Source organism: Scyliorhinus torazame, chromosome 2 (assembly GCF_047496885.1).
Source record: "Scyliorhinus torazame isolate Kashiwa2021f chromosome 2, sScyTor2.1, whole genome shotgun sequence".
In the NCBI taxonomy this organism is placed as follows: domain Eukaryota; kingdom Metazoa; phylum Chordata; class Chondrichthyes; order Carcharhiniformes; family Scyliorhinidae; genus Scyliorhinus; species Scyliorhinus torazame.
This window is the reverse complement of record NC_092708.1, coordinates 333,767,802-333,839,890: the sequence shown is the minus strand read 5'-3', so window position 1 is coordinate 333,839,890 and position 72,089 is coordinate 333,767,802. Positions and strand designations below refer to the sequence as shown.

General features: G+C 51.3%; 1 long non-coding RNA gene across 1 annotated transcript; it reads right to left on the bottom strand.

The window, feature by feature from the left end:
* Positions 1-36,011: 36,011 nt before the first annotated feature.
* On the bottom strand, positions 36,012-62,244 carry LOC140407904 (uncharacterized). Its single transcript, XR_011939877.1, has 4 exons — positions 62,027-62,244; positions 38,330-38,522; positions 37,160-37,369; positions 36,012-36,894 (listed from the first exon to the last, which is right to left on the bottom strand). It is a non-coding gene; the product is annotated as an uncharacterized lncRNA (long non-coding RNA).
* Between the last annotated feature and the right edge of the window lie 9,845 nt (positions 62,245-72,089).

Sequence of the window (72,089 nt, the reverse complement as noted above, 5' to 3'; positions counted from 1 at the left end):
CTGAGTACCCGAACAGATACCGGAGTGTGGCGACTAGGGAGTTTTCACAGTAACTTCATTGCAGTGTTAATGTAAGCCTACTTGTGACAATAATAACGATTATTATTAAAGGTGTAGGGCATCGGTCTAGTTTGTCCATTTGGATCTGAATTGAGCGATTGTTTTCGTGGAAATCTGTGACAAGAGAGAGGGAAGCAGAAGACTGCCAGCTTGGATGGAGGATCGGAAGGGACTAGGGTGATTTTCGGGTTGGGAGAGGGGGTTTGAGTCAGGGGCATCAAAAGAGCCAAATGTCTCCAAGGAATTGGGATGGATGGGTGGGGTCAGGCCATGAAGAGGAGCAAGAGGATGTTGAGGAAGGGAAGTTGGTGGTGCCTGGACTTGGGAGTGTGATGGGGCTGGGAGCTGTCAGGAAATGTTAAACGAGTAGCTTGAATGACAGCTTCTGTACTGTTCAATGCCTGATTCTGGGTGTCATAGCGATGAATGTGTTTGTCATGGGGAAGCTCCACAGTTAAAGGGGGGGGGGGGGAGTGTTGATGTGGGTCAAGGGCAGGTCCTGTTGAAGGTAGAGAGAATGAAACGTCTCCGAGGGCCAATCAGGGGATTGGAAGGACACGCAGGGGTAATAGGAGCAAGGTCTAGGATCAGATGGGGATAAAGGGTGAGAAATGGCATGTGCACTGTCACTGTTACAAGGTCAAAGGTGATGGTGGGAAGTTCGACTGTGACAGAGGGAAGATGCACAATGTTATTTGGGGTGGGTTAAAGATGTGAAGGTACCAGAGGGCGGGTGGACGGTTATGGGTTGCAGTTGGAAGGTGATTCTTAATCGATTGGTGACCGTACATCCAAACTTACGGTTAACTGGCTCCAAGTGGGAGAAGGCTACTGGGGATAGGAGGAGTTTTGGTTGTACGGGAAAGATTTGAAAACCTCACTGTTCAGCAGCTATATGTATGAAAGCCATGAACACAGAGGTGCTCATATCATCACGCACAGTTCACATAGTGGATTTGCTATGGGTCTGTAAACACCCAATATTTTTATAAGTACAGGAGCCAGAGGAGAGGATGTGACAAAGGAGAGCTGTCGCTGGTCAACAACAGAGGCCGTAACATCTGCAGGAGGCAGCACCAGAGTGGGAGGCTGGTTAGAGTGGCAGGCATTCAAGGAAAGCATCATAAAAGATGGGCGCTGGTATGTCACCATATCTTCAGGACAAGAACTAACAACCTGAAAATGTCAGCAAGGCAATGTCAGAGGCAGCTGAAGCTGGCCCAGGAAGTAGTCCCAGAGATATCTGGGAGCCTGTGGCAAGACCTGTATCCATATGGATTTGGTGGGAAACCCATGCCAGCAGCCCTCAAGGTGACTGCAGTTTTTCCAGGGCTCCATGGGTGACATGTGTGCCATTTCACAGGCTGCCACACACAGATACATAAAGGAGGTGACCAGTGCCTACTTCTGACTTACAAATTAATTCATCAAATTCTCCACAGATGAGGATAATGAGGTATTGAATATTGGTCTTCAGGGCTATTGTTTGTTTCCTTAGAGGGCAAGAGGTTATCAATTGCGCTCATGTGGCCATTGGTGCTCCCTGGGTCCAGCCAGCTACATTTGTCAATTGCAAGGACTTTCAATCTTTGAGGATGCACCTGGGGCGAAATTGTCCAGAAACGGCGCGATGTCCGCCGACTGGCGCCCAAAACGGCGCAAATCAGACGGGCATCGCGCCGCCCCAAAGGTACGGAATGCTCCGCATCTTTGGGGGCCGAGCCCCAACATTGAGGGGCTAGGTCGGCGTCGGACGAATTTCCGCCCCACCAGCTGGCAGAAAAGGCCTTTGGTGCCCCGCCAGCTGGCGCGGAAATGACATCTCCGGGCGGCGCATGCGCGGGAGCATCAGCGGCCGCTGACAGTTTCCCACGCATGCGCAGTGGAGGGAGTCTCTTCCGCCTCCGCCATGGTGGAGACCATGGCGAAGGCGGAAGGGAAAGAGTGCCCCCACGGCAGAGGCCCGCCCGCGGATCGGTGGGCCCCGATCGCGGGCCAGGCCACCGTGGGGGCACCCCCCAGGGCCAGATCACCCCGCGCCCCCCCCCCCCAGGACCCCGGAGCCCGCCCGCGCCGCCTTGTCCTGCCGGTAAGGTAGGTGATTTAATTTACGCCGGCGGGACAGGCATTTTAGCGTCAGGACTTCGGCCCATCCGGGCCGGAGAATCGAGCGGGGGGGGGGGGGCCCGCCAACCGGCGCGGCGCGATTCCCGCCCCCGCCGAATCTCAGGTGCTGGAGACTTCGGCAACCGGCGGGGGCAGGATTCACGCCGGTCCCCGACGATTCTCCAACCCGGGGGGGGGGTCGGAGAATTTTGCCCCTGATCTATGACCACCGTTGGAGAATCAGGCATGTCCATCCGCATTTCCCAGAGATCACTATAACTCCTACGTATTGCGCAACTCGCTGTTGCCCAGAAGCACCAGCCCAGGTTAACTTCTAGATTCTGGGTGACAAGGGCTATTCTGTCTCCAGCTGATTGATGACACATCTACGGCACAGCGGGAGAGCAGTATAATGCAGCTCAACGCCTGCACCAGAACCATCGCCAACAAACCATTGGCTTGCTGAAAATGTGCTTCTGCTGCCTTGACCAGTCTGCAGTACATGCCACAGAGGGTATCACGAATAGTCGCGGTCTGCTGTGCACTGCACAATCTGGCCATGCAGTGTGTTGAACCATTGAAACAGGACAAGAGTGAGGAGCAGCACTTGACCTCAGCTGAGGATGAATTGGATGTGCCTGAGGAAGAGGCCATGACTATGCCTGAGCCTTTCCTGGATGCCAAGGCCATGGAGGGAACTACAGCGTTACAGCGTTTAGAAGCGAATATGCTTTCGATTCGCCCATGAGTGAGGTACCTACATCATGGTTCCATTGCAGGTCCTCCATTGCCCATTGAGGATGTTTACCAACCTCTGCCAGCTTTTCTCCCAATCTGAGCCTGCAGCCTCTGCCGTGTAGGAGAGAAAGGGGACCTTTATCACACACATTCACTGGTGAATATCGGTCTTGAGAACATCTATTTTGCACTTGGTCATATGTTTACCCAGACCAGTCTACCCTGATCGAGAATTCGGATCTTGCACTATTCTTACAGAGCTTTGAGTGCATCTACAACAGTTTAATTATTCCTGTTGAGAGCAATCTGGATAATCTCCTTGACAATGCATACAGGGGAAGGCCAGTTGAGCCTGCATGTTCAGCCATGTCCCACAGAGTGGCAAGAACAAAACTGGACATGAACATGAACATTCAATAATTGAACACAAACACATATCATTGTTTCCTCCACAGCAAAAGAAATGTCCCTAACCCCCCTGTAACCATCAATGCATGCCAACTGTTAGGTTTGTCTGTGTATTTAACTCTTATAGCTTGTCCCACCAAATGACAATGATGCACACATGAATCAAATGAAATCAGCTGTAATGTGCGATATTTATATGTAACAAATTGAACAGTTTTACAGCATGCGTGTACCCATTGTGCTCTCATAATGTCTTAAATGGCCTTGGTTCAACCCTAACCTGAGCAGCTGAAGTGAAAACCTAAGTCTGCTTAGGTGCTGCCCTGATTACTTTGATGACAGTGATTGGTGTCCTCTGGGGGTCCAAGGGCTCCGGCCTAATGGGGATCTTCTGCACTGGTGCAGGGGCATCCTCTCTGGCCTGACCTACTGGAGCTAATGGAGGGGACTGAGGGGAGGCCACTCTGAGGGTGCCCTGAGAGGAAGTCCCTGGGGCAGCTGATTCATGCTCCTCTCTGTGAGTGATGGCTCCTCCTTGTCTGCCTGCAGGGAAGGGACACCGGGAGGGAGGTCTAGGTGCTTTGGTTCCCCTCTTACCTAGTCGCTGTTGTATGGAGTCAATGGCTGGAGTGATGGAATGCAGGTCAGATTACATATGTGACGGGTGACTCTGTGTGGAGTTTGCATATTCTCCCCGTGTTTGCGTGGGTTGCCTCCAGGTGCTCCATTTTCCTTCCACAGTCCAAAGATATGCAGGTTAGGTAGATTGGCCATGATGAATTGTCCCTTTGTGTCCAAAAGGTTAGGTGGGGATACTGGGTTACGAGGATAGGATGGAGGTGCGGACTTAAGTAGGATGCTCTTTCCAAGGGCCGGTGCAGACCCGATGGGCTGAATGGCCTCTTTCTGCACTATAAATTCTATGATTCTATGTTGGACCTAGCTCTCCTGGGTGCTCGTTAACCTCTCCATGGAGGAAGCCCTACAATCATATGCTTGACAAATGGCAGAACTCATCGCTTACATGGACTCATCCATCGCCCATGCAAAGCAGTGCACGACCTCGGGCACCTTCACCTTTAACTGCACCTCTAGCAGGCTTCTTGCAGCCACAACCAGAGGTCCATCATCAGCATGGAGTTCAGCAGAAGTCTGGTCCCTAGCAGTCCTCTGCAATTTGTTCACCAGATTGTGTTCCTGATTCTAAATGTAAACCCTCTGTCACTCCTGTGGGTGTAACTGAGCTAGTGGATGGTGCGGAAGTGTCAGGTCATGGTGCAGTCTCTGGATCAGTGGTATCATTATTCCCAGAGGTGGAGTCTTCAGGCTCCTGCTGTGGCTGAGGCTTGGGCTTTGGATTGCGTGGATTTGTAATGAAGAGCAAAAATAACCACATTAAAGATCAGCCAGTCTGTGAGCACATCGCATCACCCACCTCCTGTGTGTCCACCAGGTTGGATGCATTCTCACTCTTAAGTCAGGCTATTCCAGCCTCGTCACCAGCAATTGCTTGGCCGCCCTCCTGTCTTGTGAACATTTCATGTCAGACATTATAATCCTCCGGTCATTGCCCTCTCCCTCGAATTGTGGGCCTGTTTCTCCTGCTTGACAATGTGCAGTGAGTGACATGTCAAATGACACCTAACCTCCTTGTCTGCACACATCCCCATCACACATCCTGAAGTCAGTGGTATGGTGGATCCAAGCGCTCACCCAAGCAATATTGTCCTCACTCGCCATGCGACACTGAGGCTGATCACGCATTCACCCGTCTGCTCTGGCTGGCCATCTCAAAGACACATTACTTGATGGCCCACAAGAGACCCTTTGGCAACACGCAACCGTGCCACTTACTCTGGCGGATCAGAGCAAGTTATTTACCCTTTTCCTGCACTGGACCCAGGATCTTTGCATTTGTTCACTTCCTCTGTGATCTCCATCCAGACAGTCTTGGTCTGGTGGAGGTGCGGTATGCGTGTATCTTCCATCGCCCGTCTGTGCGAAGGAACACCACCCACTGTTCCCTGGTGGCCTGGAGGAGAATCTGCAGAGAGGTATCACTAAACTGTAGGACCGGTCTCTGCTTATGCTCCGACATCTAAATCCATGGTGCAGTTGAAGGAGCTTGGACATGATGGGATGGGGAGAGGGGAACAGTCACAGGACAAGAAAGAACAATAAGAAGGCCAGTGATGAGGTGAGGAGTTTATGGTGGGGAGTGGGAGGTTAGGGTGGATGAATGGATAGGTGCAACAAGAAATGAAACAAGAGGGACTGATAGAATGATAGAGGTATGCGCAGGAAAGTTGTGGTCATGATTCAGAGCTTCCCGGTTTGCAAAGGGGGTTCTTTAATAGCCTATCTCACCTGCTGCATCGTCACCTGAAGGCAGGATCCACCAATGAATACCCGCATGTTGTCTTGTGCCCACTGCCAGCCCTTTATATTATAATCTGAACTACGTATGCAATGGTGCCCAATTCCGGTTCTATCATCAGAATCCATGAGCATAAATTCCACCCAATCTGGATGGCAGATGGTAGATGGCAGCAACGACAATGCAGGTTGGAGGTGGTACCCCATGTGCAAGGGGGCACCAGGCATCCTGAAGACCCAGCCACCCATCAGGCTGAGGAGTGGGCCAGAAGGGGAGGCCAGCGATGGCCCAAGGTGTGCAGGAGCCATTGGTCATACCATGAGATGATGGACAGCATGTGCCGCAGAAGACTCCGTCTCAGCTGAGAGACAGTGTGGCATCTGTGCCACTTCCTCGTGGAATGGTTCCCAGTAGCCGTGAAGATCACTGCATTGCCATGCCACTCTGTTCTGCCCACTGCACTTAAGATGAGCAGGTTTTCTGAGGGGGGGATTCGGAAGAACTGGAGACCATCGTTGTCTCTTTGGTGGAAGGCCCCGGGTAGGCCTCCAACACATCTTCCTTCTTAATGGTGCCTGTAGGGACGGAGGGGCAGCTGGAGTGAGCTCCAGAGGCCTCCGAGTCATCTGGTGCTGCCAGTCCTGGAGACTCCCCATTGTCTGCACCACGGTGTTGACGCCTTCACCAATGCTCCTCAGTGACTGGGCCATGCTCTGCTGTGCCTCGGTAATGTCCACGTGCATCTGGGACACTCCCTCAGTGACTGAGACATGATGTCGAGGCCCTCAGCCATGGTTGTCACAGACTGAGCCATGCCTTAGGAACCACTGCTCAAGACGCAGATGTTGTGCCTCAGACTTTCCATTTTGGTCACCACCTAGCAGTGATGACCTCAGTGCCACGGATTCTCGGCACCATCTCCTGTGCCTGAAGCCTTTGTGACACCTCCAATCGATCTTTCAGTCGCTGCAATGTCACTGACAACCTCTCTTGAATCTCACGGCTCTGCCCTATCATCTGCATGCTCGGCATCTGGCTGGGACCAAGCTGTGTCCTGGGTTCCAGCAGGCCTCTGACTGCTGTGTCCATTGGGTGTTCCAGCCTCCACCTGATGTACATCAGCATGTGTGGTGCTCACCAGATTGTGCCCCAGAAGCCTGTCCACCAATGTCGCCCACCGAGGTGCGTGTCTCTGCACTGGTGGTAGGTGGGGGTGACAGCTGTGACGCCTCGATGGTGCTCTCCTTGGAGCTCTCCTCCAAGGTGTTATTTTGTATGGCGGAGGGGCAGTATGCTTCCGGATGGCCTGACCTCATCAGATGGTGATCCTGCAAGAGAATGGACATGTGGTCAGTAAGAGGGAAGGATCATTTTCTCTGACACGTGAACAACTCACTTGAGACAGGTCACCTGGGTGAAGGGGCAATGGATCCTCACCTCTCTGTTGCAGGTCACCCTCACTGTCAGTGACTGCTCTCTCCTCGGTCAACCCCGCAATTTCCAGCACCCGTTCCTCATCGGGGGCGAGGACTTGAATCTCTGGGACTTTGCTCCCAGTCTGGGCCCTTTCCTGCTTATTATGGGCTATCTTCTCTTGCAGGGACAAAGAGAGGGAATTGTGAGCTGCACACATAATAGGTCGGGGGGGGGGGGGTGGAGGGGGGAGTCTATAGCAGATGGCTTGTGTGGGCACTGCACCTGGACATGAAATGGCTGTGCTGGTGGGTGCCAGGAGGCTGTGAGGAACAAGCATGAAGGTCAGGGGTGGGACGGGTGCGAGATCACAGCTAGTGATTTGTGGGTGAATTTAGGAATTTGAGGGGTGGCACTGATGCCAGGAGAGAGGTGGTAACTTACCTTTGCAGCTTGTTAGGGGTCATTGGTCTTCTTCCGACATTGGACGCTGGTCCTCCTGGTCATGCTGCCCGCACTGACAACCGCTGCCACTGCCTTCCAGGTGGCATTGCTGACCCTGCTGCTGGTCCTCCAACCCCTTGGGGGAACAGGGTACCCCGCCTCTCATGCACAGCGTCAAGAAGCCTTGTGAGGGTGGCATCCCCAAAGCGATGAGCAGATCGGCACACTGCCATGCTCGTGTATTGACTGGGAGTGAGTGGTGAGGGTGCATTTAAAAGAAGCTCCCCTTTATAGCGGCGAGATGCTGAGGCACTTTAACTTTAACAACTTTAATAATCGAGCCGGGTGAATCAGATGGCGAGGGAGCCAGTAATGGCGAGAATCCCGTGGGGGCTCATTTTTGGCACTAAGCGCCATTGATACAGGCCGCGATCTTGCCAACGCCGCCATCGCGAAACTCCTCGTCAAACACCCAAAACTGGATTTTAACTTTGGCCCGCTAAATCGCGCCATCAATCTTCCAGACAGAATGGCTGCATCCTCCCCAAAAAGGCCCGAACGTCTGCACGTTCTCCCCGTGTCTGCGTGGGTTTCCTCCGGGTGCTCCAGTTTCCTCCCACAGTCCAAAGACGTGCAGGTTAGGTGGATTGGCCATGCTAAATTGCCCTTAGTGTCCAAAAAGGTGAGGGGGGTGTGTTATTGGGTTACGGGGATAGGGTGGAAGTGAGGGCTGAAGTGGGTCGGTGCACTCGATGGGCCGAATGGCCTCCTTCTGCACTGTATGTTCCATGTTCTATGTCCAGAACTTTCACTACATTTTTCAGCAACCTTTAGTTAAAAGGTTCAATTAACTTGCAGATGGACACACACAGAGTAAAAAGTGAACACGGCTCCCGATATGTGTATACATGTGTGCCTACCCATAAACTAAATGGATCTTCCCCCAGTGCAAATGGAGCAGATGAATTCAATCTGTCTGTGGATTTAAATGCAGATTACGACACAGCGTCTGAGCATAAAGGAAATAAATGAGTCTGCACTGATTGCAGCTCTGCTAAAGTGAATACATTTCCAGCAGGAATAATGGCCGAGGTGCCAAATGAAGGAGTTCTGATACTCTCCAATCTTTTTCAGCCCAGATGATTTACGGATTTGCAGGGTCTTCAATTGAAATTCACAATCAGCTTTCATCAGTACGGCGGAAAATTTCCTGTGCGCATATATTGTAATCTTATGAAAGGGAAATCTTTGCTCTCCATGAGGAAAAGACTTGACTGAATTCTATCCACGATTGAAATAAGAGGAATCAAATGAATTTATCTACAGACGGATTCCCCACCCACCCCCTGTGCACTGGTAGACATAAATGCTAAATTGGTTCACTAGGCAGAGTGATGTTTTAATAGAAGTTAACACTGATCCCCTGTAGGAAGAGAGTTCAGCTCATGTCTAAGACAAGTTCAGAATGTTTTATTTCCGTAGCATTACATGCAGCACTGCGGGGATTCCAAGCTGAGGGGGCCCATTTGTTTTAAAAAATATCAGAGGTACAGCAGAGTAGAGGATTGAGGAGGGATTTACTCTTAATTTTCTGCTGTCCGTTACAGATTGATGATGCATGGGCTACCTCCAGGATTGCCTCCCGACTGTTCATCTGTCATAGGGAAATGCAAATCTCCCACCCTCTAGCTTTCAGAGCTGCACTCTCTTTTACTTGACACACTACAAAAAAAAAAATCCTTTAACAAGATAGCCTGATGGTAGACTGCTCATTTACAGAATGAGCCAAATGATGTGGGAGTGTACACGTAGTTGTTTCATTGCATTGGAGAGATCTGTTTGCAAACAGCAAACACATAGAAGAATTACTTTTGGGTGGGCCATGGTCCTGGGACCTCATTCATGGGATTTGGGCCTCGCTGACTAGGAAAATATTTATTGCCCATCCCTAATTACCCTTGAGAAGGTGGTGGTGAGCTGCCTTCTTGAACCGCTGCTGTTCATGTGGTGTTGGTACCCCCACAGTGATCTTAGGGAGGGAGTTCCAGCAATCCGACCCAATGACAGTGAAAGAACAGCGATCTGTTTCCCAGTCGGGATGGTGAGTGACTTGGAGGGGAACTTCCAGTTGGTGTTGTTCCCAGGTATCTGCTACCCTTGTCCTTCTAGATGGTTTTAGCCATGGGTTTTGGGAGATGCTGTTTAAGTCGGCTCTGTAAGTTCCTGCAATGATGGTAAACACTGCTGTGACATTGCCTCGGTGGTGGAGGGAGTGAATATTTGTGAAGGGGGTGCCAATCAAGCATGTTGCTCTCTCCTGGATGGTGTCAGGTTTCTTGAGTGCTCTTGGAGCTGCATTCATCTAGACAAGGGGAGAGTATTTCATCACGGTCTAGACTTGTGCCTTGTAGATTGTGGACAGTCTTTGGGGTGTCAGGAAGTGAGTTAGTCATTGCAGGATTCCTTGCCTCTGACCTGCTCTTGTAGCAAGAGTATTTACATGGTTAGTTCAGTTCAATTTGTGCTCAATGGTAACCCGCAGGATGTAGGTGGTGGGGGATTCGGTGGCGGTAATGTCATTGAATGTAAAGCAGTGATGTTTAGGTTCTCCCTTGTTAGAGATAGTCATTGTCTGGCACTTGTGTGGCACGAATATTACTTGTGATCTGTCATACCAAGCCTGGATATTGTCCAGGTCTTGCTGTATTTGAACATGATGTTGAAGATTTGAACATAGGCTCCTTCAGTACCTGAGAAGTTGCGAATGGTGTTGAACATTGCACAATCATTAACGACCATCCCCACTTCTGACCTTATCATGGAAGGAAGGTCTTTGCTAAAGAGCTGAAGATGGCTGGGTCCATGACACTATCCTGGAGAATGCCTGTAGTGACATTCTGGGACTGAGATGTTGACATCCGACAACCGCAACCGTCTTCCTTTGTGTTAGGTACGATTGCAACCAATAATCAGTTAGCTTCAATCTTCCGTCCATGAACAGAATCTCATTTTTCATCCCTAACTATATCAATGAAGAACCATCCAACCGTAGTTAGTCCACAGTTTGAGTACTCTGCACAGTTTTGGCCGCTGTGTTACACTTTGACCTGGATTTTCGGCCGCCCGCTGCTAGTAGTGAGATCCCTGGTGCAGCGGAGAATCAAAAATTTGGGATTTGCGTTAGGCATCAGCGGAAGCTATTAAGAGGGCCCCTGGGGGAGTGTCCCATTTAAGGAGACCTTGGGGGGTCACCCTATTAAAGTGTCCCAGGGGAGCGGGGTAGTCTCCCTATTAAGGTAGTCCCTGGGAGGCCTCCTTATTAAGCGGGTCCCTGGGGAGATTTTCCTTTAAGGGGATCCCTGGGGGGTCTCCCTATTGATGGGGATCTTGGGGGGTCTCCCTATTAAGGGAGTTCCTGGGGGTCTCCTTATTAAGAGAGCCCTTGTGGGTCTCTGTATTAAGCGGGTCCCTGGGGAGGACTCCCGATTAAGGCAGTCCCTTTGGGGGGGTCTCCCTATTAAAGAGGTCCCTGTGGAGGTATCCCTATTAAGGGGATCCCTGGGGGAGTCTCACCGTTGGGAATCCCTTGTATTCCTTGCCATGCATTAATTTACATGGCAAAGGATACTTAATTGCTTCTCGATTTGCGCTCCAAGGGGAAAGTCAAATCGGTGGCAATTCTCCTCCGGGGGGAGAACATTGGGCTGGATTCACCGTTTTGGAGGCTAAATGCCGACGCGACGTGGGAACTGTGGCGTTTTATGACGGCAAAATAGGCAAACCGAATCTGCGACATGGTGCCAGCCGTGAGCTGACCTGACCTGCCAGATAGTGCCCCCAGGCCACCCCATGGCCATCCCCTGGCCACCCCCCAGCGGAAGTCCTCCCAGCCAGCAGCATGGCTCCCAGCTGACTGTGGCGGCACTGGACACAGTCCGCGGCCGCCACACCGGGTTCCCGACCGCTGAGACCACACATTAACTGCGCGATCGGGAACTCGGCCCATTGGGGGCGGAGCATTGGGGGGAAACCTCCAGGTGACGCGCCAACGCTATTCCAATGGCATGTGGCGCGCGACGCGATGATGCCATTTAGGAGAGGGCGGAGGATAGATCACCAGTATCAAACCAGCGCCGCCCCCAATTTCGATGTCGGGAGGGATTCTCCGCCTAATCGGCAATCACGATATCGGTGTCAGGGAATGGTGAATCCCGCCCATGGTTCCCCAAATGGAGAATCTTACCCAATTTTGAAACCGGAAAAGGAAAAGTATTAGGGCAAATAAGTAGGAAAGTTCAAGCTGGACACCGACATGTATTGTGAGATCAAGACTTACAAGATGGCTCCATTCATCCCCCTTCATGTTTGAGTGACTTTGAAGTAGTCAGCAGTGAAACTAACCAAAAGTACTTGGGCGGGTTTCTCTGATTCTGAGGCTAAGTGTTGCCGCCATCGGAAACGCCATCGTGTTTCCCGACGACGTCAACATGGCCCCAGGATCAGCAATTCTGGCCCCTACAAGGGGCCAGCACAGCGCTGGAGTGGTTCACGCCGCTCCAGCTGCTGATCCGGCCGTGGAATGGGCGCCGGGGGATGCGCGCATGCGCAGTGTGTCCGGCGCGAAAGCGCGCAGTCCCACCGGCGCGAATTCTGTGCATGCGCGGTGTCTCCCTTGTCCACGCCGGCCCCGACCCAACATGGCGCAGCAGTACAGGCGCCGGCGCGGAAGAAAGGAGGCCGGGAGACAGAGAGGCCGGCCCGCCGATCGGTGGGTCCCGATCGCGGGTCAGGCCACATCGGAGGCCCCCCCACGGTTGGACTCCCACTCCCCCCCCCCCCCCCCCCACAGGCCGCCCCCGGACCCTTCAACGTTGCGGTCCCGCCAGCTCAGAGCATGTTAGAACGGCGCCGGTGAGACTCAGTTTTCCACCCGGGCCGGAGACTCGCATAGAGCGGCCCCCGACTGGCACCGCGCTGACACGCCGGCCCCAATGGCGGCGATTCTTTGCTCTGCAGAGAATAGCGTCCCGGCGTCGGGGCGGCATGGCGCGATTCGCGCAGCCCGTCGGCGATTCTCCGGCCCGGCACGGGGTCGGAGAATCCCTCCCAACATCTTTCTTTTTTGTGGTACAGGAGCTGTTTAGGCGGAGCTTAAACATTGCAGCTAGTTACACAGCTGACTATTTCAAAGTGGCTCAAATCTGAATCGAGATGAATGGAACAATGCTGTCAGCTGGTATGTGTGGAAGCTGCCAATCACAGCCTAGTAAAATCAATGTCAAAGAGAAATGAATGAAAGGCTGCCAGGTCATAGCTCTGAGGGGGTTTAGACCCAGCTGACTATTTTCTCTTTCCAGGAATTGACAGGTGCTGCTTCCTCTGCCTGAGCCAGCAGCTGTATTGCACAGGTGAGTTTCAAAGCAGTGATTTTTGTTCACTGCCTCTGTCTGGATGGGTTTCCAGCTTCCAGACGTCTCTCTTCTGGGTGATTCCAGGCAGGGGGTCTCTCTTTTGAGGGGTCTCTGGGGCTGGGGTCTCTTTAATTGGGACTCTCAGTGTGGGCTCTCTTTAATTAGGGGGCCCCTGTGAGGGTCTCTTTATTTAGGAGGTGTCTGGGGGTCTCTTTAATTAGCGGGTGTTTAGTGGGGTGGTCAAGTCACCCCTGTGCTGGGGGGCGTGACCCAGAGAATCACAGGGACAGCTGAATAGCATTGTGTGGGAGGGGCGAGGGGGCCCGGCCGTGGGACCTCAATATGGGGCCCACTCAAAATGGCGGCCTGATAGCAGGATTCCCTCGGGAATCCCTCACAATCATCATCATGCATAAATTTGAGGACCGGAGAATTATGTGGGCCTGGAGAATATGGGGTTGGATTCTCTGTTCTGGAGACTGAACCCCACGCCAGCCTGAAAATGGTGCCGTTTTATGCCAGGAAAACTGGCGCAAAACGGCCACCGATTCCCTGTTCTGGGGGGGGGGTGCTCACAGCCCAGGCAGTGTAGAGCTCCCAGTTCTAGCTGCTGATATGGCCTGCAGAATTGCCGGGTCTGTGGCCGCGCATGCGCACGGCGGTGGCCTGCAGCGGCCGTGCCTGCTTCATAGCGGATGCCGCTCGTGGACCCTGCCCGCAAAAATAGTCCCTCCCTTCGCCGGCTCGCACGCCATGGACTGCCCCACTACAGTACCCCCAGCCCCGAATAATGACCCCTCCCTGCCCCGGATCAGCCCTCCTCGACTGTGACGGCGCTGGACTGAGTCCGCAGCCGCCACGCTGAGTTCGATGAGAGTCCCACGGCGTCGGGAACTCAGCCGGTTGGGGACGGAGCATCGCGGGGCGGGCCTCAGCCAACGTTCGGAGGCCGTGGATATGGCGCGCGGCATACTCCGAGAGTACGCCGCTTTCCAGGGGGCGAAGCGTCGCGAAAGCCACGCCGCCCCCGATTTTGTTATCATCGGGGTTTCTCTTTCTCCACCCCATCGCCGACGCGATTTTGGCATCGGGGATCGGAGATTCCAGCCCGGTACCCGGCCTATTAATGGGATATGAATGGGTCTTAATGACCCATTTGCATCCTCCCGCTGGCGCGGGGCTCAAACATCAATCCCAACGGCAGCGAGGGGGCCGGAGCATCGGAAACGGATCGGTGCCCGGCACTGAACCCGTATTTTTCCCCAATACTGGATTCTCCACCACATCGGTAACTCCACCATTGTCGGAGCGAGGCGGAGAATTCAGGCCATCGTCTCCCAAACCGAGAATCCTGCCCATTAATTAAAACCCATCATTAGTCCCTTTACTATCTTAATGTTTTTTCTCACCCTTGACTGAAGTGATTTACAATTCTGCCATGCTTGTTTCACATACTAAATGCCTATTTCTGTATATTTTTAAATCACTCTGCCATTGGCAGCTTGACCTTCAGCACTAAGCTTTAGAAATCTCACCCTGAACCTCTTCACCTCTCGATCTTTCTTCATTTTCTTTAAGCACATCTCTGAACAATAGTTTGTGCAGCCGACCTGATACCTCTGTGTGGTGGTATGTATTAGGGGTAATACGGTACACCATGATGCCGAGGGGCTATTGGTGGACAGATACTGGGTCCTGATTAGATCTGCCGCCTACTGGGCTCCACCCAGAAAGGCGGGGTATAAGAACCCAGGTTCTCCCAGCAGCCGCATTCTGTAACTGTGCTGCTGGGGAACAAGTCTGCTCAATAAAGCCTCGATTGAGCAGACTTGGGGGGATCGGTTCTCCTCCCAGGCCCGCCCAGGAGTAAGTAAACAGGGATGGACAGTGCGATGCTCCCAGAGTCAACCGGACCCGAGCCAGCACCACCACCACCACCCGGGCTGAGACGATCGGAAAGGGCGACCAGGGCACCCTCTCGGCTCATCGAATCGGTTTAAGTAATGTAAATAATTCAGTGGCCCAGTAAAAGCGGCATTGTTGTACATAGTTAATGGTTAAGGCACCATACCGACCCTGTAAACCCCTACCACCATACCATCCACCACCCCGCCGGGTTCCTTTTTAACAAGGGGTGAATGTGGTGGTATGTATTAGGGGTAATACGGTACACCATGATGCCGAGGGGCTATTGGTGGACAGATACTGGGTCCTGATTGGATCTGCCGCCTACTGGGCTCCACCCAGAAATGCGGGGTATAAGAACTCAGGTTCTCCCAGCAGCCGCATTCTGTAACTGTGCTGCTGGGGAACAAGTCTGCTCAATAAAGCCTCAATTGAGTTCTCTACATCTCGCCTCATGTGTTATCGATGGTGCCACAATCTGTATCTGGCTTGGCATCAGATTTTATTTGACACTTCTATGTGATTTGAGGCACTTTGCTGTGTTATTTAAATGCAAGTTGTTGTTAATTGTCCACTTCTCTCTCCACAGATGCTGCCTGGCCGGCTGAGTGTTTCTGATATACATACATAGAACATAGAATTTACAGTGCAGAAGGAGGCCATTCAGCCCGTCGAGTCTGCACCGGCCCTTGGAAAGAGCACCCTACTTAAGCCCACACCTCCATTCTCTCCCCGTAACCCAATAACCCCACGTAACCTTTTTGGACACTAAGGGCAATTTAGCATGGCCAATCCACCTAACCTGCACGTCTTTGGACTGTGGGAGGAAACTGGAGCACCCGGAGGAAACCCACGCAGACACAGGGAGAAGGTGCAGACTCCGCACAAACAGTGCCCCAAGCCGGGAATCAAACCTGGGACCCTGGAGCTCTGCTACTGGGGCCGTCATCTTCTCTTTTCATTTTACATTGCCAGAACCTGTTGCTTTTTTCTTTACTCGATTGCCAAATTTAACTGAGGCTTATACCCGAAACCCTTGTCAAACCACCCTCGGCTAAGTAATATCCACATAGAACCTCTGCTATTCATAAACATGGACAGACAGACACAATCACAGAATGTAAAATGATAACATTTGGCAGCATCCACCAGCAGGCATCAAACCAAAGCTCCGTGTTTAAACATAATTATTGCTAAGTGATAACTGCAGTGATACAGGATTAAGCGGATAAGAGAAGTAGCAATTCAGAAGTAAACACTGACCCTTATTATATTAAAAAGCCCAACTTCTGTGTTGGCATGGCTTGTGCATGGCCTATTTTGCTGAGATGCCGAATTTACTAGTCTTCATTAAAAATAATGTGAAATGGATTCCAGCCATCGCAAAATGAAATGACCTTTAACAGATTGAGTACCTGGTTAGTGCAGCAATTCAAAATTAAATGTACAATTTTGTTTGCAAGAATAACTGGGTGAGCCTGTTAAAATGGTTAAGTTGCTGATGCTGGAATATGTATGAAAGAAGAAATAAAATTGGCTGCGGTAAAGGATGACTCAATTGCCGCTGTCATATAATTTCACAATAATCAGTATTATTCTTTCAATTTTCAAGCTTTATTATCCCTATTCTCTCAAAGTCAGTGCTGGCTAATGGCTCCCTGTTAGCTAATGCATGTCGCCAATCTTTATGGATGAGTTTGGGGAATGAACAGGAGAGGCTATGTGGCCATGAAAAATCATCCGGCTAGACCTCAACAGTTCAGTTCCCAACTCGTGGTCACAAATGTTCTTCTGGGACATCTGGGGTATTGGCAACTATCGCTGGTCTGACTTCCGTATAGACTGCCAGACAGCAAAATTTACACCATCATTTCGCTAGGTTGCTTGTGTTCCGCTTGAGAGTCATGGGGCTGTTTTGGAGGGTAACTGTTTTACGACGGAATAATCGGCGGCGAACCCTCACCGATCCTGGGGCCAGCAGGCGAGCCGAGTAAAACTTCCGGCTCTCCCGATATAAACGCTTGGAGAATGGCAACGACCTGCAGTGGTCGCACTGTAAAACATGACACCAGCTGTGCATGGACCCGACCTGCCAAATCCTGCCTCGCTGGCCACCCCCCACCAGTCCCCCCAGCCCTCGCGGAAGCCCGCCCCCCCCCCCCAAGCCAGCAGCATGGCTCTCGGCTGACTGTGGCGGCGCTGGACACAGTCTGCAGCCACCACACCGGGTTCCCGACCGCTGAGACCACAAGTGAACAGTACCATCGGGAACCCGGCCCATCGGCAGCGGTGAATTGCGGAGGTCCGCTAGTCTGGCCCGCTAATGATATGCCAACGATATTTAAACGGCACGTGGCGAGCGACGCATTTACACCATTTTCGGGGTGCCTGAGGATCCTGATATGGCGTCAAACCAGGGACCTACCGCAATTTTGGCGTGGGAGGCAGTTCTCCGCCCAATCGAGTTTCACAATTTTGCCGTCGGCCGACGGTGAATAACACCCAGGATATGGTTAATGTTTAGTTCTTTGTTATGTAGTGGTTGGAGGCTCCTACCACCCAAGCATGATAATTATGGTACAGGATCGGACTGGGTCGGGGACTTCCAAGATTAGGAGTTTTAATGCTTCAAGCCTTTGGTAAGACCAGCTGTATAATCAGCAAGGATACATCTAATATGAAATGGCTGTAATGTGGAGACCATGACCATGCCCTTGGCCTCTGGGGATAAAGGGGTAAAGTCAGTTTTATTTGAATTTTAAAGGGGGCAATTTTCTGGGGCTGCAAACCTCAGCTGGAATTTGCAATGGTCTTTCAAGGAAACTCTTCAGAACAAAGAAACAGCCTCTTTAAAAAAACTACAGTTAGAAATAACACCTGCTCAAAAGAGGAAGCACTTCCGAGTTCAGGGGTCTTCACGACTTTAAAAACGAACAAAGCTAAACCCACCTTTGAAATAGCCTGGGTCTGTCAATACAGAGGCTTGTAAAATATGATGGACTGTGAAATTGAATGTAAACAATGCAGTTCAAAGTTTTTAGGCTTCTCAGCAAGCCCAAACGCTTGAAAAGGTGAGAGGTGAATTAAATTGACCGTGAAAAAAGCACTTCAAAGATTTTCACTTCATCATAGGGAAGACTTTCACCTTCATCTGGCAGATCTTTGAACTTGGCATGTTGGAGAGCCATCAAAGGGTTTCCAGGCTACAGAATGAAGACTTTCGCCTTCATCTGACAGATCTCTGCACTTGGGGCGACATGGCAGTAGAGTGGTTATCACTGTTGCTTTGCAGCTCCAGGGTCCCTGGTTAGATTCCCGGCTTGCGTCACTGTCTTTGCAAAGTCTGCATGTTCTCCCTGTGTCAGCGTGGGTTTGTTCCGGAGTGCTCCGGTTTCCTCCCACAAATCCCGAAAGACGTGGACCGGGATGGAGAATCCCCGGGGGGAAGCGCGAATCCCGTCCCACCACCCCGATGCCGGCTTCCCTATTTCCCGGGCCCTGTTTTTTGGGCACCGATGGGATTCCTGCCACGCCAGTCGGGGGCTGTTGACAGCGCCCCCCCCCCCCCCCCCCCCAGTGATTCTCCGGGCCCCGACAAGTTTTGCCCAGTCCCGCCGGCGTGGAACACTCACCTCACACATGGCGGGAACTGGCAGGTAAGTGTGCGGGAGCTGTCCTGGAGGGGGGGGGGGGGGGATCCGACACCCGGGGGGGCCCCCACAGAGGCCTGGCCCACGATCGGGACCTATCGATCTGCGGGCGGGCTGGTTCTGTGGGGGCCTTCTTTCCTCACCGCCGCGCCCCTGTACGGCTCCGCCATATTGCCCGGGGGCCGGCGCGGAGAAGGGAACCCTCGCGCATGCACAGAAATACGCCGGCCGCTCCGCGCATGCGAGAACATGCGCCAGCCCTTGGGCGCCGGCTGGAGCTGCGGGAACCACTTTTGGGGGCCGTTGACGCCGGAGTGGTTGCCGCCGGTTTTCACGCCGGCGTGGGGACATAGCCCCACTATTGGAGAATCCCGCCCGTGTTGTTAGGTAATTTGGACATTCTGAAGTTTTCCTTCTGTGTACCCGAACAGGCGCCGGAATATGGCGACTAGGTGATTTTCACAGTAACTTCATTGCCGTGTTAATGTAAGCCTAGTTGTGACAATAAAGATTATTATTATTATATGTTGGGAAAGACATCAAAGGGTTCCAACAGATCAGAGATCAGAAGACTTTTCACGACAACCTGACATGCTGAAAGACAGTTTAATGCGTTTCAAAACAACAGCAGGAGACCTGCCACTTGACCCCAACCCAGGAAAGACTCCCAATGTGAGCCCCTCCAGCCCAGCCTAAGTGCGCCCCCCGACCTCCACCTCCCCTCTCGGAACTATGGAGGTAAGTGTAGAGACCCTTCCCCCCTCTCAGAGTCCACAGCACCTGCTTGGCACTGCCAAAGGGTGGTGGGGGGGGGGGGGGCTGATGGAGGCACTTAGATGGTGGCCCTGAAGAGGGGAGGGTCCTGAAAGGGGGGGTCCTGAACGGGGGAGGCATTTGGTGAGCCAATAATGGGTGGGGGGGGGGGGGGGCCTTGCCAACAATTGGGGGGGGGGGGCTTGCCAGTGACTGGGGCGTCTCAAAGTCTGAGGAGCGAGACCTGTCAGTGGGTTTAGGCCCTGCCCCCTCAAGGCCAGTGCAAAACCCGCCCCTTTCCAAAAATGTTTCCAAGTGCGTTGAACAGCACCTGACGAGCGCTGCCAGGGCCAACGGGAAATGCACCGAATTTCGCCTGCCATTTTTTTTTTGAAAATTGCAGCCAAAATTACAAAGGCTTCCCAGCACCTCCCACCCCTTTCAGACGATCTGTGAGCTCACCCAGATGTACGTCGAGTAGCATGGATGACACAAATCAGGCCTCAGAAAATCTAATGAAAGCAACAGTACAAATTCTCGGAGGTGCGCCTTGACAGTCATATAGAGACTGCCCTTTAATATAGAGTCATGGAATCATACAGAACAGAAAAGGCCCCTTGGTCCATCGCGTCTGCGCCGATCAAAAACAACCACCCAACCATTCTAACCCCATTTTCCAGCACTTGGCCCATAGCCATGTATGCCCTAGGATCGCAAGTGCACATCTAAATACTTCTTAAAGGTTATGAGAGTCTCTGCCTCTACCACCCTTTCTGAAAGCGAGTTTCAAACTCCCACCACCCTCTGGGTAAAAAGGTTTCCCCTCACATCCCTCTAAATCTCCTGCCCCTCATCTTAAGTCTATGCTCCCTGGTCATTGACCCCTCCACCAAGGGGAAAAGTTTCTTCTGTCTACTCTATCTATGCTCCTCATAATATTATACATTTCAATCATGTCCCCTCCCCATTCCTCCTCAGTCTCCTCTGCTTTAAGGAAAACAATCCATGTCTATCCAATCTCTCTTCATAACATTGAAATTGCAAAACAGATTATGGATAGGTGTGGAGGTCTCAGGGTAGTTGTCATGGGTGACTTTAACTTTCCAAATATTGATTGGAACCTCTATAGGTCGAACAGTTCGGTTGGGGCAGTTTTTGTACAGTGTGTGCAGGAGGGTTTCCTGACTCAATATGTGGATAGGCCGACAAGAGGTGGGACCACATTGGATTTGGTACTGGGTAATGAACCGGGCCAAATGTTAGATTTGTTTGTGGGAGAGCACTTTGGAGATAGTGACCACAATTTGGTGCCTTTCGCTATTGCAATGGAGAAGGATAGGGCCATACAGCAGGGCAAGGTTTATAATTGGGGGAGGCAATTAGGCAAGAATTAGGGAAGGGAGCATAAGATGGGAACAGAAACTGTCAGGGAAAGGCACAAATGAAAAGTGGAGCTTGTTCAAGGAACAAATACTGCGTGTCCTTGATAGGTATGTCCCTGTCAGGCAGGGAGGAAATAGCAGTGTGAGGGAACCATGGTTCACAAAAGAGGTTGAATGTCTTGTCAAGAGGAAAAAGGAAGCATAGGTAAGGATGAGGAAACAAGGTTCAGTTGGGTCGCTTGAGGGTTACAAGGTAGCAAGGAATGAGCTAAAAAAAAGGGCTTAGGAGAGCAAGGAGGGGGCATGAGAAGTCCTTGGTGGGTCGGAGCAAGGAAAACCCCAAGGCTTTTTACTCTTATGTGAGAAATAAAAGAATGACCAGGGTGAGGTTAGGACCGGTCAAGAACAGTAGTGGGAACTTGTGCATGGAGTCAGAAAAGATAGGTGAGGCGTTGAATGAATACCTTTCTTCAGTATTCACCAAGGAGAGGGGCCATGTTTTTGAGGATGAGAGTGTGATACAGGCGGGTAGGCTGGAGGAGGTAGATGTTCTCAGGGAGGATGTATTAGCAATTTTGAAAAACCTTAGGGTCGACAAGTCCCCTGGGCCAGATGGGATATATCCTAGGATTCTTTGGGAGACAATTGATGAGATTGCAGAGCCTTTGGCTTTGATCTTTGGGTCCTCACTGTCCACGGGGATCGTGCAAGAGGACTGGAGAGTGGCGAATGTTGTTCCTCTGTCCAAGAAAGGGAATAGGAATGACTCTGGTAATTATAGGCCGGTTAGTCTTACTTCGGTGGTCGGTAAGTTAATGGAAAAGGTCCTGAAGAATAGGATTTATGACCATTTGGAAAGATGCAGCTTAATCCAGGATAGTCAACACGGATTCGTGAAGGGTAAGTCTTGCCTCACAAATTTGATTGAATTTTTTGAGGAGGTAACTAAGTGTGGAGATGAAGGTAGAGCAGTTGATGTTGTACACATGGATTTTAGTAAGGCATTTGATAAGGTTCCCCATGGTCGGCTCATGAAGAAAGTAAGGAGGTGTGGGATAGATGGAAATTTGGCCAATTAGATAAGTAACTGGCTATCACATAGAAGGGTGGTGGTGGATGGAAAACTTTCAGGCTGGAGACCTGTTACCAGCGGTGTACCACAGGGATCAATGCTGGTCCTCTGCTATTTGTGATTTTTATCAATGACTTGGAGGAGGGGGCTGAAGGGTGGGTCAGTAAATTTGCTGATGACAGCAAGATTGGTGGAGTAGTGGATGAGGTGGAGGGCCGTGAAAGGCTGCAAAGAGACATTGATAGGATGCAGAGCTGGGCCGAAAAATGGCAGATGGAGTTTAACCCTTATAAGTGCGAGATGATTCATTTTGGTAGGAAAATTTGAATGCGGATTACAGGGTCAATGGCAGGGTTCTGAGGAACGTGGAGGAACAGAGAGATCTTGGGGTTCATGTCCACAGATCTCTGAAGATTGGCACTCAAGTGGATAGAGCTGTGAAGAAGGCCTATAATGTGCTAGCATTTATTAACAGGGGGCTTGGGTTTAAGAGCCGTGGGGTTATTCTGCAACTGTACATGGCCCTGGTGAGACCACATTTGGAGTATTGTGTGCAGTTTTGGTCACCTCTCTATAGGAAAGATGTGGAAGCATTGGAAAGGGTGCAAAGGAGATTTACCAGGATATTGCCTGGTTTGGAGGATAGGTCTTATGAGGAAAGGTTGAGGGAGCTAGGGCTTTTCTCTTTGGAGCGGAGGAGGATGAGAGGTGACTTAATAGAGGTTTGTAAGATGATGAGGGGGATAGATAGAGTGGACGTTCAGAGACTATTTCCTCAGGTGGATGTAGCTGTTACAAGGGGGCATAACTATACGATTCGGGGTGGGAGATATTGGAGGGATGTCCGAGGTATGTTCTTTACTCAGAGAGTGGTTAGGGTGTGGAATGGACTGCCTGCTGTGATAGTGGAGTCGGACACTTTAGGAACATTCAAGCGGTTATTGGATAGGCACATGGAGCACACCCGAATGACAGGGAGTGGGATAGCTTGATCTTTGTTTTGGACAAGGCTCGGCACAACATCGAGGGCCGACGGGCCTGTTTTGTGCTGTACTGTTGTATGTTCTATGTTCTAACTAACACTCTCCAGCCCAGGCAACATTCTGGTAAATCTCCTCTGCACCCTTTCCAGTGCTATCACATCCCTCCTGTGATGTGGATTCCAGAACTGTACACAGTACTCTAGCTGTAGTCTAACCAACATTTTATGCAGTTCTAGCATGATCTCCCTGCTCTTAAACTTTATGCCTTGGCCAATAAAAACAAGTATACCATATGTCTTCTTAACCACTGTATTCACCTGCTCTTCTACCTTAAGAGACCGGTGTACATGCACACCAAGATCCCTCTGAACTTCGGTGCTTCCCAGGATACTCTGCAAACTTACTGATCAGCCCTCCCACATTAATATCTAAATCATTTATATAAGCCACAAACTGAAGGACCCCTACAGGACACAGGCCTACAGTCAAAAAAACACCCCTCAATTGTTGTTAAAATTAGCTATTCTGTCAAATATTACCCAATGATTCAATTATTTTAAGATTAAATTATGAAGTATGAAATTAGTATCTGCCGTTTTATGATCATGAATCTGATAAAATCATTTGTCAAGAATCTTTGTTGGAAAAGGCACGGACCTGAATATTTGTGGGGAGAGTGTGGGGCAGGCTGAACACGTTTTAAGGAGGTGGCAAAGTTGGGAAAGTGGAGATCCTGACAGGACTACAAGGCCACTGTTCTTGTTCTGTTTCCTATCCAGCAACCAACCATATTGACAGTGTCTGCACACCAGTGGTCGGAGGCACAGCAGCAACTCTTGAGGAAGGTCCCTGACAAATGGTAGTGTCGGAGGAGAGAGAGGTTACAGAATCGCACAACAATATAGTGCAGAAGATGCCTTTCAGCCCATCGAAGTTTCAATAGGGTGGAGGAGATAGTGGGCGCGATTCTCCGCTCCCGCGACTAAGTGCCCACACCGTCCTGAACGCCGTCGAGTTTCACGTCGGCGCGAAACGGCCCCGATCGATTCAGGGCCCGAAAATGGGCTAGGAGGGGGGCCGCGAGGAACCCGAGGGGCGTGGCGTGAAAGCAGCGTCGCAAGCGCGCGACGCCCGAATGAATGGCGCGATCCGCGCACGGAAGGACCCAGGAGGAGGAGAAGGAGGACAGATGGCTGAGCCCCGACGAGCCGCACCGAGGTTCCGGGACACGGACCTGGACACCCTCCTCGATGAGGTTGAAAACCGAAGGGCCACCCTCTGCCCAAGACGTGGGCATCGCCAGCCGTCAAGCACGGTGAGGCGCGGTTGGCGTGACGTTGGCACCGCTGTGAGTGCAGTGGGGCAACCCCCGCCCCCCCCCCCCCCCCCCCCCCCGGTCCGGGGAGCAGTGTCGGAAGAAGCTGCACGACCTCACTCGGGCTGCCAGGGTAAGTGCCATGAGGGTGCCCCCGGGTCACAACAAACACCCCCCCACCACCGCCCCCCTCCCAGGCACGAGGGGGGGGAAGTGGGGTGGGGGGTGGGTGGGGGGGGGGGGGGTTCAAGGTGCACAATGTTGTACTCAACGCGCATGAGCACCGTGACTCCCTGGAGAGATTCCATGGCGTGGCTCCAACCGTCTCCTCACCCAGCATTAATATAGCCTATATCTGCACGCCCTGATGATACCGCCTAATTCTGATGCTTGATCCAACATCCCCCCCCCTAGGACAAGACAGCTCACAACCAATGTGAGCGTATGAGACCTGGAGGGGGTTCGCCTGTGCTGCACCCCCTAAATGTTCACGAGCAGAGGGCCCTGGACCTCGCTGGGGGATCCGCCACCCGGGAGGTCGCGACATGCCAGGTCGGAGGCGCAGTACCAAGTGAGACAACCCTGCATGTCCTCCCCCCCGCAGCCCGTCATCGCCCCCCTCACACTCTGGCCACTGCACCCTCGATCCCCTCCCCCCTCACACACTGGCCACTGCACCCTCAATCCCCTCTCCCCTCACACACTGGCCACTGCACCCCCGATCCCCTCCCCCCTCACACATTGCCCCCACCACCACCATACTCCCGGCCCAGCGTGTCTAACGAACCCCATATCGTTGTGTCCCCCAGGGCCAGCCGCCGAACGTCCAGGGTCGTCTCGGCCCAGACACAGCCGACCATCTGCAACCTCACCGCACCCAGGGACGCACGGCAGAGGGTGGCAGTCGGTCGGACAGGAGGACCATCCTCTCAGTCTGGGACGCTGGACAGGGACGCACATATGACGGACAGAGGCAATACTGAGGGGCACAGGACGAACAGTGATGCTGACGCATAGAGAACGGCCACACAGTCCACGGATTCACCTGGAGTGCAACATGACATGGGCCGCATGCACCTTGCGCCGGGCCATGAGGGGGACCAGGACACACCAGACTTCCTAACGGACGATGACCTCGAGCTAGTGGCACTGCTGTCTCGCACACCATCCACCATCGCAGAGGCACTCACCTCGGTTGGGCAGATAGGTGATGAGGCTCCCGGGTCATGGTCTGGTGCGCACCACACAGCCGAGCCGGTAAAGCAGGTGGAGTTTGGAGCAGCCGAGGGGCTGGACGGTCGGAGGACAGCCCAGGCCCAGCAAACAGCTGCCGCCCAGATGGTTCCCGGGTTCCTGGATGTACTTGACCCACCCGGACAACCGATGCATGTGGACACCGAGGGACTGAATAACGGGATGAGGGCCATCTTCCAGGACCTGCACACGCAGTTGGAGGAGTCCATTCGCATTCAGAAGCAGGGAGTGGTGTCGCTCATCACAGCCACCCAGGCCGACACCGCACGGGTGGCGTCCGCGGTGGAGGCAATGGGTGATACGGTTGCGGCCATTGGTCAAGTTCTGCAGGGCGTTGGGCTTCACGTGCATGTGTCATCCATGGCCCAGGAGCGGGCTGCCCTCTCACAGGTAGCCATGCACCAGAGCCAACACGACATTGCCGCCGCTCTCCGGGCCCTGGCCGAGTCTCACCATGCCATGGCCCGGTCCCAGCAGGCGATGGCACAGTCCCAGCAGTCAGTCGCAGAGAGCATAGACCACCTGGCGCACGTGATGGATGGCGTAGCGCACTCACAGTCCCTGGCAGGAATGTCGCACTCCTTGGGCTCCGTCTCTGCGAACATTCGGACCGTGGTCGATACCGCTGCAAGCCTCCAGGACTGGCAGCGCCAGGTGTCGGTGGTGCGACGGGGCATGTCTCCGATCGCACCTCCGTCCCACAGTGAGGCCCGGGGGCCACCGGGCTCCCCAAGGGAGGAGGAGGTTCTGGGGCCCATCCCGGTACCTCCAGCAAGGGACGTCCCGGAAAACTCGGCCTCCCCCTGTTCCGTCCCTGGCGCATCTGGTGGGCAGCGGGCAGGACTGGATGGCACCATGCCATCCAGCACGCCCGCTGAGCAGCCTGGCCCATCGAAGCCGGGCCGCCACAGGAAACGCGTGCCGACGGGGAGCCATGTCGCAGGGCGTGATTCTCAGCAGTCCACCTCCACTCCTGCTGTACCATCTGGGGAGACACCTAGACACAGTTGTAGGGCCCGTAAGGCAAAGAAGTTAGGAACATAATAAGTTGGCACGGGTGCAGGGCACAGGTTAGTTGTAGGGGGTAGGGCATCTGTATGTGAATGTCATAAATAAACTCACTGTTGCACTTAACTTGTAAGACTCTGTGCCATGTCCGGTGCCAGGGGGCTGGTGAGGGTGACCGAGTGGCGCTGGGGTTAACGAGCAGTTCAGCGTCGGTGCCGGATGTGCTGTCCCTTTCCCCCCTGCCTCCCAAAATCGGACACCGTAGTCCTCGGCACTCCGACGCCAGCTACCCCACACGGGCACGTGGTGAAATGTCCGTTACGAAGGCTGTGACCACCGGAGTGCATGGTTCAGCTATCGCCATGAGTCAGACCTTGGCTGGCGAATCTGAGCACACAGCTCATCGCAGAGCGGGCTGTCATCATTCAACATGGCACTGATCACACCCGCTTACTCAATCATCAATGTTGTGCAATCCCGTAGTGCCGCAGTGGTAAGGTGATGTGGAATTGGTGCCGTGTACGCGGTGCGGGGGTGCAGGGTGGTGGGTGCTGTGTGGTGCCCGTGTGCAGGACTGACGGTGCAAGTGGCAGTGTTCAGCGAAACCCTCCCCCACAGTGCGTGAACTGTGCAGCCACCAACGCATCGCGTGCCCGCTGTCCTCGACGGTGCCGTCGTGCAGCCTCCTGGACGTAACCGGCACCCGGGCAGTGTCTGTGTCCTGCGCCCCTCCCCCCACCCTGATGCACGCCATCCTCCTCGCTTCCTCCTCCCCTTCGTTTGCGTTAGCTCCGGTGCCGTCGGCTCCTCCCTCCGACTCCTCCACCGGGGCATCTCCCCTCTGCATGGCAATGTTGTGTAGCGCACAGCAGACCACAACTGTGCGACCGACCCTGTCGAGCCGGTACTACAGGGCCCCTCCGGAGCGGTCCAGGCATCTGAATCGCATCTTCAGCAGGCCGAAGCACCGCTCCACCACACCCCTGGTTGCTGCATGGGCCTCGTTGTATAGGCTCTCCGCGTTGGTGTGAGGCCTCCGTATTGGCGTCATCAGCCATGACCTCAACGGATAGCCCTTGTCGCCCAGCAACCAGCCCCTCAGCCGGGGGGGGGGGGGGGGGGGGGGGGGGGCATCCATTGAACATTGCGGGGATGAACGACTGTGCCACAATGTAGGCGTCATGCACACTCCCGTGGTACCTTGCACACGCGTGCATGATCTTCATGTGGGGGTCGCACACCACCTGAATGTTCATGGAGTATGCGCCCTTCCTGTTCATGAACACTTCCCTATTGTCTGCAGGTGGGCGCATGGGGACGTGCACACCATCGATGACACCCTGGACCATCGGTATCCCGGCCACCTTGGCGAATCCATGTGCCCATGCTTCCTGCTGTGCTCGTTCCTCGGGGAATTTAATGTACCTGTCCGCGATGGCGTACAAGGCGTCGGTCATGGCCCTGATGCACCTGTGGACCGATGCCTGTGAGATCCCGGATAGGTCGCCGCTCGGCACCTGGAAGGAGCCGGTAGCGTAAAAGTTTTGGGCCACCGTCACCTTGACGGAGACTGGTATCGCGGGTCCTCCACCCATTCCAAATGGTGCGAGGTGCGCCACGAGGTGGCATATATGTGCGACCGTCCCCCTGCTGAACCGTAGTCTCCTCCTGCATGTGATGTCCGGTAGGGCCTCGAACGACATTCTGTCACGGTACACCCTCGGCCTTGCTGGACGCCTGTGGCGCCCTGGCACCACCACCAGTGGCTCCTCCTCACCCCCAAGCACTTCAATATCAGTGCCCGCCTCCTGTGCATTCCTCGCCGTCAGGGGGTCAATGTTCCCCTCGGCATCCCGCTGGACATTCCGGCCCTGAGCGCCTGCGGGCTGCGCGGCGACGACGGGCCACTCCGCGGCCATCCCCTCTGCTGCACCGGCAACCGCTGCATCTGCAGCCACTGTGGGCCGCCTGAGTCTACGCTGCCGGATGGCCACCTGCAGAGCTGCGGCTCCAACCACGGCAGTGAACATCGCTGTCTGGTTGGCATACATGGTGACCTGCAGGAGGTGGTGGGGGGCAGAGAAACGACATGTTACGCGGAGGTTCTTCCACACCTCGCCAGCCGGGTTGCATGGGATACCTGTGTGCCCCGGTGGCCTGGTCGCGCTGCAGACACGCAGCCAGCCTAACACCTGGTCACTGTCTGTGCCCAACGGTCACTTCACACCGACCTCCTCACCAGTGTGCCAGTCGCCTGTGCCCATCAGCCACACGACAATCTGCGGCCGTGTCCTCGTCACCGTCCTGACATATCAGGGCGGCTGACATGTGGCATCCGCGAACGGATAGCCTCCACACTCTCCCTCACTCCCCCTCCCACCTCCACACTCTCCCTCACCCCCCTCCCACCTCCACACTCTCCCTCACCCCCCTCCCACCTCCACTTCCTCCCTCACCCCCTCCCACCTCCACTCCCTCCCTCGCCCCCCTCCCACCTCCACACTCTCCCTCACCCCCTCCCACCTCCACTCCCTCCCTCACCCCCCTCCCACCTCCACTCCCTCCCTCGCCCCCTTCCCACCTCCACTCCCTCCCTCGCCCCCCTCCCACCTCCACACTCTGCCTCACCCCCCTCCCACCTCCACTCCCTCCCTCACACCCTCCCACCTCCACTCCCTCCCTCACCCCCCTCCCACCTCCACACTCTGCCTCACCCCCCTCCCACCTCCACTCCCTCCCTCCTCCACTCCCTCCCTCACCCCCTCCCACCTCCACTCCCTCCCGCACCCCCTCCATTCCCGCCCTCCCCCCCACCTCCACACTCTCCCTCCCCTCCCACCTCCACACTCTCCCTCCCCCTCCCACCTCCACACTCTCCCTCACCCCACTCCCTCACCCCTCCCACCTCCACACTCTCCCTCACCCCTCCCACCTCCACACTCTCCCTCACCCCACTCCCTCCCCCCTCCCACCTCCACACTCTCACTCCCCCCTCCCACCTCCACACTCTCCCTCACCCCACTCCCTCCCCCCTCCCACCTCCACACTCTCCCTCCCCCTCCCACCTCCACACTCTCCCTCACCCTCCTCCCATCACTCCCTCCCTCACCCCCTCCATTCCCGCCTTCCCCCCCACCTCCACACTCTCCCTCCCCCTCCCACCTCCACACTCTCCCTCCCCCCTCCCACCTCCACACACTCCCTCACCCTCCTCCCATCTCCACTCCCTCCCTCACCCCCTCCATTCCCGCCTTCCCCCCACCTCCACACTCTCCCTCCCCCTCCCACCTCCACACTCTCCCTCCCACCTCCCACCTCCACACTCTCCCTCACCCTCCTCCCACCTCCACTCTCCCTCCCCCCTCCACATTCTTCCCTCCCCCACTCCCACCTCCACTTCCTCCCTCACCCCCCTCCCACCTCCACACTCTCCCTCCCCCTCCCACCTCCACACTCTCCCTCACCCTCCTCCCATCTCCACTCCCTCCCTCACCCCTCTCCCACCTCCACTCTCCCTCCCCCCTCCACACTCTTCCCTCCCCCACTCCCACCTCCACTTCCTCCCTCACCCCCCCCTCCCACCTCCACACTCTCCCTCCCGCCCCTCCCACCTCCACACTCTCCCTCACCCCCCGTTGGCCGCAGCGTTCTCGGGGAAGCCGACCCGGTCTGCAGGATCTCCGGAACAGTCCGCTCACCTCCTCACTGCTCAGCAGAGAAAGTCGTGCTGGTTGACGACTTTATTTACCAGATGTGAGCGGCGACGGCGTGAACTGGGGTCACGCCGTCGGGCTTCAGCCCATTCAGGCCGGAGAATAGCGGGGGTCGTGGAGAATCGCCATTTTGGGTGTCTCGGGCGATTCTCCAGCCTGCACCGCGCAGAACTCGACGGGGCCGATCTCGCCGCTTGGGTAAAGGGCGTCGGACCGGCGTCGCGTGGAAAAATGGCGCGATCGGCGATTCTCCCAACCGGCGCGGCATCGGAGAATCGCGCCCAGAGTCTGCAAACAGCAGACAGGAGGCCAAAGGCTACCTCTGGCGGAGAGGATGGAGGAAGGGGCGGGATGAGAGTCTCCTATTGAGGCCACACTCCCTTACGAACTGAGGCCAATTGGTCACATTGGAAATTATCTCGTTGAATGGTTGCTGTCTAATATATTATTGATGTCTATACTCTTTCTGCAAGAATTCCAAAGAATTTCACATCATCTCAGGGGAAGTCATCTGACTGAGGCAGTCCTGAAAACTTCCAGGCTCATTTTTGTTTTTAAATATCTTGCCCATCAGTGGAATATTCAGCAGAATCTGGACTTCTGGGGGCGTCATTCTCCGAGGGGGATGGGGGGGTCCGTGCCGGGGAGGGGGATGGGGTCTGTGCCGGGGAGGGGGATGGGGGGGTCCGTGCCGGGGAGGGGGGGTGCGAGGGCAAGTGAGTTGGTCCACCTGGCCAGGTGCCAGCCTCCAACAGTTGGACCCATGCAATCCATGCCACCTGGCTGGGGGGAGGAGGGGGTATGGGCAATGATGACATGTCGTCGTTCCCCCCCCCCAACCAGGTCGTCATGTTTTCCGATCAGCCAGCGATGTTGGCCGCCGTGGCAGCGGCCGCTAATGTCTATGTTGCCCTGGATGAGGAGGAGGAGGAGGAGCGTGCCAGAGAGGCGGCGCAGGCTGCCGCAGAGGTGCAGGCGGCAGCCGCCCAGGCTGGAGGGACACCTGACCGACAGGACGAGGAGGGGGAGGAGGACGTCGCGGCCCCATGGCAACGGAGGCACCCGAGGGCGCCCCGTGTGTACCGGCCCCGGCAGTCATACCAGGACCTCACGGACCGGGAATGCAGGAGGAGACTCCGGATGAGGCGGGAAACCGTGGGACACATCTGCCACCTGCTGGCACACCTGTCACCCGCGTGGCACTGGCGGGGTCACCCTCTCCCCGTGTCCGTCAAGGTTACGGTGGCCCTGAACTTTTATGCAACAGGGTCATTCCAGGCGCCGAGTGGGGACCTGTCCGGCATATCGCAGACATCGGTGCATCGGTGCATCCGGGCAGTGACAGACGCCCTATATGCCATGGCGCACCGCTACATCCGCTTCCCTGTGGACCGGGCCAGCCAAGGTGCCCGGGCCGTGGGCTTCTCTGCCATGGCCGGGTTCCCCATGGTCCAGGGCGTGATTGATGGGATGCACGTCGCCGTGCGGCCACCTGCAGATAACAGGGCCGTGTTCACCAATAGGGAGGGGACCTATTCGATGAACATACAGGTGGTCTGCGACCACCGCATGATGATCCTGCACGTCTGCGCCCGTTACCCGGGCAGTGTACACGACTCATACGTGTTGTCGCGGTCATCCATCACCGGCATGTACGAGGGATGCCATCCCCGGCTGAGGGGCTGGTTGCTGGGCGACAGGGGCTACACATTGCGATCGTGGCTGATGACGCCTGTACGGAGGCCACGCAATGAGGCGGAGAACCGCTACAATGATGCCCATGTAGCGACAAGGGGAGTGATAGAGAGGTGCTTTAGCGTGCTGAAGATGCGTTTCAGGTGCCTGGACCTCTCTGGGGGCGCCCTCCAGTATCGGTCAGATAGGGTCGGCCGCATCATTGTGGTGTGCTGCGTCCTGCACAACATAGCCCAGCAGAGCGGCAATGTGCCGCAGGCAGAGGAGGGCGGAGTGGAGGAGCAGCAGGAAGAGGCCCAGTCCTCCCCAGATGAGGGGGATGGGGGCAATGGTCAGGGCAGACGGGGTAGACACAGGCGGGTGGCTGTCCACCGTTACCGACTGGCACAGCGGGCACGGGACAGGCTGATAGCCGCCCTCTTCACTGACTAGATGGGCGTGGGAATCGGGTAGTGTGGCCGCAGACCGCACATCATGGCAACAGCCGACCACCCACACCCCCCACCCATCCACCCACCCAGCACCCTAACCCCCTCCCCAACCCCACCCACCCCACCCGCATGCACACCACCCCCCACATTGCCGATCGACCTGCGGCACAACGGCCGGGCTCACACAGTTGCCGGTGGATGCGTGTCTATTGCAGGCCATGGAGGATGATGACAAACCCGCCCTGCGATGAGCTCCTGGCTCCACATCGTTGGACTATGTCTGACCCATGGCCACAGTACCACCATCCACCCGGACCATCCCTGCATGCGGGCTGTGACACTGCAGCGCACGGTCCCGTCCTCTGCCGGGGGATGTTGATGGCGGCCCAGGGGGAAGGGGGCAGACTCACCTGGGGCTGAGGTAAGACCACCACTCACACACACACACTTGCGCTCAACGTACATGACACCCCCGCACGCTTTGGACAGAGCACACAGGCAGCTTCTGTAGGTGTAACATTGACTTTAATAACCAAAGGGAGTTCATGCACGTGCCCTAGCCCCTAAAACTCATCTGTGCCCTGCACCCGTGCCAACTTACTCAGTGTCTAATTGTTTGGCCTTACGGGCCCTTGACTACGTCTACGTGGTTCCCCAGACGGTACAGCAGAACTGGATGTGGACTCCTGTGATTCCTGCCCTCTGACACGGGATCCCTTTGGCGGCCGTTTCCTGGGGCGTTCTGGCCTAGATGGGCCAGGCTGCGGCCCAGGCGACTTGGATGGCGAGCTGCCAGCCTGTCCTGCCCATTGCCCACCCGATGCACCTGGGACGGAAGGGGGGGAGTCCGAGGTGTCGCGGTGTTCGGGACCTCCCCTACAGAGGGAGCCGGGACGGACCACACCCCTCCTCCTCCCTCGGGGTGCCCGATGGCCCCCAGGCCTCTACATGGGTGGGGGATGCGAACGGACTGGCCATCCGACGCCCCCCCCAACATCTGGCGCTGCCAGTCCTGGAGGCCCGTGCGGGTATCGACAGGGGTCTGCAGGTTTGCAGCCATGGAGCTCAGGGCGATTGGCAAACTCTGTCTGTGACTGTGCGACGCCGGCACGCACATGGCCAATGGCGCCGATGCCCTCAGCGATGGCCTGCAGAGGACTGGGCTATGGCCTGCTGAGACTGGGCTATGGCCTGCTGAGACTGGGCCATGGCGTTGAGCGCCTCTGCCACCTGGCGCTGGCACTGGCTCATGGCCTCCTGTGAGAGGGCAGCCATGTGCTGGGCCACAGACGCCGCCTGCACGGAAAGCCCCAGGCCTCGCAAACCGTTCCCCATGTCTGACACCGTCGCTCCCATTGCCTCCACCGCGGACGCCACCTGTGCGGTGTCGGCCTGGGTGGCACGCATGACCGGCACCACTCCCAGCTCCTGGGACGCGGGTGGACTCCTCCACCTGCGACTGGCAGCCGCCGCAAGCCGGCCGTCACCCTCTTCGCTCGTCTCCGGTTCGGTGGTTGCATCGGATCTATGGGTGGGTTTGGTAACTCAGGAACCCGGGATCCATCTGGGCTGCAGATGTTCGCTTGGGCTAGGCTGCCCTCCGACCGCCCGGCCCCTCTGCTGCTCCTACCTCCACCTGCTGTACCGGGACGGGCTGTGTTGTGCACACCAGTGAGTGTACCAGACGCCTCATCACTAAAGTGCCTAACCGAGGTGAGTGTTTCTGCGATGGTGGAGGGTGTTGGTGACAGCAGTGGCGTTGTGTCGGTGCTCTTCGTCCCACTCTGAGTCCATGGCACTTTGGGGTGGGGGTTCGTCTCCACCCATCCACTCTGTGTCACTGTCCGGTATTTCGTCTTCCTGGGTAGTGCTGTCCCGGGTAGGGGTGTCCTGGGTAGTGGTGTCCTGGGTAGTGGTGTCCTGGGTAGTGGTGTCCTGGCTCGGCTGTGACGGGGGCCTGTGGCTGCCCTCTCGTCGCTGGGTGGCACACGCCTGCGTCGTCGCACCCGCACGAGACGGGGGTGTCGTCTCCCTGTTGCTCCAGGTCTCTCCGTCTCCCGTGGTGTGCGAGGGGCATCCTGCGGGCGTCGCATGCCGGAGGCTCCGGGTCTCCTCCGTCTCCCGTGGCCTCCGAGGGGCATCCTGCGGGTGTCGCATGCGGAGGGTCCGGGTCTCTCCATCTCCCGTGGCCTCCGAGGGGCATCCTGCGGGCGGGTCTGCATCTGCGGGGATGGGTGCCTGGACGTTTGGTCCTGCGATACACAATGAAGCATGCATGGTTAGACACAGGCAGTGATCAGGTGATATGGGGGAGGGGGATATAGGGGAGGGGGGATATGGGGACGGACTGTCGGTGGCTCACTTGCTAGTACGCCCCCGACCTCTGCATCAGCAACCTCCCGGTCCTCAGGTCCCGCCAGCCAGTTCCAGGGCCCTTTCCCTCGTGTTCGGTCCGTGGCCTCTCATCAGCGGGGCCTCCTCCAGTCCTCACATGCTCCCTATTGTTGTGTGCGCGCTTCTCCTGTGGGGGGTGGTGGCAGGGGTAAAAGGCAACAGTGTTAGACAGGTATATGAATGCACGCCATCGGTTGCGCGTGTATTGCAGAGGTTAAGGTTAGGGCTGGATTCACGTGGGGATATGGGGGAGGGGGGATAATTGGGGGAGGGGGGATATGGAGATGGGGAGGATATGGGGGATGGGGATATGGGGAGGGGGGATATGGGGGAGGGGGATATGGGGGGTGATGGGGAGGGGGATATGGGGAGGGGGGAATGTGGGGAGGGGGGATATGGGGAGGGGGATATGGGGGGAGGGGGATATGGGGGAGGGGGATATGGGGGGGAGGGGGGGATATGGGGGGAGGGGGATATGGACTATGGCAGGTGCAGGGGGGGGGGGGAGGCTCACCCTGGCTGCTCTGACGAGGTCGTTCACCTTCTTGTGGCACTGGGTGCCTGTCCGTGGTGTCAGGGCCACAGCGGTGACGGCCCTCTGCCACCTCCCTCCACAGACGCCGGCTGTGGCGTGGGGCAACTCTGCGGCCGTGCCGGGATACAGGGCCTCCCTCCTCTGCCTCCACTGCGTCCAGGAGCGCCCTCCACATCGCGTGACTGGAACCTTGGGGCTGAGCGGCGGGCGGCCATCCGGTCGGGTGTTCCGGTCGGGTGTTCCGGTCGGGTGGGGGGAGCAGCGCGTCCTTATGAGCCGTCACCGCCGTGCGGCGTGTATGACACTGCACGGCGTGAACCACGTGAGCAAGCGCGGATCCCGTCACGTCGCTGCTAGCCCATTTCGGGCCGGAGACTTCGCGACGTTTTTGGCGGCGTGATGCAGGTCGAATTTCGCCGTTTTTTGCGCCGATCGGCGGACTTTGCGCTGATAATGGAGAATTTCGCCCCAGATTGAAAATCTGAGAGTGCAGAATTAGCAGCATCCACTGGAGTGGCAGGACATGTAGGCAATACAGAAACAACCAGGGAGTAAGATACATGCTTATTACTGACATTAGTCATTGAAGTTGCATCTTAGAGATACTGCCAATTTACCACCGATTGCTACCAAGTTATCTGCACTTTTGGTCTGTCGGCTCATGCACATTAGAAATCATTCAGCCAACCAAAACATGTTTTATTAAGCATCCTTTTAAGATGAAGGAGAGACATTTACCTTAACACTAATATGATAAAGAATGCAGTCGATCAAGGTGAGGGTGATGGCCCACCACCTTTTCAGGTGAGAAACAAGAAATAGAACACAGAATTTACAGAGCAGAAGGAGGCCATTCTGCCCATCGAGTCTGCACCAGTCCTTGTAAAGAATACCCCACTTAAGCCACACTATCCCCGTAACCCCAGAAACCCCACACTAACCCTTTTTTGGACACGAAGGGCAATTTTAGCATGGCCAATCCACCTAACCTGCACATCTTTGGACTATGGGAGGAAACCGGAGCACCCGGAGGAAACCCACGCAGACACGAGGAGAACGTGCAGACTCCGCACAGTGACCGAAGCTGGGGAATCAAACCTGGGACCAAGGCACTGTGAAGCAACCGTGCTAACTACTGTGTTTACTGTGCTACCGTGTAAAAGCAAACTTGCCATTGTTGAACGCATCTTATGAATACATAGAATTCAAACCAGTCTGTCCTCTGGGTGTTGTATTTTCTAATTGAATAGCCATTGTAACAAATACGCGCTAAAATGTAGAATCTATGATTCTGAGAACACAGTGATGTATCTTCTGGGAGATTAAGCTGGTTAGAAAGAACACACATGCGCACAGTTGTCTTTTGGCCATCAAAAAATTAGAAGAGTTTGAAATTCCTGACAAAACCCTTTGAGTGGTCCCTTGACAAATTTTTAACAGTCAAATGAAATCTTTCCGAAGTCTGACAGGCAGATCTTCCTGAAGTAAACTAGCGTGGCTCCGTGCTGTATTTTCTATGTTCTATGTTCTATTTCCATATCAAAGGATTTGATTCCTTCCGGATATTTTTCTTTTGGTGCTCCCTTGTGAGCTAGCCAGAGCTGCAGAAGCAAGGGCTATAATTTCCTTTCTCCACTTACCTTAGCTCAGAATTAGACAAGTAATTGTTTATGCTTGTGCTATGCTAGAATAATAATGCAGGAAAATATAGCTGCAAAAGTTCAAGGCTGTTCATTCAGCCCAGGCATGAGAAGTTCTATCCTTTGTCCACTTGAAGAACACTCATTGTTAAGTGCTGCGTGTTATAGATCTGCGAAGACTGTTGGCAGCGTATGCTACACTCGGTGCTGTATATAGATAACAGAAATGTGACAATTAGAAACAGTTCTGTCATCCAGTGCTCTTTGCCTAGCACACCCAAGATATTAACTAGATATGTGCAACAAAGCTATAATCACACCCTCCAGTGCAGCTACTTTATTATAAATCACTTGAAATTGAAGTTTAAAAAATTAATGTAAATGGACTTGCTGAATTATTCATAACAATGACCGAATCCAAATGTACACTTTTCAATCTCAGTTTTACCGCTTTTGGAATTTCTTCTCTCACCTTTGCTTCCATTAATCTCCAGCTCATAGTACAGATGAGCAGGCTTGCAGGCACCCTCCCTACAGCTGGGCCAGTTTTATCACTAACAGAATGGCGACGTGAGTTCAGCAGCGGCACCTTCGACAAAACAGTCCGGGGGGTGTGGGGGGTGTGGCGGCGTTTGAAGGAAGCAAATTCATGAAGAAAGGTTGACTGTATAAATTTAAAGGTCTATTAAAATGATAAAGTAGGAAACAATAAATAGTGTGACATACTATAGGTGCTGCAGTAAAATTTGAACACGTTTTACAGTTCATAATTATCTAGTTGGCTGAAGTGCAAAGCTAGTTCCACAGAGATATTGCTGAATAGCCATTACGGTAATTTGAAGAATAGGTAAAAAAAAAAAATGGATTTTGGATCCTTAAGTGTATACTTTAAATTCACTGGTAATTAATTCACATATTGCATATATTTCACATTTGGAAGACAGATTTGCAATAGTCGGGCCTTCCTGTTCAAACAGTTATTCCATCATTTATATAGGCCAGTGCAAGCTCCCCATGATGGACTGAATAGGTTTTTGTCCGTGGTGTCAAATTATTGCAAATCATTTTGAAAAGGTAATCTTCACGGGGGCAGGGATCATAGGTTGCAAATGTGCTATATTCCAGCATCACAGCACTTCTAAAAACAATTTTCTGCATTATCTATTTGATGGTGTTCATCATCTCCCCCTCACATTAGTCCTATGAATGGCTTCGCATGATCATTATTGCACACCAACTTAGATCTGTTTTCTAATGATATTGGTTTTCGTCATCCAAATTGTAGAAGGAAACCTCACATTTTAGACTTGCATTATTATGAGTTCTCAATGGTGCAATAAATGTAATCAAAGTAAATATGTCTTCTGGCAGGGTTATCGTTTAAGCAGATTCCCATAATTCCTGGCAGGCTACTTTCTATGGGAATTATCAAATTCCCCACATTTCATTTAATCATAGCGTTCCGAAAACCTGTCACCATTGTCATTGTCAGGAGAAGTGATTCCTTGATACCTGAGGCTGCCTTTTGAACAGTGACTGCAGTGATTATTGCTGCCTGTGCACTGGTGCTTTTCTGTTGACAAGGTAAATGAGGTGTCGCTGCTCGCGAGCAGGGGCCACGCGTATCATTAAAAGGTGGTACCTGCGAGTACTCCGACAGGAGTGCCATCCTCCATAGCAGCATAACCAGAACTCCGCCTTGCTGCCAGAGGCAGAGATGGCCAGATGTTTGACCTCACGTGATGAGCTTCGCTTGTCCACGCAGGCCATGCAAGCACTGTGAATCCTGTCCCTGGCAATTGGTGAGATGCAGTTGCTGGCTTCATAGTTGTAAACTGCAAGTGAAAAGCAAACTGCACATCAACCAACTGACCTCATGCTGAGGTCATTCCAGTTGCTGTGGCAACAACTCAGAAATATAAATGGATGTTGCTTGACCCGCTGATTTCTTCCAGTATTTAATGTTTTTATATCATATTTCCAGCACGCATAGTGGTATTGCCACTAGAATAGTATTCTGGAAATGCAGACTAATACTCTGGTGACCCAGGTTCAAATCCCACCAAGGCAGATGGCGAAATTTGAATTCAATAAAAATCTGCAATTAAAAAAGTCAAATGACAACCATGAAACAATTGTTGTAAAAACCTATCTGGTTCACTAATGTCCTTTTGGGAAGGAAATCTGCCACCCTTACCTGGTCTGGCCTACATGTAACTCCACATCCAATGCCGTACCGAAAAACGCAAGTCCCGCCGGCGCTGTCCTAACCTGCTCTTAGCCGGCGGGACCTCGGTGTGGAAGGGTTCGGGGGTGGCCTGTGGTGGGCGGGGGGGGGGGGGGGGGGGGGGGACTCTGGGTGGGGGTGACTCTGGGTGGGGCCTCTGCTGTGGCCTGGCCCGCGATCGGGGGTCCACCGATCGGCGGACGGCTTCCCGGGCTGGGGGCCTCCTTTCTTCTGCACTGGCCCCTGTAGCCCAACGCCATGTTGCATCGGGGCTGGCGCGGAGAAGGGAGCCACCGCGCATGCGCACGTTGACGCTGGTGCCACTGTGCATGCGCAGACCATGCGGCGCCCAGTTGACGCCGAGATCAGCAGCTGGAGCAGCGAAGGTCGCTCCAGTGCCGCGTAAGGGCCAGAATTGCTGATCCTGAGGCCATGTTGACGCCATCAGGAAATGCGACGGTGTTTACGACGGCGTCAACACTTAGCATCAGGATCAGAGAATCCCGCCCTGAGGCTCATATTCAGAACTGTTTCCGGAATATAAATGCGAATTAGACTTGTTTTATGGTCACAGCTGGCTACCTGAGAGCCTGTTGCCAGCAGAGAATTCTTAGCATGTGTCCTAAAGTCTGTTAACATTAGAATGTCAATGTGGTCTCAGCAACCAATGAACTAGAGGTTCTGTGGAAAGACCTGTTATTCAGATAGAATTGGATATGATGTTCGCATTATCAATGATTTTGAGTTCTCTGGCCATGACAGAAGTAAAGTTGATGGGCAGCCGCTCGACCTGCCCATTCATGAGGCCCGAGCCACTCTGAGGTCTGAGCCTCATTTGCAGGCCATCGGTGAGCTGCAGGCATCCTGTTGCAGCTTGGCTGCTGTTGGGGGGACAGTTAATCGGTCATCCTCTAGGTCGAGCCTGGTGGCAGGTTGGACTTGTGAGAGGAGGGCAACATCTGAGCAAGAAAAATTGAACGTTCTCTCGGACATTTCGAGAGAGGTTAGTGCTGTTGGCTGGGCTACACAAGACCTGGTACAAATGGGTGGAGTGTGCAGTGTAGTGTAAATTGCATCAGGTGTTAATTAAATGTCTAAGGTTTGCTATCCAGTGGTTAGCACTGTTGCTTCACAGCTCCAGGGTCCCAGGTTCGATTCCCGGCTTGGGTCTCTGACTGTGCGGAGTCTGCACGTTCCCCCCGTGTCTGCGTGGCTTTCCTCCGGGTGCTCCAGATTCCTCCCACAAGTCCTGAAAGACGTGCTTGTTAGGTGAATTGGACATTCTGAATTCCCCGTCAGTTTACCCGAACAGGTGCTGGAATGTGGCAACTAGGGGATTTTCACAGTAACTTCATTGCAGTGTTAATGTAAGCCTACTAGTGACACTAATAAAGATTATAGATTATTATTATTGCCCCTCCTCCCCACCATCACCAATTGCTGACTGCCTGTCTTTCAGCTGGTAGTTTGCTGCCAACTATTGACATTGGCATTTCTGGGAAAAGCAGTTGCGGTGCCCAATTTAATTATCTCGTTGCGCCTGGCGCGAATCCGCAAGTCCCAAATTGGGCTCCACGCTGGATGCAAAACCTCGAGTGAGTGACCATGACTCGCGGCACCTGGGAGATCTGAATCTCGTCCTCATTGGATGTGATCCAGGTCTGAATATTTAAATGAGCCGGAACACCCAGACGACGGATTCACCCGGTGCCAGGGCTCACTTGCTGTGCCCATGAGAGCTCGCCAAGGCGCCCTTTAGTACTGCGCCACACAAGCATGGAGCTGTCGTAACAGCACCTGGGGGGGTGTGGGTCTACCAGGCCATTGGAGACCCCAGGAGATCGGGGGCAAGTCAGGGTGGTACCCCAGCACTCTACTTGTCACTTGGGCACCTTGGCACTGCCAGCATGGCACCCTGCCAGTGCCACCTGGAGACCCAGTCAGTGCCACCACTGCCAGGGTACCCGGGTGACACTGCCAGGGTGCCAGGCTTACAGTGCCAGGATGCCAGGTTGGCACTGCCAGGGGTTGGGTCCGGGCTTTGCGATGTAGAGGAGGGGTGAGGAGGGGTTCCCGGGGGCCTCCCCAAGATTGGGGTTGTGGGGGAGGGGGAGGGGGGGGGGTCAAAAGAGCATGGGGGGGCCTGAAAGGTGGGGGAGGGGAAATACCGGGGAAGCCCAGATCTGCTTTTGCTCGTCAGCAGGAAATCTCTCTAAGTGCGGCCTCGGCGCAGAGAAACTCCCCAAGGGGAAAAAAAGGAAAGTGTCGTTGGATAGCGGGGTGTTTCTCGTCGTTACAGAGGCTGTGAAATGCCCCATTAAACATATAGTTCAGCGGCGCGCCTGTTGTGTGCGCAAGGCCCTAGAGCCAACTGGTAAAGTCATGGGCCTGATTCTAACTATATAAGTGAATGGAATTTGAGTGAGTTAACATCGGACTCTACACAGCGCCAGGAAACTCTTTTCTATTATTTTCTACACAGTCAATATTTTCGTTTTGTGAAGATGAATGCTATTTTAGAGTTCTTTCATCTTATATTCGATTTTGTGGGGTTATGAATTCCCCACTATCCCTGCACATATTTCAATCCTGCTTCGCCACACAGTATGAGAAGGTTGAAGGTAATAAAAATCAATTTAAAATCACATTTTATTTCAACATATTTTCAATTTGTCCATCAGCCAGGGACTCAGTAGGAATCTTTTGACAATGCGAAGGGTTTTTGTGTATGGGAAACTTCAAATGAATCTTATCTCAACAATTGGAGTTGCTGTACGACAGCTTCTCAGAGTAAAGTGAAGAAAGAGGAAACATCACAGGAATGTAAAATATTTTGCATAATTTGTACATCATCAATAATGTGTGAGCAGATGTCCATATAAAACAACTGAAAGGTTTATATAAATTATTATAGATTGATTTATACATATTTCCCATGCCTTCAATTCATGGTGACTTCAATACATACTTATTGATTAGTTTTATTTACTTGTGGAGGCTCTAATTTCATATTTCTGGTAGTCAGGGATGTCCAATATTATGTTCTGCCAGTTTTGATAAATTCTGAATTTTCTTTTCAGATGAGCCATCATCTATCATTTATGACTGGTAGAAATCTAAAACATACTGGGCAATGACTGTCGCAGGGAAGCAAGGCAATAATGTAATCAAAGGGTTGAGATGATATGTTTTAACATGGCTCATTTGCTGCTTCTGCTTCTTTGCTTTCATGCAAATGTACCTTGCAAATATTTACCTCCTTGGAAAAGGAGAAAAGCTAAGTGATAAGGGAGATGCTGAAACAATTCGAATTCCATAAATATGACAATGCAGCAGATTCTAACTCTCAAGTGAAGGACCAGCGAGAGAGAATTTACAGGGCCAGGTCTCGTTAACAAGCATTGGGCTGTGGGTGCCAAATGGACATCTTGATGCCAGCTCTGGAGGTGTAGCCTGGAGTCTAGTGTATCTGAGAGAATAGGTGATTTGGGGGGAATTACAAAGAGGAGAGGCATTCAGTGCAGCGTTAGCCCACATTGCACAGTAGCACAGTGGTTAGCATTGCTGCTTCGCAGCACCAGGATCCCAGGTTTGATTCCTGCTTGGGTCACTGTGCGGAGTCAGCACGTTCTCCTGTGTCTGTGTGGGTTTATTCCGGGTGCTCTGGTTTCCCCCAAGTCCCGAAAGACATGTTTGTTAGGTTAATCGGACATTCTTAATTCTCCCTCAGTATACCCGAACAGGTGCCAGAATGTGACGACTAGGGACTTTTCACAGTAACTTCATGAATGTAAGCCTCCTTGTTACAATAATAAAGATTATATTATACTCTTCTCCAACATGGCGGAGCAATCATCACATCCTCATCTGGCTCACACAATGTAATTTTACCACCTTTATCATTCTCTGCTGCTGTCTGCCTAGGAATTAACCTCCTGGAATGTCTTTATGAGAAAGAGAGACAGAAACTCCAATAATCTTTCAGAAGGAACTACTTGAAAAGGAAAAGGAAAATAAATTATAAAGACTGTGGTGTAAGGACAGGGGACTGGGACAGTCCTTTCAGAATGCAGGCATTGGTATTATGGGCTGAATGGCATCTTTCATATCCTGTAAAATTCGATGAACTATCTTATGACTAATGCATCTGTTCCATTTCCTCTCCAATTATGTTGATTGACTTGTGTTTTTAGTTGTTATTGACTTGCCAGTAACTGTGCTAATGAGAATTCTGTGACCTTACTTCAATCCTGATGTTGCTCTTTTTTATTTCCTTCATTATTAAGTTACTTCAGTGAAATATTTACTAATTTAAAGTAATAAGCGGCAAACCATTCAGCCCCTTCCCACAGCACCTTATCATGCAATTGCAGAAGGTGCAACACCTGCCCCTTTACCTCCTCCCTCCTCACTGTCCAAGGACCCAAAAACCTCTTTCCGGTGAAGCAATGTTTCACTTGCACCTCCTTCAGTTTGGTCTATTGTATTCGCTGCTCCCAATGCGGTCTCCTCTACAGTGGGGAGACTAAACACAGACTGGATGACCGCTTTGTGGAACCTTCGCTCTGGCTGCAGCATTACCCCAGCCTTTTGGTTATCATGAGTTACCATTTCAACTCAGTATCTTGTTATCAGGCCCACATGTCCGTTCTCAGCCTGTCGCAATGCTCCAGAGATGCCCAACGCAAACCGGAAGAACTTCATCTTCCGATTAGGCACGTCACAGCCTTCCGGATTCAACATTGATTTCAACAACTTCCGGCTGTGACCTTTCCCTTCCATCTTGACCCCTATTTTGTAGGTTGTTGTTTGTTGTTTTTCAGTTCCCTTGGCCGGCCCCAACATAACCCCACCCCTCCCTTCCATGGTCACCAGTCCCTTGGTTATAACTCGCAAAGTATCTCATGGGGTGGGAACAAGTAATCTCTCCCTGAATCTTGCAGAATACAAGTTGCCCCGTTAAAGGGGCAGGCTACCTCTAAACAATGCATAGTTGGATGATAGAAAGAGTCGGCCAGTTAGGCACCAGCAACGTGACCCAGTTGGGATCTACCGTGTGATGTAAATAATAATTATTGTAAATAAGCTAAGCTTCTGTGAACGGTTTGGTGTGGATTCCTTTGTGGCCTTAAACCCTTGTTGTTCAGTTTTGCTCCCGCTAACAAATGCTGATATCTTACCTTTTACTAAGAGCACCCTTCATACCTTAATGGCGCGAGTAACACTCCCCTTTGTCAATGACACCTTTGCAAATCTCTCCTTTGCCCCGATCCATCCGTGTTCTTCTATTCTGCCCCACCTCCTCCACCCACCTCTCCTACTATATAATTCATTACATTTCTGCTCTCTTCAGTTCTGTAGAAGAGTCATTTGGACTCAAAATATTGACTCTGTTTCTCTCCACAGATGCTGCCAGACCTGCAGAGCTTATCCAGCATTTCCTGTTCTTATTAGTGTTTTACTGCTGTTGACTACTGTTGTTTTGGTATGGCAGTTATTTAGCAATGGTAAAAGGCTTTCACACAACATAATACCATTGAAGGCAATGAGCTGAATTTGTTTTTAATGGCGTTAGTCAAGGGAAGAACGTTCACTCGGATCCTGGGAGAACAGTTCTTTGGCCTTTAACCTCACTACCTGAACCACTAGAATAGGCAGACAAAGGTCTTTGTTTAGACAAAGCAGCCAGTTCCTTTGTGCTGTGCTGGAATGTCAACCTGGATTATGTCCTGAAGAACTTGTATTGCAAAACTTGAACACACAAACCAACCAAGGCAAGCCAAAAGAAGCTGAGACAAGCTAACACTGGTGATCGAAGCAAGTGACCGATGAAGGCGGCACAAGATAAAATTAGCTAACTTGTACCTACTGCCAGCTGGGTCACATAATAGTAAGTACATTGGGAAATATCAGCTGTTATCTTATTATAAAAAGCCTTTTGCAAAGTAATGAGATATCTGGGATATTCGGCACCTTACATACATCAGATAATGCTGAGGTACGTTGGTACAGTTAGGTAAATCTGCTCAACCATCAAGATTTCTGCACCAAGGGCTCACATTTAAAATCTTTTGCTCAGCGGTTTGACTGCATGCAGGCAAAAAAAGGATGGTAAACAGTGTGTCACCATGGTATTGTTTACCTAGTTCTCCTGTAAGGATGACAAAGAGCTATTGAAGGCTGCTTATGTTACTCAATAACCTAAATGGCGCATGAGATAATACATAACCTTTTGCCTTCTGATCAGCCAATATTATGAAATAAGAAAATAAATTAAATTGACTCATATTCTGCTTTTGTTCTGTGTCGATTCTGGTTCCACGAATATCACTGAGAATTATTTTATGTCGCTTTAATAATTTGTACTGCTTGGTCTTTGGACCGTCCAAAAGGAATAATAGAATTTTAATCCATCTTAGTGACTCTAGATAATCATTATATTTTACTTCATATAGACCCTGATGCTCAGTAGGCATAAAATATACTCTTTATGTTTCAGCTACTGACATGCAGGTCATTTCTTCTGATGCCATGTCTTGATTTGCATATTCTTTTACCAACCACTCCACAATGAATATAGATTATTTAATACATTTTTTTTTGAAGGAACACTAAACAGGAGGCATATTAGCAGCACAAGGGTCTCTCAAATATTTAAATGAGAACGATCTCCATGGTGATGATACTTGGTAACAAAAATGGTCAGTCTATACAGCTGGGACACATCATGACCTTACACTGAGCAAATCCTAATGGAGGTTGCTGGTGAAAAGTATTGATTTCAGTTTTATTTTCTGATTGCTGGATATAAAGCCTTGACATTTATGATAATAATACATATATAGTGTTTTTGTGTAACCAATCCGCTTAACTTATGTTATTAACAAAGAAAGCATCGTCATTGAAATATGCCAAAGTTATTGCGAAAGCCACAGCGTTTACTGGTTATTAGTGAGCAAGAGGGTCATTTGAACATTCGATGGTGGTATGATTAGGGTGATACAAGTTCAGTTGTCAGTTATACCCACCACCGACCGACACTAAAATCACTGGAAAGAAAAATGAGGCAGGGACTATGACAGGACGCGGATCTGATACCGGCCATTAAGTTACCACAGAAATTCTAAGTGAACACCCAGCGCTCATACATCTTTTGAGGAGGACAGCTATGAAATCAATATTGACATAGGGCGTGATTCTCCCAAAGGGGAACACAGTCCCCAAGCGAGCGTGTTTAACTGCGTGTTTCTTGGCGCTCGCAGAGTCGAGAAACAAATGGCTATTCAATGCGACTCGCGTTGAATAAGTGGCCTGAACGGGGAATGCACGGCCGAGGCCGCACATAGCCCGTTCTGTACACTGGGAAGCTAAGCTTTGTAGTGAGAGATCGGGACCATTTAAAAATTCACAATCTCCGAGGCAACCAAAACAATCCCCGACCTTCTCCCAGCCCAAATTCATTATGGGAGGGTCCCCAGCCTCCGATCCTCTGGGAGGCCCCCACAAGTGGGAATCAGTGCTGAGCGGCACTCACCTGACACCTCTGAGACGAAGGGCTTGAATCCCAAAGTCTCAGGTACATCGGGAATCTGCACATTGGTGTGAGGTTTACTGCCTCGCTTTAATATGCAGATTTGCCGAAAAGTGATCCCGCCCATTGCTGGTGGAATTCACATCACAATGAGATCGCACTGGACCTCGCGAGGCATGGTGAGCTGGGCAGATCCCGGGAGCGGGGATTCCCAGCTTTCGACAGCCACGCTGCGCTGCGGTGAGCTGCTTTACGGGTGCAGCAAGGCTGTTGGATCGCGCTCAGAGATACAAAGAAAATAGCAGCAGGATCAGGCCATTTGGCTCCGCCATTCAAAACGATCATGGTTGATCCCCGACCTCAATGCCAAACTCACATGCTCTCCCCATAGCTCATGACACCTGTAGCGTCTAGAAATCTATCTATTTCTTTCTTAGATCTATTCAGTGATTTGCCCTCCATAGCCTTCTGTGTATAGAGGCTCTGAGAGTTTATAATGGTGTTATGGTTCAGTCCAGTTTTTGTACTTCGCGAAATTCATTGTTACAAGTTTCCAGGATATCACTCGGGTATCACAGAGGATCTTATCCAAAAAGGTGCACGGCTCATGGTGGAAACTGATGTGAATCTTCCTGCACTCACAAAGAGTCAAGTTGTGCCTGACCACTGAACCCTTGTAAAAACATGCTTTACGAAAGCTGAGGGTTTAAAATGTAGTTTTGATACAAATTACAAATCAATTCTGACTGCTGTTACCGGATATGGGATGACCGATAATGACAAGACTAAGAAGCCACAAGACCATGAGACGTAAGGGCAGAAGTAGGCCATCCGGCCCGCTCAGTCTGCGCCATCATTCAATGCGATTATGACTGATCTGGGGCGAAATTCTCCCGAAACGGCACGATGGCCGCCGACTGGCGCCCAAAACGGCGCCAATCAGACGGGCATCGCGCCGCCTCAAAGGTGCGGAATGCTCCGCATCTTTGGGGGCCCAGCCCCAACATTGAGGGGCTAGGCTGACGCCGGAGGAATTTCCGCCCCGCCAGCTGGCGGAAACGGCCTTTGTTGCCCCGCCAGCTGGCGCGGAAATGACATCCCCGGGCGGCGCATGCGCGGGAGCGTCAGCGGCCGCTGACAGTTTCCCACGCATGCGCAGTGGAGGGAGTCTCTTCCACCTCCGCCATGGTGGAGACCGTGGCGGAGGCGGAAGGGAAAGAGTGCCCCCACGGCACAGGCCCGCCCGCGGATCGGTGGGCCCTGATCGCGGGCCAGGCCACCGTGGGGGCACCCCCTGGGGCCAGATCGCCCCACGCCCCCCACCCCCAGGACCCCGGAGCCCGCCCACGCCGCCTTGTCCCGCCGTTCAAAAGGTGGTTTAATCCACGCCGGCGCGACAGGCAATTTATCGGCGGGACTTCGGCCCATCTGGGCCGGAGAATTGAGCGGCGCGGCGCGATTCCCGCCCCTGCCGAATCTCTGGTGCCGGAGACTTCGGCAACCGGCGAGGGCGGGATTCACGGCAGCCCCCGGCGATTCTCCGACCCGGCGGGGGGGTCGGAGAATGTCGCCCCTGATGTGATAATCTTCAACTCCACGATCCTTTCTTATCCCCATAACCCATAAGACCATAAGACATAGGCCGCCTTGGAGAATCCTGCAATGTTATTAAGTTTAAATAACATAGCAGATAACATAAACAAGGTTATTTTCTGAACTGGTGTTGTTGGTATGATCTTGCTTATCTTCATTTCCTCCATGTGTTGCAGCTGGTCAAGACTCCATGCTGGGAGAGTTGTGTATCACCATTTTCATTGGCTTTGGTCTTGCCTTAGCAGAGTGTTGGTCTAGTCATATTATTCAAAAACTGAAGAAATGCACTTGACAAGTTTTTATGCTATTATTACATTCCTCGGGTTATGTTATTGAGTCAGTAGGCGATGGACAGTGAGCTCCGATACGTGAGGGATGCACTCAAGGGAGAGCTGATGCCATTGCCCCTCAGAAGCTATTCTCTACTGATCCCTAAACCTGCCTTTTGGATTGATTCTAATTTGCAATTTGATTTGGTGCTTGTCTCTACTATGACTGGAGTTATTTTGATAAAGTATTACAAGTGCGTACTGTGGCAGAAAGGGCTGACACACTGTTGGAGCTAGCACTCCAGCTTATGCATGTGAATGATTTTGTATTCCCAGTTCTTCGGCTCTAGGCTGGGCAGCCCACCAGGCGAGCAAGTTACACTTGACACTTCATTTGTCTCTTTTCATGAAGGTCCATCTCCTGCTGTTTGATCTTTAAAGCACCGAATGCATTAGTCAATGCAAAGCAATCCATAACTTAGTCAAGGAATTAAAATACTAGGGGGGTGAGGAAAAATAGGATCAATAATTTTAATTGTTCCTTGCTGTCAATCATTGTTACTATGTTGTAATTTTGCCTAACAAGAATAATGATTATAATAATTCTAAAAATCACAATGCTCTATGTAAAAAATACACACTTTAGTGTCGTGATTATAGAATCAACGTGCTGCGGGCTGGAAATAATCATTGTTGAGTGTCAACTGTCTAGTAATAGCTGTCTGCAAAGTCTTTACTTTTATTGTTGTATATACTTGGTCTGTGAGATATTTCTTCCAAAGTTCTACAATGTTTGTGCATGAGCAAGACATAATCCGGGCAAACTGGACTACAAATGAGGCAGGGACTGGGGTACACCAGGTTTCTACCCGTTTCTGCCCCTGTCCCAGTTCTTTTGCTGGACATGACGCATCTGGGAGCCTGAGTGCATCTTTGTCGTAATATCACCAATCACAATAAATGATGCCTGTGCGTTCCTGGCATCCAGTGTTGCTCAGGACTGAGATACGGAAGACTTCTCAACAATAAGGCAAAGGTCCAAATTTCAAAAATTAAACTTCCTTAGGTTTGATTCGAAAATTTTCAATCTGGGTCGGCGGCTGAACTTTAGCGTGGCAAGTACCCCGAAACATATTCTGTCTATGCACCTCAGATGCTGCCACAAAATACTTAAATGCTCCTGTCCTCGAGAAGTAGCCAAGACCTGAGGCCGAGCCCTTCACACTTCAGGGATTCAGAGGCTATTTCAGCCCCCCCATCTCGTCTACAGAAAAAAATCAAAAGGTTAAAATACCCTGGGATCTATTTTGGTTGAATTTTCTCTTGGGTTGAAACAGTAATGCAGTTTTAAGTGACCTTTAACCTGAGAGCTGTAAAACAAAATCTGTTTTAAAATGTTTTTTATCTAAAATGATTATAAGGAACTGATTAACGATAAGGTTACAGAGATTAGGGCTTTTGACAGTTTTGAAATATAGCCCGCTTAGGCTAAATGCTGAATTGAAAGAGTGTCAGTCAATAAAATGGTCTGCCTCTATTAATTTAACTCACATATGGACAAAAATAATTTTTTTCAAGGTGAAAAAGGAATTCTCTCCCCTTTGCTTTTGCACTTCTCCATTACTATCCCTTATTTTACATTCTTACACTTTCTTTTCCTCTTTATTTTTTCATCTCTGACTCACGTCTGTCTTTTTATTTCCTCCACCTTTACCTTTCTTGGCCCGTGAAATTTGTTAATATCTGAAAAAGAGTGTGTGCATTGCGATGTTTAATTGCCCTGCGCCTGTTGCTTTCAATTCAGTTAGCGCACAAACTTTCTACTGTCTGCTAATTTAACAGATTGCAGAATGCAGCCAGTGCTCAGTGTGCTGCAGTAGCTGAGCACCCCTGGAAGTTAATCTTTCGGGGATTGTGATGTGGAACATTACCGGTATGTGACACTAAGGAAAACTGTGGCCGTCCAAGGTTTTGCAATGCTGCCTTGGAGGCCTGATGGATGAGTTGGAGAGGAGAAGAGGTGTCATCTATCTACAGGAGATCCCTCAGGAGGTTCCAGAGAACCATGGAGGTCAATGCCAGGGGTCTAGCACCGAGAATCTGGACACAGTGCTTATAAGTAATTCAATGGCCTCATACAAGTGGTCAGGGCCAATGAATGTACCTTCAAAAGCTATATCCTTCCAGCAACACCAGTAGCCTCAAGCACGGCTCAATTCACCACACCCCCATCACTCACCTAGCAAAAATCTTTATCGGTCATGACTCATTGCTAACATTTATAGCTTCAGCTCCCTCTCTCACACACAGCATTATTGCAAGCCTCACACCTACATCCCATAGCTATTGAATCACTACAAACTCATCACTCAAACACATTGCATCACAATCACCGGCACGGTTCTCTCCCTTGCAGATCAAGCAGCAGGGCTGAAACAGTCAACGGTTGGGATTTGCTGCTCCCAGATCCACTTCCGCACATCCCACTTTCCCTTCATCCCACGATCTCTTCTCATTTACAAGGAGCAGATGGTGTGAATTAACGCACTCCGTACGTCCCCTCCTTTCTCCTTTCCGATAGCCGAGGACTGCAATCTGGTCAGGCAGTGCTAGAACAGCAGAAGCTGGAAGAGAAGGAAGACAGTTCTGAAGAAGAAACGATGTCCTCACTCTTACACTAATCACCAGCTCAGGCACAGATGCGGTGTTTAATTCAAAGGGCAGCTTGGATAGGATCTGTCTGTGAGGTATGACTGGGGCATGATTGTCTTCGTGTCAGGGGAGGGGACAAGGGGAGTATAGGTGCTAGATCACTCGAGGGTGAGCTCACACATAAGTTGAGCTGCACAGGACTCAGCTAAGAATCTTGATAAGACAGGCTATAGAAAATGCATGATGGTATGCACAATGAAATGTTTGGTGCATTGGCAGGTCTGCCAGAAAGCTTCCTTGCAATATTCAGAAGGACAGAAGATTCTGACACCAACTTTGTACATGGCTTTGGACAGAGCTTGGAGCCTGTCTTTTTCAGCATGTAAGTGGCAGTCAACTCCATTTGCGGACCCAAGCATGGTGCAATATCTGGCGGCTGATGTTTCACTTTCGATTGCAGAACATAGGAAAATTACTCACCGACTGAGTGCTTCAGGCGAAGCTCAGGCTTGAGTGATACAAGCTCCATGTGCTGCCACCCAAATTCGGAGTTGCCATTGTAGCTGGAGATGCCGGTGTTCAAAGGGACTCGCATTGTCTGTCAGCAGTCCAACATTCTGAGGGTATATTTGAGGGGTGGCAGTGGTAGCAAAAACATATCGTCCTCTTGAGTACTGCTTAAGAAAGAGACGGTCAGAGTTTTTCATTTTGCACTCACCGTCCATCCTCTCATGGTGAGGTTGTGCACCGCGAAGCGATCATCACAAAACTGAACAGCCCACTCTTCCAGGTACATTGGGCCTCCTCCAGGGCTGTCCAGATAGCAGAGGCATTGTTTACTCTCCAGTGATCTGCTCTATCCTATTTTGTGTGGCAGCATGGTTTTGCTATATGCGTGATGCCCATGTGCCTATGGGTTACGCGCTGGATTCATCAGCTATCAGGCCAGTGGATAGAACCTCGTCGCCCAGCAGCCAATATCATGGAGGCTCAAATTCAACGGTCACAGTGGAGTGTTGCAGACTTCTGCCAGGGTACTGCACTGCATGGTCACACAGCAGCTGGACACTGAGGAAGTGTTGCGGTAGATCTGTGAGATCATATACAGCAATTGCAAAGCAACATCTGCACCGCCCTGAACTCTGGAAAAACCATCAGTCATTGTGAGGCCATGTTCCCATGCTGCCCGCTTCTATCTCACAAGAGAAAATGGAATGTTCAGCTCTCTTGGAAAACAGAGCCTCATGAACGACGTTGTGCAGCAATGAATGGCAAATTGGAAGATGTTGCAGACATCACTTGCTGCAGCTTGGAAGGTGACTTACAAATAGAGGTTCATGGCCAGTGGTGATTTCCTTCTCACCCTGCTCTGAAGGCTTCAGTTGTGCCTTGATGGCAGATTTCAGTGAGGATGTCCTTAAGAGAAGCTGAGGTACTGTTCCTTATTGAGGTTCAGATAGGAAAATTGCTCGAAAATTGGGCATACTGGATGGAAGAGACGTCCTGCTGAGAGTTCTTCTCACACCACTCCTCTCCTCCCCCCCCTTCAAGCAGTCTGTCTTTCTCTGTGTTACCTCTACTGATTCTTCCTGCAATGCTTTAGGCCAAGAGAAGTGCCTAATGCTGCACTCGTATGTCTGGGAGCTAGTGATGCTTGCAGAGCCCTTGAAATCAGGATAAAATCCTGCAGCTTGGATCACTGCACCCAATGCAGACTTCAGCTCTGGAAACTATCAAACGCCTTTACAATCACAGCAAGAGTCAGGAGAAATCACTCTGCATCCAACCTGAAAGCGGTTGATGATCCAATTAAATCGTGAAGGTGGAGTGGGCCCTGCTGATGAAATGTGATTCAGAGAGCCCCAAATGGCAGCACTACCATCAAATGATTTCACCGTCTGCCTACTCTGAATACTTCCAGAAAATGTCCCCTCAAAACAGCAGAAACCGCACTCTTTGTACCGAATATATGTATGGGTGTTATGAAGCCTAATTTGTCAGCCTCGGTTAATTCCCTTTTATTTCCTATTTGTTTGCATTCGATTGTCATGACATTAGATGTGTAGTTGATGCACTTTTGATGCTCTTATTCCTCAGCTGTACTCTCCATTTTATTTGACCCCCACAATCTGCTGCTCCTGTTTACCGCTTCTGACTTTTCAGTCCTCAGATGCTGTCTTGTAGCTCTGTTCTGCGCCTTGTGGCACTGATCCCTGTAATCTATTATCCCTGACTAAACTGATGAACACAGGGGGAGCTGCGTGTTTGCTGCGCTGTCGTGATGTGAGAACAGTTCCTATTGATCCCATCACAAATGCAAGACTATTTTGCATGTATTTGGGACCTCGCTGTGTAAATTACATTAGGAATGGCTGGGAACTATCAAAATCAACACCAGCGCAACATTGCACATTACTTACCTTGAGGTAAATTTGAAACCAAATTATCTGACACACTGGTTGCAATGAAATTATTCCATATGTAATAAAGCTGATCTTGCGTGACCTCGCCTGGCAATAACAGCGTGGTAATGACCTCAAGATGGGATCAGTAACTTTAAATGGTTCTAACACCAATGTAAAAGCATCATTTTTAAAGGGGACCCGAGTACCCGGAGCTCCCACTTGATTCACACAACAGACCTATTTTGATATGGAGATCCGGATGTGCTGAGATAAATATGACCACAATGTCCAGGTTAGGTATAGGTTGGCGCTTGTGCAATGTTGGATTTGATTGGGTTCACGGGCATTAGAAGGGAAGGCAATTCCTTCCCCTTCAGAGCCCTGGAAAATAACCTGTGTGATGTACCATCAATGACGACAGACGAGAGTCGGAAGAGTAAACTGTGGCTTTAATCAGCTAAAAGATACCTGCTGGCAGCCGGTCCCAGAATGAGGGCAGGCTGGAGGTTAGGTACCTTTATACTTGAACCCGAGGGGCGGAGCCAACAGGGACAAACCCAGACATGTAACTAACAGTAAGAACAGGAAGTACAATAAGTAAGAACAGTATGTACAATATAATAGTGGTTCACCACATTCACCCACTGTTAAAAAGAGTCCGGCGGGGGTGAAGTGGATGGGTTGAATTAGAGATCGAGTCTGTCGGGGGCTTTAACCTTCCACTGTGATCGCCTCAGTCCCGGCTGTGGTGAGGATGAAGTGTTGAGGCCTGTGTATCCAGGAGCGTATCGTCTTCCAGATAAGTAGCAACGGAAGGAAACGGTTTAGAGTCGTGAGTAGCAACGGAGGGAGACAGTGTAGAGTCGGAGGTAGTGGCGATGGTCGCTGGGGAACCTGCAGGTGCCAAGTCCCGAAGGGAGACTGTGTCCTCCCGCCCGTCATGGTGTGCCACGTAGGCATATTGGGGGTTAGCATGGAGCAGAAGGACCCGTTCGACCAGGGGATCCGACTTGTGACTCCTCGCATGCTTCCGGAGGAGGACGGGCCTTGGAACCGTCAGCCAGGACTGGAGCGAGACCCCTGAGGTGGACATCCTGGGGAAGACAAACATTCTCTCGTGAGGTGTCGCATTGGTGGCGGTACACAGGAGCGACCGGATGGAGTGGAGCGCATCGGGAAGGACCTCCTGACAGTGGGAGACAGGGAGCATTCTAGACCGTAGGGCAAGAAGGACGGCCTTCCAGACCGTCGCGTTCTCGCTCTCCACCTGTCCGTTTCCCCGGGGGTTGTAGCTGGTAGTCCTGCTTGAGGCAATGCCCTTGCTGAACTGACGCAGCTCATCACTCATGAAGGAGGAACCCTGATCGCTATGGATGTAAGTGGGGAAACCGAACAAGGTGAAGAGGCCGTGCAGGGCTTTGATGACTGTGGCAGAGGTCATATCAGGGCACGGGATGGTGAAAGGGAAACGTGAGTACTCATCAATGATGTTGAGAAAGTAGACATTAAGGTCAGTGAAGAGGAGGGGCCCTTTGAAATCGATGCTGAGGCGCTCAAAGTTGGGGAGTGGGGGTTGGGGGGGGGGGGCCTTTTCCAGGCGTGCTCTATCCGGCCGATAGAAGTGCGGTTTGCACTCCGCACAGACCTGGCAGTCCCTGGTCATGGTCCTGACCTCCTCGATGGAGTAAGGCAGGTTGCGGGCCTTGATAAAATGAAAAAAACGGGTGACCCCCGGGTGACAGAGGTCATTGTGGAGGGCCCGAAGTCAGTCTACTTCTGTGCTGGCACATGTAGCACAGGATAGGGCATCTGGGGGCTCATTGAGCTTCCCAGGTCGATACAAGATATCATAATTATAGGTGGAGTGTTCGATCCTTCACCTTAGGATCTTGTCATTCTTGATCTAGCCCCACTGCGTATTGTTAAACATGAAGGCAACCGACCTTTGGTCAGTGAGGAGAGTGAATCGCCTGCCGGCCAGGTAATGCCTCCAATGTCACACAGCTTCCACAATGGCCTGGGCTTCCTTTTCGACGGAGGAGTGTCGAATTTCGGAGCCCTGGAGGGTACGGGAGAAGAAAGCCACAGGCCTGCCTGCCAAGTTGAGGGTAGCTGCCAGAGCAAAGTCCGACGCATCGCTCGCCACCTGCGTGCATCGTGGATTTGACAATATCTGTTTTGATGTGATTGAAGGCCTGGCGGGCCTCACCTCAGCCATCAGGGGAAAAATGGTGGATTTAATGAGTGGGCGGGCCTTGTCTGCATAATTGGGGACCCACTGGGATAATAGGAAAAGAACCCCAGGCATCTCTTCAGGGCCTTGGGGCAGTGGGGAGTGGAAGAACCAGGAGAGGGTGCATGCGGTCGGGATCGGGCCCTAGGATTCCGTTTTCCACAACGTAGCCAAGGATGGCTAGGCGGGTTGTGCGGAAAACACATTTCTCCTTATTGTATGTCAGGTTAGGGAGCTTGGCGGTGTGGAGGAAATGTTGGAGGTTAGCATCATGGTCCTGCTGGTCATGGCCGCAGATGATGACATTATCCAGATATGGGAATGTGGCCCGCAGCCCATACTGGTCAACCATTCGGTCCATCTCCCGTTGGAAGACCGAGACCCCATTGGTGACGCCGAAGGGAACCCTGAAGAAGTGGTAGAGGCGGCCATCTGCCTCGAAGGCAGTGTATTGGCGGTCCTCCGGGCGGATAGGGAGCAGGTGGTACGCGGACTTCAAGTCAATAGTGGAGAAGACTCGGTACTGCGCAATCTGATTGACCATGTCAGATATGCGGGGGAGAGGGTACGCATCGTGCTGTGTGTACCGGTTGATGGTCTGACTGTAGTCGATGACCATCCAGTGTTTCTCCCCAGTTTTGACGACCACCATTTGGGCTCTCCAGGGGCTAGTACTGGCCTCTATGATCCCTTCCCGCAGGAGTCGCTGGACCTCCGACCTGGTAAAGGCCTCGTCCTGAGCACTGTATCGTCTGCTCCTAGTGGCGATGGACTTACAGTCCGGGGTGAGGTTAGCAAAGAGCGGGGGTGGGGCGACCTTAAGGGTCGAGAGGCTACAGACGGTGAGAGGGGGCAGAGGTCCATTGAATTCCAAGGTAAGACTTTTGAGGTGGCTTTGGAAATCTAGACCTAGTAGTAGGGCAGCGCAGAGTTGGGGAGGACGTAGAGCTTGACATTTTTGTACTCGATGCCCCGTATTGTAAGGGTTGCGACACAGTACCCACGGAATGTGAATCGGAAGCCAGGGAGATTTTCTGGGTCGCGGGTAAAATTGGGAGGGAGCAGCGCCGTACTGTATCTGAACAAAGAACAAAGAACAAAGAAATGTACAGCACAGGAACAGGCCCTTCGGCCCTCCAAGCCCGTGCCGACCATACTGCCCGACTAAACTACAATCTTCTACACTTCCTGGGTCCGTATCCTTCTATTCCCATCCTATTCATATATTTGTCAAGATGCCCCTTAAATGTCCCTATCGTCCCTGCTTCCACTACCTCCTCCGGTAGTGAGTTCCAGGCACCAACTACCCTCTGCGTAAAAAACTTGCCTGGTACATCTACTCTAAACCTTGCCCCTCTCACCTTAAACCTATGCCCCCTAGTAATTGACCCCTCTACCCTGGGGAAAAGCCTCTGACTATCCACTCTGTCTATGCCCCTCATAATTTTGTATACCTCTATCAGGTCGCCCCTCAACCTCCTTCGTTCCAGTGAGAACAAACCGAGTTTATTCAATCGCTCCTCATAGCTTATGCCCTCCATACCAGGCAACATTCTGGTAAATCTCTTCTGCACCCTCTCTAAAGCCTCCACATCCTTCTGGTAGTGTGGCGACCAGAATTGAACACTATACTCCAAGTGTGGCCTAACTAAGGTTCTATACAGCTGCAACGTGACTTGCCAATTCTTATACTCAATGCCCCGGCCAATGAAGGCAAGCATGCCGTATGCCTTCTTGACTACCTTCTCCACCTGTGTTGCCCCTTTCAATGACCTGTGGACCTGTACTCCTAGATCTCTTTGACTTTCAATACTCTTGAGGGTTCTACCATTCACTGTATATTCCCTACCTGCATTAGCCCTTCCAAAATGCATTACCTCACATTTGTCCGGATTAAACTCCATCTGCCATCTCTCCGCCCAAGTCTCCAGACAATCTAAATCCTGCTGTATCCTCTGACAGTCCTCATCGCTATCCGCAATTCCACCAACCTTTGTGTCGTCTGCAAACTTACTAATCAGACCAGTTACATTTTCCTCCAAATCATTTATATATACTACAAACAGCAAAGGTCCCAACACTGATCCCTGTGGAACACCACTGGTCACAGCCCTCCAATTAGAAAAGCATCCCTCCATTGCTACCCTCTGCCTTCTATGGCCTAGCCAGTTCTGTATCCACCTTGCCAGTTCACCCCTGATCCCGTGTGACTTCACCTTTTGTACTAGTCTACCATGAGGGACCTTGTCAAAGGCCTTACTGAAGTCCATATAGACAACATCTACTGCCCTACCTGCATCAATCATCTTAGTGACCTCCTCGAAAAACTCTATCAAGTTAGTGAGACACGACCTGCCCTTCACAAAACCGTGCTGCCTCTCACTAATACGTCCATTTGCTTCCAAATGGGAGTAGATCCTGTCTCGAAGAATTCTCTCCAGTAATTTCCCTACCACTGAAGTAAGGCTCACCGGCCTGTAGTTCCCGGGATTATCCTTGCTACCCTTCTTAAACAGAGGAACAACATTGGCTATTCTCCAGTCCTCCGGGACATCCCCTGAAGACAGCGAGGATCCAAAGATTTCTGTCAAGGCCTCAGCAATTTCCTCTCCAGCCTCCTTCAGTATTCTGGGGTAGATCCCATCAGGCTCTGGGGACTTATCTACCTTAATATTTTTTAAGACACCCAACACCTCGTCATTTTGGATCACAATGTGACCCAGGCTATCTACACCCCCTTCTCCAGACTCAACATCTACCAATTCCTTCTCTTTGGTGAATACTGATGCAAAGTATTCATTTAGTACCTCGCCCATTTCCTCTGGCTCCACACATAGATTCCCTTGCCTATCCTTCAGTGGGCCAACCCTTTCCCTGGCTACCCTCTTGCTTTTTATGTACGTGTAAAAAGCCTTGGGATTTTCCTTAACCCTATTTGCCAATGACTTTTCATGACCCCTTCTAGCCCTCCTGACTCCTTGCTTAAGTTCCTTCCTACTTTCCTTATATGCCACACAGGCTTCGTCTGTTCCCAGCCTTTTAGCCCTGACAAATGCCTCCTTTTTCTTTTTGACGAGGCCTACAATATCACTCGTCATCCAAGGTTCCCGAAAATTGCCGTATTTATCTTTCTTCCTCACAGGAACATGCCGGTCCTGTATTCCTTTCAACTGACACTTGAAAGCCTCCCACATGTCAGATGTTGATTTGCCCTCAAACATCCGCCCCCAATCTATATTCTTCAGTTCCCGCCTAATATTGTTATAATTCGCCTTCCCCCAATTTAGCACATTCATCCTCGGACCACTCTTATCCTTGTCCACCAGTACTTTAAAACTTACTGAATTGTGGTCACTGTTACCGAAATGCTCCCCTACTGAAACATCTACCACCTGGCCGGGCTCATTCCCCAATACCAGGTCCAGTACCGCCCCTTCCCTAGTTGGACTGTTTACATATTGTTTTAAGAAGCCCTCCTGGATGCTCCTTACAAACTCCGCCCCGTCTAAGCCACTGGCACTAAGTGAGTCCCAGTCAATATTGGGGAAGTTGAAGTCTCCCATCACCACAACCCTGTTGTTTTTACTCTTTTCCAAAATCTGTCTACCTATCTGCTCCTCTATCTCCCGCTGGCTGTTGGGAGGCCTGTAGTATACCCCCAACATTGTGACTGCACCCTTCTTATTCCTGATCTCTACCCATATAGCCTCACTGCCCTCTGAGGTGTCCTCTCGCAGTATAGCTGTGATATTCTCCCGAACAAGTAGCGCAACTCCGCCTCCCCTTTTACATCCCCCTCTATCCCGCCTGAAACATCTAAATCCTGGAACGTTTAGCTGCCAATCCTGCCCTTCCCTCAACCAGGTCTCTGTAATGGCAACAACATCATAGTTCCAAGTAGTAATCCAAGCTCTAAGTTCATCTGCCTTACCCGTAATGCTCCTTGCATTAAAACATATGCACTTCAGGCCACCAGACCCGCTGTGTTCAGCAACTTCTCCCCGTCTGCTCTGCCTCAGAGCCACACTGTCCCTATTCCCTAGTTCTCCCTCAATGCTCTCACCTTCTGACCTATTGCTCCCGTGCCCACCCCCCTGCCATACTAGTTTCATCTGGGTGAATGAAACTCTCCGTGCTCCCGGAATCAAAGAGGCAGGTCATCTCGTGGTCGTTGATCCGGACGGCCATCGTGGATTTAGTGATGTGATGAGGTCGAGATTGGTCGAGGGTGATGGAGGCGAGCTTCGGAAGGTGGGTGGGCTGATCGAGGGTAGCGGAGGCCAGCGTACGATCTGGTGAGCAGGTGTTCCGGGAGGCGGAGGGGTGATTCCAAGATGGCGGCCCCCATGGGTCGCACGTGGCGGATGGCATCGAAGATGGCGGCCCCCACGTGGCGGGTGGCGTCGAAGATGGCGGCCAAGATGGTGGCCCCCACGGGTCGCACGTGGCGGGTGGCGTCGAAGATGGCGGCCAAGATGGTGGCCCCCACGGGTCGCACGTGGCGGATGACGTGGAAGATGGGGGTGGTCCCCGCGGGCTACACAGAACGCTGCTGGGTTTAGAAACAGGTCAGGCCTGGCAGACTTTAGAGAAGTGGCCCTTCTTTCCGCACCTGTTGCAGATCGCGTTCCTCGCTGGGCAGCGTTGTCTGGGGTGCTTACCCTGGCCACAGAAGTAACATTTCGGGCATCCAGAGTTGGCGGGTCGCTGCGCGGCACTGGCTTGCGGCGCCCCTTGGTCGGGTGATGGCGGCGCCCACGAGGGTGCCGCGTGGTTGGAGGTGTAGGCATCCATGTTATGGAAGGCCACTTCCAACGAGTCCGAGAGTTGTACTGTGTCTTGGAGGTCGAGTGTACCTCCTTCGAGTAGGCGCTGGCGGATGTAATTAGATTTTATGCCTGCGACATAGGCGTCCCGGATCAGCAATTTGGTGTGCTTGACAGCCGATACCGCCTTACAACTGCAGTTCTGGTCGAGTACCCGCAAGGTGTGCAGCAATTCAGCTTGCGATTCTCCGGGGCACTGTCGCCTCGTGGCAAGGAGATGCCTAGCGTACACCTTGTTGACTTCCTTAACATACTGCCCCTTCAACAGCGTCATCGCGTCCTTGCACGAGGTAGCATCTCTGATAAGAAGGAAAACTTGCGGGCTCACCCGGGAGTTGAGGACTCGCAGCTTGTGGGTCTCAGCGACGGCGGCGGCAGAGGAATCAATGTAAGATACGAAGCAGCTTAGCCAGTGTTCAAACGTGGCAGTGGCGTCGGCTACTTGGGGGTCCAGCTCCAGGCGATCAGGCTTGAGCGATGGATCCATTGTAAAATTTTAGCTGATTAAATTGATGTACCATCAATGACGACAGACGAGAGTTGGAAGAGTAAACTGTGGCTTTAATCAGCTAAAAGATACCTGCTGGCAGCCAGTCCCAGAATGAGGCAGGGCTGGAGGTTAGGTACCTTTATACTTGAACCCGAGGGGCGGAGCCAACAGGGACAAACCCAGATATGTAACAAACAGTAAGAACAGGAAGTACAATACGCAAGAACAGTATGTACAATATAATAGTGATTCACCACACTTTGCTGCTGCAGTTCTGAGACCCCACCCTGCACGATCTACACTTCTCCGCCCCCTGCAAGCTGTGTCAGGCAGCCTGCTTGGCATCCTGTCGTTGGTCTGAGGCCAGAGCACCAGAGCCATGGTCACCCACCCCCATCCCAGCCTTCTCCACTGTCTAAAAGCCAAAACAGCCCCCACAAGAATTACTGACGGGACGGGAATAAAAACCTATCTGTGAATGTATTGAGCTAAAATTCAGCATCGCACTGGGGGGAAAGCAACCATCTTGCCCACATGGTTTCCTCCCAGGTTTGATCTCACTTATACACTGAGTACCCGTATGTTTGTTAAAAAGATGCTTTTGGTCTTTGTGTCCATTCGATTAACAGCAGCAACCTGAACAATACATCCACTGAGCTGCTAAAAAACATCCGGTATAGTGCTGGCCTGCCTTTCCTCCCTCTATTGTCTAACCACCCTTAAAAATAGACAAATGCATTACATATAAAAAGCTACAGTGGGGAAGTCGGGGGGGAGGGGTGTGGGGGCATTGATTCATGCATGACCTATTCTAATATATGGAGCTAAAAATGAAGGAGATTAGTTGTCAATGTCTAAGTAGTCATCACTACATATTCTTTTATAAAGGCCGAACATTCCCCAGCAGTTTCAATCAGCTTGTTTTCTGCCTGCGTGAAGAAAAACAAAAGGCTAAGTGCAGGTTGAATGCATGCTTTTCCCCAACAGTAGTTTCAGGATTATCCGAAAGAATCGGCTAGACAAAATAGTAATAAGACCCTGACAAATTGTACTGAGATGATGTGTATCCATCAGGTTGAAAGCAAGGTCAGTTATAAAATAAGATATACTTACTGGGAGCGGGAGAAAAAAACCCCAGTTAATACGGGTTGGTTTCCTTCACACTTGGATAGAAAGCTCTAGTTACTTGACAGAGTCAGCGTTCACTTAATTGGTTGAGGAAATCATATGTAAGCAGCCATTAGCGTGTTTCTGTTTGTGGAAGACTGGCTGTCAGGTTAAATTTAATAAGTTTACCTCAAAACCCTCTCCAGATTGATACAACCGTTGAAACAGGTCTGTTTGTTATTGTTCGACATCATGTTCACTTGACAGAGTTGTACGTTTTTGACATATTATCTGCACCCTACCACTGGGCAAATTCCCAACAAAAGGTTTCAGAGGAGGTAGCATAATTTAATGTCTGGGAAGAGTGGGGAGGTCCCTTATCTGATCTGGCATGAATCCCAGTGCATTAGCAGAGCTGCTGTGCCGCTGACATTAGTAGGTGGTCTTGCTCTCATCTAAAGAATGTTGTTATTCCTTCTGTCACGTAGCAGCAAGATATATGCTGTTTTCTTAGCTCGCCGAGCACAACCAGACATCACTGACTGGGTCAGCGGTCAGGCGCTGGGTGAACAAGTAGTCGAAAGGAAAAGTGTCATTTGGGGAGGGGTGGTGGTTGGGGAGGAGGGGGAGGGGGGAGGGGGGGCGGGGGGTTATGCCTGTAACCCAAGGTGGACTCACAGCAAATTTGGCAGACCAACTCACACTGAAATCAATGGCAAACAAAATGGAGTACAGTGTGAAACCTCCTCCCCCAGCCAATTTGAGCCTGTTTCGTGCTGCTGGCATCATTCCATTTGTTTAAAAACAAGACTTGAGGTGCTAATGAGCAATTCCTATCTGTGATTGATTGGATGGATTTTGCCAGGCCCTGTATTGCTAATAAGACAGTCAGTGTGCTGTAGGGCAATGTGGCCCCACTACTTTGGATTTTCACCCCGATGAGGAGTACACCCACCACCTTCTGGTAGGTACTGTTGTAAGATGTCTGTAGTTTGGTACGCCTCTTGAAGAGGTTCTGTTGCTGCACTTAGTGGATGGGTTACCTTTTTGTGGCGTAACTGGCACATGGACTGAGCATTCTCCCTCAGTGTAATCCTGAATGCAGTCCTCGTTCGCACAATCCAGTAAAGAGGTTCCTGAGACCAAGTGTTGGTGCCGGGGCAGGATTAGTGGACTTTTAGGACAGAAAATCTGGCGCCAAACCTGGACCGATTCAGTGACTGTTGAGAGGCTAGCACTGGCGCCACGTGGAACACAATCGATCCCAATGATAAACGGTCCCGGATTCGCCGGGTGTGATTGACACTCGGGAGGCTGACAATTGCCGCTGCATATACACATTACAATTCGCCGCACACACACACATCCCAGCCAACAAGATGGCACTGGTTGTGCTGGAGGGTGCTGATACAGCTGATGGGTCAGCTGGGGCCAGAGAGCACCTAAGGAAGCACCCTGGGGAGACACCCATATGATTTGTGGCCCTAAGTTCATAGTGAGCAGTAAGCGGCAAGCATAGCTGCCTTGTAGGCCACGGAATTGGTCTTCCGTGCCAAGTTAATTGAGAAGGAAGAAAAGAATGAGGGAAACAGCAACAAAAGCAAGAAGATAATTGAGCAACTCCGGGAACAGTTAGCAGCTAAGGATAAGGAAATGGCCGATGTAAAACGTGCACATCAATCTTGTCTAGTTCACCTTAGTAGCTTCCAGACCCAGTACGATAAAGCCTACCAAGATACACAGCATGCAGTCCTGGTAAGAGAGGAAACAGAACAGGTCGCCCAGCTAACTAGCAAATGCGCAGATTTAAAAGCAGCTTTGAGGGCGCTCCACAGCTCCAATAAGGAACAGATGCAGAGTACCGTTGACCATGCTAAATGCCGACAGAAGATAGAAAAGTTACAGTTGCTATTCTCAGTACAGAATGGCTTCAGGTACACTTTCGGGCAGGATTTAGATGAGGAAGATGCTCCCGATTGGCAAGAGTTAAACGAAAGTGCCATTGATGATTTAAAACGTTCCCAAGGCACAGCCCCCGCTTTACGAGTTCCAGACCCAGACTTGCCCTATGCCAGAGAAGTAGCAACCACCGACCGAACCCTATCAGCAGTACTCCTGCAAGAACGACACGATCATTTAGGACCTGTAGCCTATGCCTCAAGAGTATTAGACCCCATAGAGCAAGGATTCTCAGCCTGCGAACGGCACTTGCTTACATCCTTTTGGGCAGTACAGTGCTTTGCGTACATCACAGGCCTCAACCCAGTCACGATCTTGACCGAGCACACTGCCGCGCAACTATTACTAGATGGTAGATTAAAGGACGGTTCAGTCAGCCAAATCAGAGCAGCTGCTGGACACTACTGTTACAAGGCAGGGACATTACGGTAAAACGCACCAAAACCCACACATTTCTGGCCGATAATCTCCAATATGCAGGGACCCCACGAGTGCCAGATCATAGCAGCCCAACACCACACAGGACCGTTTATCCCAAAGTCACTACACCCACGAGCAGGCAGTAAGACACAGGATTCCCAAAACACAGGGAATACTTAAAAGATTTATGTAGACGGTTCCTCCACAATTGAAAATGGAGTTAGAATTACTGGTTGTGGAATTTACACGGAAGACGCGCAGGGACGCCCACTAGAAGAGATCTCTTTAAAATTGCCTGGCCACCTAGGTTCACAAGCAGCAGAACTCGCAGCCATAGCCTATGTAATTCAGCACCCCGACTCTTTTCCAACCCCCGCAGACATACACTCCGACAGCCTGTGTGCAACAACTTAACAGAATTCCTGCCCCTGTGGGAATCGCAAGGTTTTGTTTCAACTGATGGAAAACCCCTACCCTCTGCCCCGTTGTTAAAGCACATTCTCAAGACAGCCTCAGACCGCACATACGGTATCATTAAAGTAAGAAGCCACCATCGCTCCTCCCCACCCGGTAATGTAAAGGCAGAGGCCCGAGCCAAAGCAGGATCACGCCATGGTCACTTCTGGCAGCTACCCGAAAGCGAACCGATACACCAATATTGAGGATCTGTCTCAAGCCCAAAAAGCAGACGCCACCCTCAAACAGGTTTTAGACGGCACCTTCCCAGCGCCCTATGATAAATGGAAGGTTGCACTGACTGTACAGGACGGCATAGTTTTAAAAAACGGAATTTATGTGGTCCCCACCCAGGACAGAAACCAGCTCATTTACCAATTTCATGACGGACACGGACATCAGGGGATAGACAATACCATTGCCCATTTAAGACCTTTGTGTTGGTGGCCCGGTTTAAAAAGCGATGTAACCCATTATGTCGAGAATTGCCTTATCTGTGCACGGAACAATCCCGAACGTTACTCAAAGAAAGGACAATTACGTCACACCTGACCTGTGAATGGCCCTTGGACAAATTACAAATTGATTACATTGGCCCCTTTCCCCCTTGCAGAAACAGTTTCAAGTACGTGCTGGTTGTAATCGACACCGTTACTAAATGGGTAGAAGCGTCTCCCTCACAGACAAACACAGCAAAGACCACTGCTAAGATTTTGACCCAACAGATATTCACACGCTGGGGTCTCCCCCACAGCATTGAGTCAGACCAAGGTTCCCACTTCACCGGCAGAGTCATGCAAAATATTTCAACAATCTTTGGGATCAGGCAGAAATTCCATAAAGCATATCACCCCCAATCCAGTGGCATTGTCGAGAGAATGAATCGAACTTGAAAAGCGACCATTAGGAAGATGGTGCAACAGAACAATACCACGTGGGACATGGTCCTCCCATTTGCTCTCATGTTTATTCGGAACACCGTTCCCAGTTCCACAGGTTTCACCCCCCACACTCTCATGACCGGACGGCTCATGAAGGGTGTTGAATATTTATTAGGCCTCGAACTGGCAAGCCCTACAGTAACCGCCCTCATTCACGAAAAAGCAGTCCAACAGGTTACAGATAACATTAAAGCGGCACAACTCGCTGCAGCTGTCCGATTAGGCGCTAGAAGGAAGCAGAGTAAACCTGCTTTGACAAAACCGTCCACCCCGTGTCGGTCAGCAAATAATAGTTTCATTTTACAACCCCAGTTCTTTCCTCTTCCCCCAAATTTACAGGATCCTATTTACAAAATGAGCCCCTCCGTGTACAAGATAGCGTACACCAACGGTAAAACTGGTTGGTTCCACATCAACCAACTCAAAGTCTATGGATCACAATGCAGCCACTCCCACCACATCTCTCTCACAATCGAGATGATTACACCCCGTCCATCGACAACCTAGTCCAACCCCTACGCCAACCCTCCCCCAGCCATGCCGGCATTTGTCCCTTGTACACGCCCACAGACCCGATCTTGTCTCCGCCCACAGGTACAGACTTTCACCTTGAACTTGACACCAACGACAGCGAGAGCTTCCCGGATTTCATTACTATCCCTGAACACTGGCGCGATCTCTCTGCCCACAGTCACCCCAGCCCCCGGAACCACGACTTAGCTATATGCCCTCCCCCAGCCACCGTCACATCCACCGCCCGACCACAGTAACTTGCCCTCCACTCCCACCGCCCCTACGCTTCACAACAAACAAGCCCCTCTTTGGCACCGCGACAACTCTTGCAGACTAGTAAGGCACGACGATTCGGATTATCCAACGGCCCCCGCGACCAAGGCACAGAAACGGCCTCAGTTTCACCTTCTCTACTCTCCCTTTGGTTGTGGTATAAAGAATGCATTCTGCCACGTTCTGTACGCTCACCCCTTCTTTCCTTTACCTTCCGCGACCCCCTGGTCGCTCCCCACCTGCTATTTACACATAGGAAACAATTGGTTGCTGTACACGTTGCTACACGCGAACTACCTCTGAACCCTGGGACAAAACTCTATAAAACTGGCCGCCCTGAAATTCGGCTGGTTAAGATAAGCCTCAACCACCACTGGTTGCAAGTAAAGAAAAGACTGGTCGAAGAAATTGTCCGACCACTCCCCGCATCGACCACAAGCTGCGAGAGTCTCTGTACTTTAAAAATTTGCATTTATTGTCTCTCAAAATAGTGTTTAAAAAAAAAAAATGAGGGAGTCACACATGGTGACAATCATAACAGGTAATTGGAGTAAGGAGAGAAAGACAAATAAAACGAGATATTAACCGAAGATAATAACAGATACTATGTTTGCACCCCCAGGATCACCCGGAAAACAGAAAACACAGGATGAAGCAAGGACTGCTGACAAGCGTGTGGATCATCGCTGGACTTCTGCAACTGCGCACACAACGGACTGTTTTAACAAACCCCACACCAGCCCCGAACACTACCACACAACAGGCCACCACCAGCCCGGACACGACACCACACATAAAGACAGACATCGAAACCCCCCACTTGGTGCGAAAACATTGCCAAATGGAACCCCCTTTCATACATAGTAGAGGCCCTTCCAGTAATTGCAATAATCTGCAGTGTCATTCAGACACTCCGACTCCGTAAATGGCGAGCAAAAGCCTCCCGCTCCCCGAGAGACAGTCTGATCCCCCTTCGTTTGAATTCAACAAAATTAAACTCATGTAACAATCACTGATAAAGATAAACCATGTACCTCTTTAACTTTATTAGGATTAAGTAGAAATGTGATGCTGCTGTTTTAAATTTTGTACTGTATACAAGTTCTTTGATATTCACCAGCAGCATGAGAGTAGCTTAGATAGCGTTAACTAGAGATCAACCGTGCGGATAAATTAAATGTTTTATAGTGACCTGAATTAGAGTGACCGTTTTTTGATGAATTAATTTATGGATGTATTAATGGAATATTAGGTAAATGTCCCAAACCATAAGATAGAGTAGAGTAGAACCTTGCCTTGACCAAGGATGACCGGTCCACCAAGGATGAACAAGGATCAATCGTGTGATCCACCACGCTTTGCGTTCAGGATCAAGAGGTCGGAATGTAGCCATCTAAGATGGCCACCTACAAAGGACCTTGGGAATTATGGCCAACCCAGGACTCAGATAGATACAGGGCCTATGTGTATCTGAAACACAGGTAACCAGGCCTGATCAAAACCCCCGCTCGTTTACATTTTAATGGCCCATTTTCGCAGGACAATAGAACTCCAATCAAGCAACCGGTACAGCCACAGACTGATCGGCGCCACTCCCCTTACTCAGAAAGCCAACTGCCAAGGTCAATGACCGCTAAGGTCCCGCCCAGCCACCAAGGCACCCGCCCCTTTATTGGTCGAAATCGAAGACAGTGATCAGAGCCCTGTCGAACTATTGGGTCCAAGGTTAAGGACCGCCCCAAAGAGCGCAAAATCCCAGAGGGATAAAAGGGAGCACAGCCATGTGTTCTGTCTCTTTTGGATCCGGCCTGTGCCAACCCAATTGCAGCAGGAACAGCCAGCCAAGTTCAAGACCAATGATCGCTACCTGACAGATGAGCCCAGCAGAGACAGAGCCGCTTTCTTCGAACCAGTCAAGTGAAATCCAGATAAAGGCCTTATCCATTTGCACAGTGCCGGTCGCCCTGAAGTTAAGTACAGGTTATTGTAGCTGATAGGTGTAGTTTAACTCGTAGTAGATATTGTGTTTGCATGTCGAGATAACTCGTGTATGTAAATAAACCATCTTTTGAACTGACTAACTGGTTATGTGGTCATTTGATCGATATAAGGGAAGGCTTCTGGTTCACCAACATTATTAATAGAGCTACAGTGGCATCAGCTGTTGGGTCAGCAGTCATGTTTCCTTTTCCAAGAGAACCGTAATGTTGGCCCCATTATCCAGTTTAAAGTTTGTGCGATGACCATTAACCGAGGTGTCCACATTCCAGAATGTGCTGCGGAATTCTCAAGAGCGTGGGGTGGCCACAATGGGAAACCATTGGGTGGCTGCGGGAATAGAGAATCTCGCAGCCGGCGGGTCGCGCCGTGCCGGAAGCACAGCTGGTGGACCGGAGAATCCCGCCCCTGATCTTTGATCTTATCCAAGAAGCATGGTTGTGCTTCCTGTTGGTGGGATACCTCAACCTCACGAATCATTTTGGGATTGTCCCTGTATCACGTTGTTTTAGCTCTACGTGGATTTCTAAAGTGTCCTTTGCGGTTGCAAGTAGAACCTTGCTCAGGTTGACGAATATAGATCGCGCCAAGGGGTCGCTTGGCTCCACAACACTAGCATAGGAACCTACCCTCTAGTGGTCAGTTAAGATATTGCTTCCCTAGACCTGGAGTGTCCCTTCTCCTCTGCTGTTTTACCAGCTGGATCGTGGATGTTGTTCTGTACCATGGCTTGCTTTTTGACCTTAAGATGGATCTTTGCTGCAAATGAATTTTGGATTGCGTGACAATCTGAAGGGCCTTTTCAAGGGTCACATCTCCTTAGCTTGAAACATGTTCTGAGAGTGCAGTGACTGCCACTCCAGCAACAATCCTATCCCTGATTAGCTGTGACTTCAAGCCACCATAGTCACAGCCATCAACCATTCCGTGCAGCTCATTCATGAAGGAGTGAACAGGTTGTCCTGGCTGTTGGCTCACGTTTGTTAAACTTTGCTCTTTCAAGCTCTTATTACTGCTCAGATTAAAATATATGTCAAACTATTTTAAAATTTCAGCAAATGTTGCCAGTGATTCATTAGCATTTTACGACTCTTTATTTAGCTATTATATCATTGGCTATTGGACTTACCGAATAACTATTCAACTGTCTTTTTATCCAGACCTGAAGCAAACATGTATCCAAGCAAAACTTTTTCTCCAAAGTTTCCAATTTTCAGCCTGGCTTGGGTCCTGACTGGTCTGCTATGTTAGATCTTTGATCCATGGCTATTTAAATTAAAATGTGCACAGATAATAGTAACAATCTTGACAATTGTCACAACTAGGCTTACATGAAATGAAATTAACATTGCAATGAAGTTACTGTGAAAATTCCCCAGTCGCCATATAATCCGGCACCTGTTCGGGTACACAGAGGGATAATTCAGAATGTCCAATTCATCTAACAAGCACGTCTTTCGGGACTTGTGGGAGGAAACCGGAGCACCCAGAGGAAACCAACGCAGATACTGGGAGAATGTGCAAACTCCGCACAGACAGTGACTGACCCGAGCCGGGAATTGAACCCGGGTCCCTGGTGCTGTGCAGCAACAGTGCGAACCACTGTGCAACTGTGCCGCTCATTTGAATGATGTAAGGAAATCCAAGATGATACTGTAGTATACTTCTGTTTAACCAGGTTTCCCCCGCTTGTCGGATTTTCGGTGAGCTCCTGCAGCAACGGTGTTCGCGATGTCCGTTTTAAAATTTCCAGCAGATACTCTTGGGTCGATTTTATTGAAGTCTTCCCCGCAGTATCTGAGTATTTTTCAGTCTTGAACCCGTTGAGTCCTGCGTTTTGCTGGGGTTAAAAATGGCAATTATTTAAAAGTTAGTTCAAGTATTTTTTCAACTAGAGCGAGCTCAGCTGCCATGTGGTCACGCGCTGATTTTGAACCCAGGCTGTTTATAGTGCCTTTTCAAAACGGCGCTTCCGACTGCTGCTGGTTTAAAAGCTTTTTAACACCCGTCCTGACCAAGAGCGAAAGTTTTTTTTTAAGCCCACCCCTACTAGGTCTTCTGACTTTGCGCAGGCCTTCCAGCTGATTTAATGCAGTCTTCTGCTGCAGTGTGAAGTTTCAATTTTGGCTTCTGCTGCCAATCCTGCTTTGAAGCTTTTCTCTGGCAATCTCCTTCTGCATCCTTCTTTCTGATGTTTCCCATCAGATCAGAATGCTGCTTTTTTTATCTTATGGCTTTTAAAGTTCTGTGCCAGTTTCTGTGAGGTTCTGGGTTGTTCTGATAATTGCCACTATGTTGTCAGATGCTGTGTGTAGTTCGTATAGGACTCACAAAGAGGTTCTGAGTCTTGTATAGTTTGACGGTTAGTGTTTAGTAAATACTAGTAACTCTGCACATATACAGTATAAAGTCTATGTTCGGAGCTGTCACCACGCTTACCTCTACACACATCTCTGTCCAGTCCAAAACTGCCCTCTAGGCTCGAGTCATGTGTCCCTTTCCATCATACTCTGGGGGGGGGGTACTGTACCCACTCCCATATTGTATACTAGGCCTGTATACTACGTGTACAAGCTGTATATGAGGCCCAGTTGGCAGCATATGGTCTGGTAAAATTTATTCCTGTATGCGAAGTGAAAACATGCTGCTTTCCAAACTTTAATTTGCATGTTTTATTGAAATCTGCATATTGTAAAGGTCTGTTTATGTGTTATGTCAATACTCTACCATAAAGTAATTGGTAAAGTAAATAATGTTAAAGGTGGCTGCTACAGGCTCAAATACAGTTCATAGAATCATAGAATTTACAATGCAGAAGGAGGCCATTCGGCCCATCATGTCTGCACCGGCTCTTGGAAAGAGCACCCCACCCAAGTCCACACCTCCATCCCATCCCCCTAACCCAGTTACCCCACACAACACTAAGGACAATTTTGGACACTAAGGGCAATTTATCATGGCCAATCCACCTAACCTGCACATCTTTGGACTGTGGGAGGAAACCGGAGCACCCGGAGGAAACCCACGCACACACGGGGAGAACGTGCAGACTCCGCACAGACAGTGACCCAAGCCGGAATCGAACCTGGAACCCTGGAGCTGTGAAGCAATTGTTCTTCTATTTTCTGGGTTTCTTCAAAACACTTTCAATAATTTTTTTTATGCTTTGGAAAACAAAAACGATGACTATGCAGGACCAATAACTGTAATCATTTTATCTCAGAGCGTACTGCCAATCGACACAGGGCAGTGGCTTTCTACCTCAACCATGTCAACTTGCATATTGAAACACAATATCAATGTGACTGATTGGGCTGGATTACGCATTGAGGACAAGCTACCTACATTAGCAGGAGGCAGGACTTCTTTCCATTTCCAGGGGTAAGTCGCGCCTCATTGAGCTATCAGCCAATTGGAAGCACTGAAAGGAGCATTGGTCACTGCTGGTGCTGCAGACAGGCCGAGGAGGTGGCATTCAGCAAGGCACCAGGACTTTCAGTTATGTCCCA